Raw genomic sequence first — 72,089 nt, forward strand, 5'->3', positions numbered from 1 at the left:
GCCAATCATGTGGCAGCAAGTCAATGCATTAAAGATCTGACCCGAAGTGCACTGAGAGCGGTAAGCGTAAAGGAGTTGGGTGCTTACTGTTCTGGTTAACAACAGATGGTGCAATCCGGGTCATATTACGATCGAGGAACGTGTTTGTAGACCAGATATTGAACTTTTTACTGTTGGACTTCGGCCACATTCCACCAAGATACAACACTGGGCGGAGTGGGAGGTCGTTCCTGCCTGTGGCCATCGAACGTGCAGCTCCTCCCGTGGAGGGTCAGACACCCTGTGCCAATAGACTGGTCCTGGACTTATTTTCCATCTGGCATAGTTTGCATTTTGTTGTTTGATTGTTTGTGGTTTTTGTATTGCTATATTTACGCTCTATTCTTGGTTGGTGCGGCTGTAACGAAACCCAATTTCCCTTGGGATAAATAAAGTATATCTATTTATCTATCAAAGCATGCAGACATGATCAAGAGGTTCAGCTGTTGCTCAGACCAAACATCAGAAGGGGGAATAAATGTGATTTAAGTGACTTTGACCATGGAATGATGGTTGGTGCCAGATGGGGTGGTTTGAGTATCTCAGAAACTGTTGAACTCATGGGGTTTTTACACACAACAGTCTCAGAGAATCATGCTCAGGGGAGATTTGATAGAGCTTTATAAAGATCATGAGAAGGATAGATAGAGTAGACAGACAGTGTCTTTTTCCCTGCGTTGAAATGTCTAATACCAGAGAGCATGCACTGAAAGGGGCGGGGGGGGGGTAAGTTTAAAGGAGAAGTCAGGAGCAGGTTTTTCTTTCTTTCTTTTCAAATCTTTTTATTTTTTTTCCAAAATAAACACAAGTACATCGAAGTAAACAACACTTACAACGTCTCAAAAAAAACATTATATAAAGATTGAAAAAAATTTGTGATGGGAAAAAAAAACCCTACTAAGCAAGAAAAGTGGGGAAAAACCCCAGAGCCATGCGTCATACATAAAGCTTTTAAAGATAAACATCAAACTGCCAGCAAGGAGCAGGTTTTTTGCACAAAAATTGGTGGATGCCTGGAATGTGCTACCTGGGGTGGTGGTAGAGGCAGACACATTAGGGAATTCTAAGAGACATTTAGGTAGACATATAAATGTGAGTGAAATAGAAGGATAAGGATGTTGTGCAGGCAGAAGGGCTTAGTTTAGTCGGCCATTTGACCACTGACTTAATTGGTTTGGCACAATATTGTGGGCTGAAGGGTGTTGCTCCTCCAGCCTGAAGGTGGCGCCATCGTGGCACAAGGGTCAGCCATGGGCCAACATATTGGAAGGAAATGGGAATTGGAATTAAAATGTTTACCTACTGGGAAGCACTGCTTTTGGCGGATGGAGTAGAGGTGTTCAATGAAGTGGTCCCCCAATTTATGACAGGTCTCACAAATGTAGAGGAAGCCACATCGGGAGCACTAGGCACGATAGACGACCCCAGCAGATTCACAGGTGAAGTGTTGCCTCACCTGAAAGGGCTGTTTGGAGCGCAGAAAGGAGGTGAGGGAGGAGGTGACTGGGCAGGTATAGCACTTTGGCGGCCTGCAAATTCTGGAACCTGGAGCAAAAAACAATCTGCTGGAGGAACTCAATGGGTCAGGTAACATCTGTAGATGGAAATGGAGGGTTGACATTTCGAGTTGCGACTCTTTCCTTTAAAACAGGGGTTCCCAACCTGGGATCCACGGACCCCTTGTTTAATGGTATCTGTCCATGACGTAAAAGGGAACCCCTGCTTTGAAAGGTCCCAATGTGCCTTGCTGTCTGATTACTCCCCTTTAAACCACCTTGAGATGTTTCACCATGTTAAGAGTTTCTATATCAATTTTATTTATTTATTGAGATACAACGTGGAATAGACTCTTCCTGTCCTTTGAGCCATCCCCCGATTTGACCCTAGCCTAATCACAGGACAATCTACAATGACCAATTAACCTACCCACCAGTACCTCATTAGACTGTGGGAGGAAACCAGGGCACCCAGAGGAAATCCATGGGCGGAACATACAAACTCCTTACAGATAGCAGCAGGAATTGAACCCAAGTTGCCGGCAGTGGTTGTACCAATCGCCACGGATGGGAATCTGCTGCAAATCCACACTGTGGAGATGAAGGGTGGCAGAGAGGAAAATGACAGGGGTGACAGGAGCGAGAATCAAAAGGGGCAAGATGTGAGATGCGGACACTGGTCTTGACACCCCCCCCCTCCACATTTCACACGGTGTCAGTGGTTGACCCTACATCAGTCCACACAGCAGCACCGCAGGCAACCTCTGAAACACAAGGCGCGTCTTAACCAGCCAAGGACTATAGGTTAAAGAGCTTTCATTGAAATGCTTGTACCTGGCTACAGTGAATACTGACATTTAAGGCACGGACACGCCTTAGCGGGCATCAGACTGAAATATCCGGAACAGATGTAAGAACACATGTGCATTGCTCTTCACAAGCTGTGCTGGGCTTTGTTTCATCTGCTGATGATGTGAGCATAAAGGAGATCTTTTTAATATTTCATCGCTATTCAAAAGGATAATTAATACGTACCCCCAGGCTTTGATTATGCCAGTCCCAGTGTGTACAGTGAGACTGAAGATAATGAGCATCCATCAGGCAGAATAAAAATACTTCCAGCAAAAAAAAAATGTGGTTTGCATAACAGAATTAAGATTCAGCCAGGGTACAAAACCAAATTTCTCAATTTTTTTTTTGCTGTGGTACAGTCAGTCCTAAAATCATGACATATTGGATATTGTATTCTATTACAACAAAATAAGAAATGAGAGAGAGCAAAAATAAAATAACTCAGCTTGGTCCTGAACAGATGGGTTTCATAGCCCTGGAGAGAATTAGCCTACTTTACAACCATGAATAAGGAAACCCTTCCTTGTAAATCCCAGGTCAATGAGTGCCAATCACACTCTGGATCTTTTTCAGGTCTAGCAACAAGTAGGCGATCCTCATAAAACAATTACAATTCAGTCACTGCGAAATTGATTCTGGTGTTGACGAGAGCATTCTTTTCCCAGGCTCTTTGGGTCCTACCATGGGAAGCAATTACTGCAAGATGCCAGCTGACAGACTCACTCTGCAGAAAGTTAGACAGCCTTGATCCTCAGGCACACTCTAGGCAAACAGTATCCCCACACTCATTTCAAGTCTCTTACCAACTGTTGGCTTCTATCAGGAAGCAAAGCCATGCTCTCTTTGTTTCGAGCTGGCGAGTGACAGGATAGGAAGAGCGGCCTATTTCAATGATAATGAGTTTTTAGTTGCTGTTCTCCGAGATGGGATTATTTTCACTGGGTTGCATCAAAAGCTGTGTAGCGGGTGGGGGGGGGGTAGAGGATGGAGGTAAGGTCGTGTTTGCATGCGATGGGGGAGGTGGGGAGCGTATGATGGGATCTCTCCTCATGTAACACTCCAGAATTGACTAGACTGGTTTAAGCAGCCTACATTAATTGTGCATGCTTTGGCAGAAAAGAATTTAGCAATGAAATGATCTGTTCAGGATACTAAATGTGTTACTGCTTCAAGTGGTATTGGATTTAGAACATAGAACGTAGAACAGTACAGCACAGGAACGGGCCCGTCAGCCCAGAATTTTGTGCCAAAACAATTAAGTCAGTGATCAAATAGCTGACTAAACTAATCCTTTATGCCTACACAATGTCCATATCCTTCCATTTCCCTCAAATTCGTGTGCCTATCGAAATGTCTCTTAAAAATCACTAATGTGCCACTCCAGAGAAAACAACCCAAGAAATTATGCACTCAGTGGCCACTTTAGGCACAGTACCTCCTGTACCAAGCAAAGTGGCCACTGAGAGTATGCCCGTAGTCATCTGCTGCTGTACCCCATCCACTGCAAGATGCTCTTCTGCGCACCAGTGTTGTACGTGTGGTTAGTGGAGTTACAGTCACATTCATGTTAGCTTGAAATAGTCTGGCCATTCTCCTCTGACCTCCCTCATTAACAAGGCATTTTTTTTTACCACATATCTGACACTCATTGGAATTTTTTCCGCTATTTGCATGATTCTCTGAGACTGTTGTGCGTAAAAACCCCAGGAGTTCAGCAGTTTCTGAGATACTCAAACCACCCCATCTGGCAACCAGCCATCATTCCATGGACAAAGTCACTTAGAACTTTCCCATTCTGATGTTTGGTCTGAGCAACAGCTGAACCTCTTGATCATGTCTGCATGCTTTAATGCATTGACCTGCTGCCACATGATTGGCTGATTAGATATTGCATTAATGAGCTGGTGTACAGTTGTACCGAATGAAGAGGCCACTGAGTATGTTTTTCTCATGCTATTTTGTGCAGCAATAATTAGCTGCATCATTATCAATTTTGTTTCAGTGAAAATTATATTCTATGTCAATTCTGATGGTTATGTTCAGGGTCAGATTTAGTTATTACAGGGACATTGAAACATACGTATGAGGAAAAGCATTCTGTCGACAACCAATGCACCCAAGAATGTACTGGGAGAAGCCACAAATATTGTCAGACATTTCAACCCCAACATAGCATGCCCACAATGCTTGGTGAAACAACACAAAACACAACCAAACTACATAGCAACAACAGTTCCGATATATTCTGTTACTTATAAGTTCTTACAGTAATGTTAGGGCAGATTAATGTAGGGACATGAAATCGTTCCTATGGATGGGTCCTCACTTTTAGCAGAAGTGTGCCTACTGTGTGTCTTGTCCCCAGGAGGTCTCCCAAGCAAGTTCTAACTAGATCTATAGACACTCACAGGGAACGTGGCAACAATGCATGGGAATTAATATAAGATTACTGCAAGTGGGTGCTTTCCCTGTGGCCTCTTGGTGCTCCAGCTTCCACAGACAAGCCCAAAATTCTGAAGCCACCAGGTTCATTGATGACCAGAATCTGGTTTAATATCACTGGTACATGTCATGAAATTTGTTGTTAAACGGCAGAAATCATTGCAATACATAATAGTAGAGAAAAAAAGTCATGAATTATAGTAAGTTTATCTATATAAAACAATTAAAATAAACAAGTAATGCAAAAATAGAAATTAAAAATGGAGGGAGGTAGTGCTCATGGTTTCAATGTCCATTCAGAAATTGGATGTCAGAGGGGAAGAAACTGTTCCTGACCTATTGAAACTTCTGTACCTCCTTCAGGATGGTAGCAATGAGGATAAGATGTGTCCTGGGTGATGGGAGGGTCCTTAATGTTGGACATCGCCTTTTTGAGCTATTGCTCCATGATGGAGCTGACTACATTTACAACTTTCTGCAGCTTACTTCAATGCTCTTCAGTATCACCCCCCCCCCACGCCATACCACCAGACGGTGATGCAGCCAGCTAGAATACTCCCCATGGTACATCTGTAGAAAATTCTTACTGTCTTTGCGAAACATAATAGTGGTGATGAGTTGTTGTGTTGCCTAGAAGACGTTTCACCACTCATCCAAGAGGTTTCTTCGTTTCTGATCCTTGGTGGCCAGTTTTCCAGCTTATAAACTCTGTGAGTTGTTTAAAGGTGTAGCACTCAATGAAGGTCGTTAAGAGTCATAGAGTTAATGAAAGGGTCATATGTTTTTCAGTTTGATAAAGATGACTACTTCAACCCCTCTTTCAAGCCATCTGTCCTTCCTGTCCAAAACGTGCACATTGTTATCACCAAAGGAGTGTCTCTTGTCCTTTAGATGTAGATATACAGCCAAGTCTTGACCCGAGGTGTTAGCCCTCCTATGTTGGGCCATCCATTTTTGATGTGGTTGTTTTGTCTCTCCGATAAGCAGATCTGTGCAGTTCTCATTGCATTGGATGACATATACAATATTGCTCTGTTTGTTTGAGTGTAGGATCTTTGGGGTGGACGAATTTCTGTCTGAGTGTGTTTGTGGGTTTGAAAAACAGAGCGATTTGATGTTTGTTGAAAATCTTTCTGAGTTTTTCTGAAATTCCAGCTACATATGTGATGACTAAGTTTTTCCGTCTGCTTCGCTCCTTACCTCTGTCCTTTGGGATGATGTCCCTGCTGTATTTTGTTGCTGTCTTGATGAAGACCCAGTCAGGGTTTTGCAAACTTTCAAGGATTCTCTCAAATACTTGCACTCCTTATCATTAGCTGTAAAGTTCGTGGGAACATTCTCCGTGTGGTGATGAAGTGTTCTGATAACCCCCAACTTACGTTCCAATGGGTGATGAGAATCAAACCATAGATACTGATCTGTGTGGGTTGGTTTCTTGTAAACTTCACTATCTAGATGTTCATTTTCTTTGATGAGTACTGCACAGTCTAAAAAGGTCAGTCTATTGTTTTTGACATCTTTTCGTGTAAATTTGATGTTATTATCCACCAAGCTGATGTGTCTGTGAAAGTTTACACCTCATAGATTTTGATCTTGACCCAGTTGTCATCCACATATCTGAAACAATGACTGAGTGATGTTCCATGGAAGGTGTTCAAGACCGTCCTTTCTACTTCTTCCATGAATAAGTTGGCTACAATAGGAGGCACCAGTGAACCCATGGCACAACCGTATGGCTGCCTGTAGAACTCATCTTTGTATTTGAAATAGGTCGTGTTGAGACAAAGGTCGAGCAGAGTACATACCTGATCCAAGTTGAGTGTGGTTCTAATGTTCAGGGGTACTATCCTGAAGTAGCCATTTTCTCACTGTCTTGAAGTGGGCACAGATGTGAATAAAGATGTAACATCAAATGACACCATAGTCTCGTCGGTATTCAGCTTCAGATGCCGAACATTATTGACAAAGTCCTTGGAATCTTGGATGGGATGAGAATGGTGGTAAAGTATTTGGCAGTGTTGAAATGGAGTTAATGCTGTTCACAACTGACCTGTGAGGGTCTCCTTGCTTATAGTTCTTAGTGCGTCCATATAAGGATGGGATGGATTCTCCCGGATAGAGGCGATAATATAGGGCCTGATCAATGATGTTGTTTTCTCTAAATGTTGCAAGCAGTAAACTCATCCTAGCCAGTCTCTCCTCTTAAACTAAAATATTCCATCCCCGGCCACAGCCTGGTAAATGTCCTCTTCAACCTCTCCAATGTAATTGTGTCCTTAATTATACGAGATTCGAGGCCATTACTCTTCAGAGAGATGCAAGTTATGGGAATGAGGAAGAGTGAGAAAACATGAACATAAGAAAGTGGGAGCAGGAATAGACTTCTGGGCCCGTTAAGCCAGGGCCATTATTTAATATGTTCACATTGGTCATCTGAGCAGTTCCCTGTAGCTCAATCTTCTTTTCTACTTATCTATCTCCATCTTAACGATCTAGTCTCCACAACTCTTTGTGGTAGATTGTGGCAGAGATTCACCACTTTTGCTGTAAAGTGGCAAATCGCTGGTATTGCCATTGCAAAAGACTGGGACCTTATGTCTCCACTTTGGATAGACTTAGATGGCAGGGTAAAGATACATTTCCACCAAAGGAGGTGCAAGGCTCTCCTTCCCTCTGCTAGCCTGAAGATCACCCTTGGGCAGGGTGTAGCACCTGCTTAGCACCCGATCAGGGTCATGTGACACCATGGGAGCAGGTGGTGGATGGTCGTATGAGCAGCTGGTGCAGATCACTAGTCCTGGTTATGCGACCACTGATGCAGGAAGACAATCTCGGAGGAGTATTGATAATAGCTGAGGTCACCCATCCTGTAAAGACCACTGCCCAGAAGACGGCAATGGCAAACCACTTCTGAGGAAAAAAAAATTGCCAAGAACAATCATGGTCAAGACAGGTAGAAGACCATGATCACTCTCCTTAAATGACGTGACACATAATGGTGATGACTGTGTGGAACAGGTGCTTCCGGCCCAACAAGTTGCGTCACCTAGCAATCTACATACCTATTTTACCCATGGTTTATTAACCATGAATGCTCACGTCATACGATAATGACGATTGGAGACACTCACACTAGCAAAGCCTTCTGGGCCATGAGACAGGATTTCCTGAACGTAGGATGGAGTGTATCCGTTAAATATTTGCACACGGGGATGAAAGTGTTTAAACTAATCCACACTCTGCAGGATTATTTTGTCCTGATAAGTGAAACCCTTCTGCAAACTCACTTAACTATATTAACTAATTCCACGTACCCTGTGTAGTGAGAATGCTGGGAAAAGTCAGGATTAATGATTTACAGCCGGCGCCTGGTACTGATCAGGACTCATGTAACAATGTTTTCACTTATTTCTGGATATGTATTAGGTTCTTACTGGATAATTTCAAGTATACAATATCAATTCCAAACAATTGAAAACAAACCTAGCCTCCTCATTTACAGACTGGAGGTCTACATTTCAATCAGCTTTCTCTGGCAACTTTGTTTTTTTTTCCACTTGCACAGTTCATTTGATTCCAGGAGTTAGAAGTTTTTGGCTCCCAATATTTCAAACTCCCTTTCCAAATCTCTCATCTTGTTTTCCATGTGAGGTATCGAATTGGACTATTGGCCAGATGCAAATACCATCCCAAAAATATTGAAGCTGCTGGAAGAATGAAATAAAAGAGAAAATGCTGGAAACATTCAGAAGATCAAGCAGTCTCTGTGGAGAGAGATGAGAAAAATTGATGATTCGGGTCGATAAACTTTGGGGATGGCATGGTAGTATAATGGTTAACATAAGGCCATCACAGCAGCAGCGGCCCTGGCTCAATTCTCACTGCCGCCTTCAAGGAGTTTGTATGTTCACCCCGTGGCTACATGAGTTTCTTCTGGACAATGTTTCCTCTAATATTTTATACAGCTGTGCAGACCAACCATTGAACTGAGCAGGAAGTTTTTGCATGATCTGAAAACTGCACAGCTTTTTATATTAATATTATATAAAGGAAAATTCCAGCTGCGTGACTACAATTGCTCTGTGCAGGGGAGCACTTCAGTTACTGTGCGGCCGTGCACTCACGCAAATTTGAAGAAACAGTGCCTCCGGGTGCTCCCATTTCTCTCACCTTGCAAAGAAGTATGGATTAGTAGATTAATTTGTGTAATTGGGATGAGCAGGATCATTGGGCAGAAGGAGCTGTAATCATGCTGTTTTGCTGAATTAATAAAAACTTTAATCTGCATTCTGAAGAATTTGATGGAATTGAAATAATCGTTCCATTTCTCCCTTCCTAACCTTTCACAAACTCCATGGCAGCACACACAGAGATACAAAATTCAAAAAAGATCCAGATCCAGATAAACTTGTACCAAACAGAAAATGTCAGAAACACTCAGTGGGTCAGGCAGCATGTGTGGAAAGTGAAACTAGGGTAATGTTTCAGTGCAAAGTCCCTTCATCAGTTCTGATGAGAAGTCTTCAACATAACACATTAACTCTCTTTCATTTTCCATAGATCCTGCAAAGAGAAGCAGTCAATATCTCAGTTCAAAAACTCTCTGTTTGAACTTCTAAAGAAGGGTCATCAGCCTGAAACATCAACTCATTTTCTCCCCTCAGATTCTGCATGACCTACTGAGTGTTGTCAGAATTTGCTGTTTTTTTCTAGCTGATTTATCCACCTGAGAGCTCTAAGGAGTGTGTAGGTAAATCCAGAATGACTCGGGATTTTCATACAAAACACAAATGCTTGAGGAACTCGGCAGGTCATGCAGCAACTGTGGAAGAAAATGGTCAATCGAGCTATTGACTTGCCTGCTGAGTTCCTTCAGCACAGGAGTTCCAAACCTGGGGTCCAAAGACCCCTATGTCTATCAATAATTGGGAAAAATAATATTTCATTCCCTCTCCCTGTTCATCGCAAGGGCTGACATTGAAGGTAGAAATCGTAGGGACACACATGGAGCTTTCTCATTCAGCACTGAGTTCTGATCCCAATCTCTGCAAAACAGGGGAAAAATCAGAGGTCTCAACGTGTGAGGTGTTATGATAAAAATTCCCTGACTGCGTTTCCTTTCAGTCCTGATGCAGGGTTTTGACCGAAAACATTCACAATTCCTCTTCCCCCACAGATGCTACTCTACCCGTTGAGTTCTACCAGCAGATTGTTATTTTTTCCAGATTTCAGCAATTTCCTTCTCTGGCGTCTCCATCTGAGCAGAAGAGCTTGAAGCAGGAGCTTGCCGCACAGACCTACCACTCAATGGGAAGGTAGACGGCACCTTAACTCAGCGTTTCCTTTCTGCACGTAACCCTTTCTATCCACAAGTCTCTTAGTGTAGTGACTGAGCCTTTTAGGAAAGGGGGATTTTTGAGAAGCTAACTTAGAGCAGGTGAAGTTATTGTCAGTGAGGGTGTGGGAGGGTCAAAGAAAATAAATGAGGCATAAAAGAATATAATGCTAATGGCAATAAATAGGATTGGTGCAGCTGGGCATAAAGTTGGCATGGACATGCTGGGTTAGAGTTAGAGTTATAGAATCATGGAATACTACAGCATAGAAACAGGCCCTTTGATCCATTTAATCCCATGTATATATTGTTAATAGAATATATTCATGAAAATATAATTCAAGCCATCCCATTGGCCTGTGTCAAGTTCAGATTACTTCAGACTTTTGTCATTTTCACCACTGAGCAATGGAATTCTTTGTTCACATGAAACTTATAGAGTAAGCAGTATATATGGACATAATAAATATAACAGTGTGATGATGATGGAATCCATCTGTCTCAAAGGACAATGGAGTGACAGTAGCATTGGAATGTCCTCTTTAGAGCACAAGCCTGGGTGGAAGATATGGAGATCCTGAGATGCCCAGTCATCAAGATACCCCTCTCGGCTCACATGTATAGTCCAACGGAAAGCTTATGAAGCAATATGTTTGGCATCAGCTTTTGCTGCAGGAGCTGCTGGAAAGATGTTCAGTGATGCTCAGTAATGTCCAGCCACCTTAGGGGCTGAACTCCAGATTTTCTGTCTGGGTTTACTCCCGGAGCCTTTGTTTCTCCAGAGGCTGCCCACAAGGCAGTGGGGCTATCTACCCATAGCCAGGGATCTGGTTCACGAGCACCAGGGCATGACCACACACTGGTGGGCCTGCGTGCTACGTGTGCAGGGGCCAGACCTCCTCCCCGTCCTCTGTAGTTCACCCTGAGTCGGAAAGGAGTTCATTTACTGTGTGTTAGTAGTGAGGAGACACTACATGAGGCTTGCTGTTGGAGAGGTACTGTGTATACTGGCAGGGAGAGTAAATGAACTGTATATACTAGCAGTCTTGTCATGAAAGTGACACCCATATGCTATGTTGCTTCCCAGGTGCCAGGGTCACGGATGTCTCGGATTGGGTCCACAGCATTCTAAAGGGGAGAGTGAACAGTCAGAAGTTGTGGAACATATTGGTACCAGCGACATGAGTAGGAAAAGGGAGAAGGTGCTGAAGAGACACTATAGTGAGTTTGGTAAAAAACTGATAACGTACGACCTCCAGAGTAGCTGTCTCTGAATTGCTGCCTGTACTATATATCAGAGAGGGTAAGAATAGGATGATTTTGTAGACGAGTGTGTGGCTGAGGAATTGGCAAGGGGGCAGGGTTTCGGAATTCTGGATCATTGGAATCTCTTCTGGAGAAGGTATCACCTGTACAAAAAGGATCAGTTACAAGTGAATCTGAGGGAGACCCATATTCTTGTAAGCAGGTTTGCTAGTGCTGTTGGGGAAGTTTTAAATTAATTTGGTAGCGGGATGGGAACAGGAGTGATAGGGTTGAGGATGGTGTAGTTAGTATACAAAAAGACGTAGTGTGTAGTGAGACTGTGAGGAGGGAGAGGCAGATGACAGGGCAAAATTGCAGGCAGCAGGATGAGTCGAAGTACAACATGGGGGCAAAATTGAAAAGGGTGATGAATACAGGATTGAAGGTGTTATATACAGAATAAGGTAGATGATCTGGTAACGCAGTTAGCACAGGTATGCTGCTGTGGGCATCACTGAGTCATGGGGGATTTCAATACGCAGGCAGACTGGAAAACTTGGGTTGGTGCTGGATCACAAGAGAGGGAGGTTGTAGAATGCCTATGAGATGGCTTTTTAGATTAGCTTGCAGTTGTGCCCATGAGGGAAAAGGCAACTCTAGATAGGGTGTTGTGTAATACACCAGATTTGATTAGGGAGCTTAAGGTAAATGAACCCTTAGGAGGCAGTAATCATAATATGATAGATTTCACCCTGCAGTTTGAAAGGGAGATGATAGATGTATCAGTATTACAATGGAACGAAGGGAATTACAGAGGCCTAAGAGAGCAGCTGGTCAAAGTGGATTGGAGAGGGATACTGTCAAATATGATGATAGACCAACAATGACAAGAGTTTCTCGGGCAATAAGGAAGGCGCTGGTTAGATACATCTCAAAGATGAAGAAGTATTCTAAAGGGAGGATGAGGCAACTCCGTGGCTCACGAGAAAAACCAAAGACAGCATAAATGCAAAAGAAAAGGCATATAATATAGCAAAAATTAATTGGAAGTTAGTGGATTTGGAAGCCTTTAAAAACCAACAGATAGCAACTAAAAAAAATGTAAGGTGAGAAAAGATGAAATATGAAGGTAAGCTAGCTAATAATATAACAAGAATACTTAAAGTATTTAAAGATATATAAAGATTAAAAGAGAGGTGAGAGTGGCTGTTGGTCCACCGGAAAATGACGGTGGAGAGGTAGTAAATGGGGACAAAGAAATAGAGGACAAAACTAATAAGTAGTTTGCATTAGTCTTCACTGTGGAAAATGCAAGCAGTATGCCAGATATTCAAGAGTGTCAGGGCAGAAATGAGGGTAGTTGCTATCTCTAAGGAGAAGGTACTTGGGAAACTGAAGATAGACAAGTCACCTGGAGCAGATGGACTACACCACAGGGTTCTATTTGTGGAGGCATCAATAATGATCTTTCAAGAATCACTGGATTCTGGAATGGCTCTGGAAGACTTGAAAGCTACAGATGTTACTCCACTCTTTAAGAAGGGAGGGAGGAAGAAGAAAGAAAGTTATAAGCTAGTTTGCATGACGTCAGTGGTTCGGAAGTTGTTGTCATCCACTATTAAGGATGGGGTTTCGAGGTACTTAGAGGAGCACGATAAGAGGCCAAAGTCAGCATGGTTTCCTTAAGGGGAAAACATGCCTGACTGATCTGTTGAAATTCTCTGAGGAAATAACAGGCAGCATAGACAAAGGAAAGAGTCAGTGGATGCTGTTTACTTGGATTTTCAGAAGGTCTTTGACAAGGTACTGCACACGAAGCTGCTTAACAAGATAAGACTCCATGGTATTACAGCAAAGGTACTAGCATGGATAGATGATTAGTTGACAAGCAGGAGGCAAAGTGTAGGAATAAAGATATGGGCCTTTTCTGATTGGCTGCTGGTGACCAGTAGTGTTCCACAAGGACTGGTGTTTGGACTGCTTCCTTTCATGTTATATGTCAGTGATTTGGCCAAGTTTGTGAACGTTATGAAGATAGGTGGAGGGGAAGGTAGTGTTGAGGAAGCAGGGAGTCTGCAGAAGGATTTAGACAGATTGAGAGAAATATGCTGAATTAAAAGAGGAATTTGAAAGACTATGGAACATAAACAGGATATACATTGTTCCAACAGTAATATCTAAAACTGGTATCATCCTAAAGTCACTACATAATAACATTAAACAATTAGGACTACACAGCAATACTTAAGTAAATCTTCAGAAAGCCACAATACTAAACAGCATTAGAGTAGTCCAAAAGGTCCTTGCAATTGAGAAATGAGTGTGCTTGGCTATGCCCATACCTCACATTTTACCAGCTTGAGCTGAGAAAAAATAAAAATGCAACAATAATAATAAAAAGCAGAAAGGATGCCGTTAGGGTATGAAAGGATGTAAAGAACAACTGATAATAGGTTCTGTAATTCTTGATCAAGCCCAGTGGAAAAGCAGAAATCATTCATTTTGTTACATTGCCTACCAAAAAGCATTTGATTCTGTCCCACATTCATGGTTAATAAAGGGTCTTAATATATATAAACAACACTAAATACTTGTGAAATTGCTATAATATCTGATGAAGCATTGGTGTACTATAATCATCCTGTCTATTAACAAAAATAAAGAACAACCACCATTAACAAAATAAACTGAGGCATTTTCCAGGGTGACTCTCTAAGTCCACTATGGTTCTGCCTAGCTTTAAATCTACTCTCTAATTTACTGAATTGGACAAAAATAGAGTATTAAATCAGAGACAACCATACAAGTTATACCTTGATGCACCTTCTATAAATGGACGATTTGAAATTATAAACAACAGGAATTCTGCAGATGCTGGAAATTCAAGCAACACACATAAAAATTGCTGGTGAACACAGCAGGGCAGGCAGCATCTCTAGGAAGAGGTGCTGTCGACGTTTCAGGCCGAGACCCTTCGTCAGGATTTGAAACTATATGCTCCTTCATCACTAAAATTCCTTGGAGTTTAGAAGAATGAAGGGAGACCTCATAGAAACATTTTGAATGTTAAAAGGCATGGACAGAGTGGATGTGGCAAAGTTGTTTCCCATGATGGGGGAGTCTAGTACGAGAGGGCATGACTTAAGGATTGAAGGGCACCCATTCAGAACAGAAATGTGAAGAAATTTTTTTAGTCAGAGGGTGGTGAATCTGTGGAATTTGTTGCCACGGGCAGCAGTGGAGGCCAAGTCATTGAGTGTACTTAAGGCAGAGATTGATAGGTATCTGAGTAGCCAGGGCATCAAAGGTTATGGTGAGAAGGCGGGGAGTGGGACTAAATAGGAGAATGGATCAGCTCATGATAAAATGGCGGAGCAGATTCGATGGGCCGAATGGCCTACTTCTGCTCCTTTGTCTTATGGTCTTATGGTCTAAAGCTAAAGCAATTAATTCAAACAGTAGAACTATTTTTGAAAAATATAAACATGAACTTTGAACTAGATAAGTTCAGAACCTTAAACATTAAGAAAAGTGCAATAGAGCTAATAAAATACAAAACACAGCAGCAGGATACAATAAAACTAATGATGAATATGAAACATATTAAGTATCTGGAATATCAGCAAGCAAAGAAAATAGATCATAGTGTGATAAGGGGAGAACTTTCAACAAAATTTACTTCAAAGCTTAGGAAAATATGCCAAACAGAACTCAACAGTAAAAATATAACAAAGGCAATAAACACTTCCTCAATACCCATATTAACATATTCTTTTGGCATAATATCTTGGTCTGAAACTGATCTGGAAAATTTGTAAAGGAAAATAAGAACTGAAATGACAAATTTCAGAGAACACTATGTACACTCGAACACACTTAGATTAGCACTACCTGGACAGAAAAAGGAAGACTAATAACAGACATAAAAAATTTACACAACACTCAGATAAAACTTCTAAGGATATATTTTCATCAACAAAATCTGGACCCGGCAGTCTATGTGATCATATACAATTTTGATAAGAAGTACACAAGTCTCAATTTAAGTGAAAACACAACTCAGAAAAACTGAAGAAATTATCACTACAGAAGAAAAAGTTAACCAATGGAAGAGCATGACCCTCCATGGGAGACAGCCCCATGATCTGAGCAGACTAGATGCCTACAAGGAAGCGGCAAATGCCTGGCTCAGAGTTGATGACCTCTTCCCAGAAACAGAGGGTGGCAATACAGGATTTGGTAGTTCACATAAAAAATAGCAAAAATACATAATAAAAGACCAAAAAATTCTAGATGATAAATAGAGAAGATGCCAAGAGAAACCAGAATCCAATCCAACACATTACAGGATCCTGTAGCATTTTAACTCAACCTGACTACTTACACAGGCACAATCAAGTAGCAAACATCATTCACCAAAATCTTGCTTTAATATTCAAACTCACAAAAGACACCATACCTTACTATAAATACAAACCTAATCCAGTTGGCTGGAGACGGCCTGCCTGCATTGGTGGGAGTGAGGAACAGGACTTATTTTGCTGTTGTTATTTTGTTGCTTATTGTGTTCTGTGTTGTTTAGCCGAACATTGTCGGCATGGCATGTTGGCACAGGAATGTGTGGCAACACTTGTGGGACTTCCTAGCGCAAACTTAATGCAAATGATGGGCATTTTGCATTTTGTCTTGACCTACATGTGATAAATTAAATGAGATGAGGCAGGAAATGAGAGCACGCAGAAGAAGCCCACGTGGTCACAGCAAGAGCATGCAAGCTCCACACAGAGGGCACCTAAGGTAAGGATTGAACCGAGGTGATGTAGAGACTTTACAACCTGTGCCATTGTGTCACCTCGCTTTTGGAAGAATTCTTCCCAAGTCTGGGCTTCTTCATCTCCATGTGTTCCAGTCCTGGCTGTGATGAGCTTGTCTGAAACCCATTCCGCATTAAAATCCATAAGCACACATTATGTCACTTCAACAAAATCCACAGATGTGTAGATTTACCTGGTAACTTTGTGGAGCAAGAAGTTCAAAGTCCAAAGTAAATTTATTATCAAAGTACATATATGTCACCATATACTACCTTGAGATTAATTTTCTTGTGGCCGTTCGCAGTAGAGCAAAATAATACAATAGAATCAATGAAAATCTGCACACAAGGACTGACAAGCAACCATTGTGCAAAAGAAGACAAACTGCAAAAACAAAAATAAGGACAAATAATAATAATAAATAAGTATGTAAATAAATAACACTAAGAACATTAGTTATAGAATCTTTGAAAGAGAGTCTATAGGTTGTGTTCAGTGATCAGTTCAGTGATGTGGTGAGTGAAGTTATCCATGCTGGTTCAGGAGCCTGATGGTTGAAGGGTAACAACTGTTCCTAAACCTGGTGGTGTGGGACCGAAAGCAAGAACAAGGCAAATTGACTAGTTTATCACAGCTTTCTCAATTCCTTCCATTCTCAACCGTCAACAGTTGAGGCCAGTTCATTGGCTATATTTAAGAGGGAGTTAGATAAGGCCCTTGTGGCTAAAGGAATCACGGGGTATGGAGAGAAGGCAGATATAGGGTTCTGAGTCAGATGATCAGCCATGATTGCAATGCATGGCGGTGCAGGCTTGAAGGGCCGAATAGCCTACTCCTGCACCTATTTTCTATGTTTCTGTGGGCTGTTTCGTCAAGGGTACCTGCCACACTGGCCACTCCACTTTCTCTTTTTTACCTTCTTGGAGAAGGTACAGGAGCGTGGAAGTGTGGATGATGTCGGATCCTGAAACTTCGGTGATCCAAAAGTTCTTCCGAAGTCAAGAATGAGGCATAAAGCTTATTGTTTACAATCATTTTATGTGTTAAAAGAGTGGAAAACCATCAAGAAAGAGGAGCTGATAAAACAAAGAAAAAAAGGAGAAAGCAGCCATGGTCATCTCATACTCAGAACTAGCTACAGAGGAGATGTGAGGGATAAGATTTTTACACAGAGATTGGTGAGTGCATGGAATGGGCTGCCAGCGACAGTGGTGGAAGCGGAAATGATGGGGTTTTTTAAGAGACTCCTGGATGGATACATGGAGCTTAGAAAAATAGCGGACTATGGGTAAGCCTAAGTAGTTCTAAGGTAGGGACAGGTTCGGCACATCTTTGTGGGCTGAAGGGCCTGTATTGTGCTGTAGGTTTTCTATCTTTTCTATGTTTTATAAATAGACATAACTAAAACTTCATTGATAACAATTAGCCCATAAAGCAATTAGATTCAAGTTGTGTGATACTGCTACTGAAAACTAAAATGGTTCTAGAAAAATACAAAAGCAATTGTACTGCACTAGCTGGAAAATTCACTGAAAGTTACATTATTTTGGTGATTATACAAAAATACAAGCAAGCATAGGAAAATTAAATCACAAGAAAAATAAAAATTCTACATATTAAATCCAACAAGGACTTGACTCAACAACAGCTTCTTCCCCACTGCTATCAGACATCTAAAACTCTCCTTTCAAGTGCTGCTGCCACATTCTTAAACCTTTAATTCTACCTCTACTATACTTTTTCATGGGTGTCTCTACCAAAGGAGGTGCAAGGCGCTCCTTCCCTCTGCTAGCCTGCAGGTTACCCTTGGCCAAAGTGTAGCATCTGCTTAGTCACATCCCCCCCCCCACCCACCAAATCAGGGTCATGTGAAGCCATGGGAGCAGGTTGTGGATGATGTTATCAGCAGCTGGTGGAAGTTCCGGATATGGAACCACTGATGCCAGGCAGACAATCTCTAAAGAGTGTTGATAATGCATACGGTCACCCATTTTGTAAAGACACCGCCCAGAAGAAGGCAATGGCAAACGACTTCTTTGAAAAAAATTCCAAGAACAACCATGGTCATGGACCACGATTGCCCATGTCATGCAACACAGCACATAAGAATGATGATGAATACTATACTTTTCACAACATTGCATCACCCCATTGTTTTGCACTCATTATAAATATTATTACAAGCATTATCACCATGTGTACTGTTAAGAATGTTTACTTCATGTGAACAAAGAATTTCATTGCACCTGAGTGTATGTGACAATAACCTAAACTAACTGAAACTAGCTAGTCTGGTGTTGACAATGACATCACAATCTATAGAAGCCTGTAGCAGGGTGATGAGTTTTTTTTTTCATTGGTGAAGGGTTAAAGCCACTTGCATTGACCTTGCTCATTGTCCGCAGCAAGTGAATCTGTCCAGTTCTAACCTGCCATGTGTATGTGAGAGGAAATATTTACAAGTGCCTGCCATTGGTGGTGCTGTGGTTCCATGGTTGAGCTCTCAGTAAGTTGGGTGGGGGCAGATAACTGTGTTATTATACAAAGCAATACTCACCTCCAGAGTGATGTACACAGATATGGCACTTCTCCTCACTATGCTGGAACTCCTAAATCAAATTTTACACCTCTGTTCCCCAATAGGAAGGATATAATGAGGAAAATTCCCTGCATTCAGCTCTTTCTCAATTGTGGTCTCTTCCATATCATTAATGTAGTACTATACATAACTTTGGAGGCATAGTGAATGGTTACAATGCCATTGATAATGATTCTGGACTTGGGATCCAGAGACACAAGTTCTTCTCCTGACATGGCAACTGGGAAATACATATCCAAACAAATTAAGCAGGCTTTTTCTACTGAAGTTGGATGGAGCTACAACAAGAGGTCATGGGTTAAGGATGAAAGGTGAAATGTTTAAGGGGAACGTGAGGGGTAACTTCTTCACTCAGAGGGTTTTGGGACTGCGGAAAGAGCTACCAGCGCAAGCGGTGCATGTGAACTCAATTTCAACATTTAGGAGAAGTTTGGATAGGTACAGGGATGACAGGGATAAGGAGGGCCTTGGTTCCAGTGCAGGTCAATGGGATTAGGTAGTTTAAATAGTTTGACATGGACTAGATGGGCCAGAGGGCCTGTTTCTGAGATGTATTTTTCTAAGACTCCAAGACTCTAAGTGAATTAAGAATTAGTTTCATTAACTTTACCATCATTATACCTTACATAGGATTCCAGGCCCAACAATGTCATTGACTCTTGGATGCCTTCAATTTTTGGCCTGTTGGCATTGGCCAATAAATGCCTGTTTTGCCAGCAATGACCATATCTTATGAAGTGATGAAAGCTGGTAAACTGTTGCCTTTTCAAGTACAACGTCAGGTATTGACTGCCACCTGGGTCTTCCCTTTATTTGTGAAAGTTTCTTCAGTTAGCTTGGGTCAACCATTGGCATAAAGGGCACATTTGTTAGAGTGGAGTCGCAAGACACTGCCGAGACTAGAACCTGGAGCAACATCCAAAAGGCTGGAGGGACTCAGTGGGTCAGGAATCATCTATGGAAGGACAATGGACCATCAATATTTCAGTTTGAGATCCTTCAAGTACATAGGAGTCCAGATGAAGGGTCTCGACTCAGAGTACCAACTCTATCAGCTCTTTCAATGCTGCCTGACCTGCTGACTTTCTCCAATGCTTTGCATGTTTGTTAGGGTTCTTAAGTTTTGGTGAATTTAGTCATTTCTTCTGGGCTCATCACAATGATTACGCTCAATTCTAATATGCATATTCCTAATATAAAATTATTGTGTAACACAGGCAGTTACGAAAAATCAGATCTAGAGATTTTGAAGTTAAGAAAAATGAGGGATGATAATAATGAAAGATATTAGATCCTAGAAGATCTTGACAGAGTAGATTTTGAGGTATTTCCAACAGTGGAATGACATCGACTGAGGAGACATTGTGACAAGAGGAGCTACCATAGTCATGCCAAGTGTCAAGCACCATGTACTATCATCCTCTTTTCCCACCTGCACCCTCATGAACTTTACATTCTCTGACTCAGATTCAGACTAGGATTCATTGATATATCACATGCACATCAAAACATGCAGTAAAATGAGCCATTTGCATTAGTAACCAACACAACCTTGAGGATGTGCTGGGGAGCAGCCAGCAAGTAAGGCCACACATTCCACCACCAACACAGCATGCCCACAATACTCACATAACACTGAGCACAACAGGCAACAGCAGTAAAACAAGCCCCATTCTGCCCACCCACCCTCCCACGCACACACATTGACCTCCAACCCCAGAGTATGCCTCCAGACGGCCAGCGGACTTCTGCATTCACAGTCATTGGGCCTCCCGTAACATCCACCTACATAACCAGTGGAATTAATCTGCCAATCTGTAAATCTTTGGGATGTGGGAGAAACTGAAGCCCCTGGAGGGAACTCGCGCAAACACAAGTGGAATATGTAAACCACATAGACAGCGCCCATAGTCAGAATTGAACCAGCGTCATTGGAGCACTGAGTCAGAGGCTCCACTAACAACACTACCATGTTCCCAAAAACACACCCACTCCAATTTTAAAAAAAATTAATTGAGTTTAAAATAGATTTTTTTTAAAGTTCAAAGTTCAAAGTAGATTTATTATCGAAGTGCATGTATGTCACCATTTACAATCGCGAGATTCAGCTTCTTGCAGGCATTCATCGTATAACAAAGAAACACAATAGAATCAATGAAATACTCTACTCAAAGAATGACAAGCAACCAATGTACAAAAGAAGACAAACTATCCAAATACAAAAATAAATAAATAATATTGAAAACCTGTGTTGTAGAGTCCTTGAAAGTGAGTCCATAGGTAGTGGACGCAAACACGAGGAAATCTGCAGATGCTGGAAATTCAAGCAACACACAAAAAATGCTGGTGAACGCAGCTGGGTAGGCAGCATCTCTAGGAAGAGGTACAGCTGACGTTTCGGGCCGAGAGCCTTCGTCAGGACTAACTGAAAGAAGAGATAGTAAGAGAGTCGGTTCAGTGCTGAGTTGAGTGAAGTTATTCACATTGGTTCAGGAGCCTGGAGTTTGGAGGATGAAACATTTTCCCATAAGCCATGTGCTAACAGTGAAAGTATATTCTAATTTTTAAATCTTTACATATTGAATGCTTCAGGTAAGCATTACTAAACTGTGAACATTAAATTACAGGCATCAGCAAGTGGTGCTTTTACAAATAAATGTCAAATTCCTCAAGGCTATCAGTGTATCAAGGTATAAGTTGTCCTCACACCTACTCGGAAATACCTTGGAGGACGGCTTCTGCACCTGATGTTATTCTATTTAACAAGGCACCATGTGTGCAATCCTCATACAAGGGATTTACTGATCATTTCTGATTTAAATGTAAATAAAGGTAAAAGACAAACAAACTGAAATATGCTCAACACGTACTCGATATAACTGAAAACAAATGTTTTCTTAATTAAGTAATTAGTTGATAACCTGGAATCACCACCACAAAATATAGTCGACTACATTACATTCTGCTGCATACAAGTGCACAGATTAGTAAGTAGCTTATGTTAATTCTTTGTTCATTCATCTATTCTATGGCCTTGAAACATCAGTCATAGTTTGACAGGTAATACAGCATTAAAACTGGCCCTTCAGCCCAACTCATCCATGCCAACCATAGTGCCAATCAAGCTAGTCCCATTTTCCCTTGTTTGACCCATATCCCTCTAAACCCCTTCTAATATGTACTTAGCTAAATATCTTTAGGGTGTCTTGGATATACATGCCTCAACAACTTTCTCTGGTAGCTCATTCTATATATGTACCCCTCTGCATGAGGAAGTTGCCCCATTGCCCTTTAAGTCATTCACCTCTCACCTTAAACATCTGAACTCTAGTTCTAAGTTCCCTCTTCCTGGGAAAAAGATGAAATGCAATCTCCCTAACCATACTTTATACAGCACTGTAAGGTCATAGGTCACTCCTCTACACTCCAAGGAATAAAGTCCAAGCCTGCCCAACCTCTCCCTATAACTCAGGCCCTTCAATCCTGGCAGCATCCTTCTAAACCTTCTCAGCACTCTTTCCAGTTTAACCACATCTTTTCTATGACAGGATAACCAAAACTGGATACAATACTCCAGTTGGAGTCCAACCAATGAATTGTACAACTGTGACATATCATTCCAACTCTTCTACTCTGTGCTCTTACGGCTGATCAGTGATTGAAGGTGCAGTGTGCTAGAGTGAAGTTCCACCTTCTTTGGAAAACTACAGTTATTTAAAGTTAAAGCGTGGTGGACTCCATTAAAGTAACAATAGAAAAAAAGATGAGGCAATGAAGCATAGTGCTTCTGCTCAGAATTCCATGATTTAGCCATTGATAAGACGTGGATGTTGCTGGCAAGGTTGTCATTCTTTTGCCTATCCATAAATTCACTTGAGCTGCCTCTGTGAAACTCTACAGACAGACTGGTGAAGTTGGTTCCACACGATAATGTAGGACTAATGATATCCTTTGAAGTCAGGAGAGTCTATGAACGAGAGTAGTGATTCTCAACCTATTTAATGCCATGGACCTTTACAATTAACCGAGTGGTCTCTAGAGCCAAAGATGGTAAACCCTGACCTAGAGGGAGCCAGAAAGTGGTGGTGGTTTGCTGTGTCTGCTGCCTTTCCCTTCTTGCTAAGTCACAAGGATGAAAAGTGCTGTCACAATATGCGAAGCGAGAAACTGCACTACACTTTGTAGATGGTAGACAATGTCGCTTCCATGTGAGGGTGTGACAATTTCGGACTGTGGATGAGAAGTCATGGCTTAGATGGTGTGTAGTCACTGATAGTGAACTAGGATGTCAGCCCACCTGCCCTGGAGTCTTCGATAAAGTCTTGGACTCACTGGCAATCTAATTCCATATCAAGCCAGCATGAAGAACCAAGGCAGAAAATATTCCGTCTAACTCATGTAACATTTAAAGGTGATGCCTCAAGAAGGTGCCATCCATCGTGAAGGACTTTCACCACCCAGGATATGCCCTCTTTTCATGACTACCATCAGGGAGGAGGTACAGGAGGCACACTCAATGTTTTAGCAACAGCTTCTTCCCCTCCAACATCAGATTTCTAAGCCATCCATGAGCCCAAGAACGCTAACTCACTATTGCACTCTCCTTGAGCACTATTTATTATCTTTTTTAGTGTAATGTTTTAGTAATTTGTAAGCACTGTATGCTGCACAAAACAATAAATTTCATGACATATGTCAGTGATATTAAACCCTGATTCTGATTCAGAAATTGGACCTTTTTTCCTCTTCAAAGTTCAAAGTGAATTTATTATCAAAGTATGTATATGTTTCCATATACTACCGTGAGATGTATTTTCATGCATTTACAGGAAAAATTATAATAGAATTTTATACCTAAACAGACAAAGACTGATAAAGACCAATGTGCAAAAGCCAAGCTGTAGCTAAAAATAATACTGAAGACTTAAATTGTAGAGTCCTTGAAAGTGGGTGTGTAGACTGTAGAATCAGTTCAGAATAGTGATGACTGAAGTTATTCGTATCAGGTCAGGAGCCTAATGGTCGTAGAGTAATACCTGTTCCTCAACCTGGAGGTGTGGGACCTAAGTACCTGCTTCTGTACATCCTGCCTGATGGTAGTAGAGAGAAGAGATGATGGGGATCCTTGATGATGGATGCTGCCTGTGATAGCTGCGCTTGATGTAAATGTATGCAATGGTGGAGATGGCTTTGCCTTTGGTGGAAAGTAGCATGCACAATTTCCACTAGTCTTTTCCATTTCTGGGCAATGGTGTTTCATCTCAAATGCCTAAAAAATGCTATTATCACATCTGCTTCCACAATCACCCCTCTTTTAGCTTGCTTTGAACACTTACCACTTTCTGTGTTAAAACGTGCCCTACACATCTCCCTTAAACTTTTTCTCCAAATGCTGCACAGGATTCAACCTGAGTCTCAGTGATTTGAGGCAACAGTGCAGCTGAATGAGCCACTGTACCATCCTAACTGTTTTTTACTTCTGAATAGTGCAATTTGCAGAATCACTGTCATAAAGTGTTGAGCTGGAAATATTTTTCATGACATCTACTACAGAAGTGTACTGTATGTCTTTGTCTTTTAGAGACTGGTTATATCTTCCTTGTTTTTGCTCCATAGTTATAACCTGGCATAAATTCCATTGAAGCTGAGCATCAGGTCAATTCCATATTCACCGGAGTGACTCACAGGATTCTTTGTACAGAATTCCCTAAGGATTAACTTGCAGGTCGAGTAGGTGGTAAGAAGGCAAAAGCAATGTTAGCATTTACTTCGAGAGGACTAGAATAAAAAAAAACAAGGATGTAAACCTGAGGCTTTATAAGGCATTGGTCAAACCGCACTTGGAGTATTGTTAGTTTTGGGCCCTTTATCAAAGAAAGGATGTACAGTACTAACATGGGAGACAATCCAGAAGAGGTTCATGAGAATGATTCCGGGATTGAAAGTCTCATTGTATTGAGGAGTGTTTGATGGCTTTGAGCCTATACCCACTGAAATTTAGAAGAATGAGGGGAGATTTCATTGAAATCCATCAAATGTTAAAAGGTCTAGAAGGAATGGATGTGGGGAGGATGCTTCCTGTAGTGAGGGAATCTAGGACCAGAGGGCACAACCTCAGAATAGAGCAGAGATTAGGAGGAATTTCTTTAGCTAGAGGCTGTTGAATCTGTGCAATTCAATGCCAGATCATTGAGTGTATTTAAAGCAGAGGTTGATAGATTCTTGATTAGTCAGAGCATGAAAAGTCATAGGAAGAAGGCAGGAGAATGGAGTTGAGTAGAAATGGATCAGCCATGATCAAATGGCAGAGCAGACTCAATGGGCTGAATGGCCTAAATCTGCTCCTATGTCTTATGGTTCTATGGATTCCTGTCTCTTCTGCATTGAACATAGAACATTGAATAGTACAGCACAGTACAGGCCATTCGGCCCAGTATGTTGTGCCGACCCTTAAACCCTGCCTCCCATATAAGCCCCCACCTTAAATTCCTCCATATACCTATCTAGTAGTCTCTTAAACATCACGAGTGTATCTGCCTCCATTACTGACTTAGGCAGTGCATTCCATGCACCAACCACTCTCTGAGTAAAAAACCTTCCTCTAATATCCCCCTTGAACTTCCCACACCTTACCTTAAAGCCATGTCCTCTTGTATTGAGCAGTGGTGCCCTGGGGAAGAGGCACTGGCTGTCCGCTCTATCTATTCCTCTTAATATCTTGTATACCTCTATCATGTCTCCTCTCATCTTCTATCTCTCCAAAGAGTAAAGCCCTAGCTCCTTTAATCTCTGATCATAATGCATACTCACTAAACCAGGCAGCATCCTGGTAAATTTCCTCTGTACATTTTACAATTCTTCCACATCCTTCCTATAGTGAGGCAACTTGAACTGGACACAGTACTCCAAGTGTGGCCTAACCAGACTTTTATAGAGCTGTATCATTACCTCGCGACTCTTCAACTCTATCCCTCGACTTATGAAAGCTAACACCCCATAAGCTTTCTTAACTACTCTATCTACCTGTGAGGCAACTTTCAGGGATCTGTGGACATGTACCCCCAGATCCCTCTGCTGCTCCACACTACCAAGTATCCTGCCATTTACTTTATACTCTGCCTTGGAGTTTGTCCTTCCAAAGTGTACCACCTCACACTTCTCTGGGTTGAACTCCATCAGCCACCTCTCAGCCCACTTCTGCATCCTATCAATGTCTCTCTGCAATCTTTGACAATCCTCTACACTACCCACAACACCTCCAACTTTTATGTCCTCTGCAAACTTGTCAAACCACCCTTCTACCCCCACATCCAGGTCGTTAATAAAAATCACGAAAAGTAGAGGTCCCAGAACTGATCCTTGTGTGACACTACTAGCCACAACCCTCCAATCCAAATGTACTCCCTCCACCACGACCCTCTGCTTTCTGCAGGCAAGCTAATTCTGAATCCAGCTGGCCAAACTTCCCTGGATCCCATGCCTTCTGACTTTCTGAATAAGCCTACCGTGTGGAACCTTGTCAAATGCCTTACTAAAATCCATGTAGCTCACATCCACTGCACTACCCTCATCTATATGCCTGGTCAGCTCCTCAAAGAACTCTATCAGACTTGTTAGACATGACCTGCCCTTCACAAACCCATGCTGACTGTTCCTGATCAGACCATGATTCTTTAAATGCCCATAGATCCTATCTCTAAGAATCTTTTCCAACAGCTTTCCCACCACAGACGTAAGGTTCACTGGTCTATAATTACCTGGACTATCCCTACTACCTTTTTTGAACAAGGGAACAACATTCGCCTCCCCCCAGTCCTCTGGTACCATTCCCATGGACAACAAAGACATAAAGATCCTAGCCAGAGGCTCAGCAATCTCTTGCCTCACCTCATGGAGCAGCCTGGGGAATATTCCATCAGGCCCCGGGGACTTATCCGTCCTAATATATTTTAACAACTACAACACCTCCTCTCCCTTAATATCAACATGCTCCAGAACATCAACCTCACTCATATTGTTCTCACCGTCATCAAGTTCCCACTTATTGGTGAATACCGAAGAGAAGTATTCATTGAGAACCTCTTGAAGCAAAGAATGTTCCTTCAACAAACAGTGCAGCAAGAGAGTTAAGAAATTTCAGTGCAGCATTTAACTCATCGGGTTGGACACATTCCGTTTCTGATTTCAAATGTCATTGCTTGTCTGTACGGGAGTCCTATGTATGATTGTGCCACATAAATGTTGCTGCAATCTGGTCAGAAATGAAAGCATGTCCTCATGAAAGGTCTCGGGCCAAAACGTTGGCTCTTTATTCCTCTCCATAGATGTTATCCAACCGGCTGAGCTTTTTAAATAGTTTTTTTAAAAATTAACTTAGCAGGCCCTTCCAGCACAATGAACTCATGCTGGCCAATTACAGCCATGCGACCAATAAACCCACTAACCCTTATGTCTTTGGAATGTGGAAGGGAACCAAAGCACCCGGAGGAAACCCATGAAAGTACCAACTCCTTACAGTGAGCGGCAGGAATTGAACCCCTGGTCGCTGGCACTATAAGAGCATTATGCTAAACACTATGCTACCCTGCTGCCTCAGTTCTTCCAGCATTTTGTTTATGTTACCCTAGATTTGAATTGAATTGAATGGAATTGACTTTATTTCTTACATCCTTCACATAAATGAGGATTAAAAATCTTTACGTTACGTGTCCATCTAAATGTGCAATGAGCAATCATAGTAATTTATAATAATTTATAATAAATAGAACAGTCAATGTAATATAGAGGACACTCATATCAGTGTGAGTTCATCAGTCTGATGACCTGCTGGAAGCAGCACTTCCAGCATTTGCAAAAGCTCTTTTGTGTTGAAGAATTGAAAACATTTAAGGTTCCCTCAATACTGCTCTTTAATTAAACTAAAGCCAATTATCAAGATATAAGTGTCAGTATTTAAAGAGTCTTCTGATCATCAAAGGGTTAATTAGTAAGAGCAGTTAGTTGGAGATGAAAAGTGAGTGAAGCACATAAAGCTACAGCATTGGCAAAGCAGATAATTTGCTGGAAATTTACGCAAACTCCTGTCCTCGGCTGTCTGTTGCACAGGGAGGATTGCAGCTGTCAACTTTTTTATTAATTTAATAAACACATCAAGACAAAGTTCAGTGAAAGCTTTAATCACCATAATTAATGCATGCAATTTGGTTTGAAAAAATAAAATTTGTTGGTGTCAACTAATTATCATGCAAATCAGGCCACAGTGAGGCACAGAAGGATTACTAATCACGGCTCTGCTTTGGAGTGGCTCCCAGATGTTGATGGATTTGAGGGGGCTGGCGCTGGGGTAGTTTTGGTGAGGGATGGGGGTGCGGAGAGGGGAGGGGGTGTTGGTGTGAGTTGAGGGGGGAGGGGTCGGTAGAGCTGTCTTGGCGCAATTAAAAAAAACCGTGAGAGCCAGAAGATGCTGCCACCTACTTATTGTCAAATTAATTCAGCCCTGTCTGAACTACCATCTGCAGCGAGGGAGCACCGTGTCACCTGCTTTACGAGCTATCACTGCCAGTGAGAAGCACGGCTCACTCTGATGGCTCTGATAATGGGCAAAGCTAAGCAATTCGAACAGATACATCATAGATTTTCTCATAATTACCTGACCTGTTACTCTGTGTCAGTCTGCCGCCAACATACTGTTTTCATGTCAGAAGCTGTGTGGGCAAACTCTGCTTTGATCACCATGTATGCTGCAGATGTCATCATTACTGTCTTTTAATTGACTGTGGGGTAGCCTTAAATAGCACCTTCTATTCAGCCCGCTCAGGTTTGATGAGCGTGACAACCTAGTGTTTGTTAACATTAGTGTTCCACAATAGGCATGTCAGTGTTCTCTTATTCAATCCACATATCTGTTTGCAGACATTCACATCCAAACCCGGGAGGGGGGGGTGAAGAGAGAGAAAAAAAATGAAGTTCTGGAAAGCATTTGCCCCCATCCCCACCGACACCCGCTCTACCCCGCTGTCGCGGAGAGAACGTTCCCTTTTTTTAACTGTTAAAATCCGAAGGTCTCCTTCTGCAGAGCAACATGCCGCAAAATGCGGGGCTGCTGACGGCAAGCCGATAAATTACACCCCCCCCCCCCCAAGATTGATGCTGCGCTACACGAGTGGCCGGAGCCAACAGTAATTGACTGATAATTGAGCGCGCTTAGATGCCAGACGCTGCTGCCGCCTCAGCTTGAGTGACACTCGCCTGCCAAAGAAAGGCTGCTGCCACTCCGTAGAAATGTCCATCAAGTTCAAGAATGTTCCATGTGGTGCTCTGGCGGTTTAGTCAGAAATCAGGATATCTGCTATTCAAAGTGAATGCCACAAAGCAAAAATACAGGATTTCAATAGAGTGAAAAGACTGCCCGGTATTCCATGGCAGTGGAGCGCAAGAATTCATTTAGATGCGACAACGTCAAGACGTCCCAACACAACCTGATGGTTCCCCTTCTGTGTGGTAAATTTTCTATGATTCTAAAACGGTCTCACGGCGATAAAATACTTTATGATGTGGGGAAAAAGCAGCAGCTAAGTTGCCAAAGGAAAGCTCCCTCAAAACATCAATGAGGCAAAGATCATATTATTTGTTCTAGCGATGTTGGTTGGGAGGGAATCTCATTGAAACCCATTGAATATTGAAAAGCGTAGATACTATGTCCTCTTAGTCTAAGAAATGCACAGTTTGGAGTGTCTGTTGAGTTAGCAGACTGCACTCCTACAGACAGAGCAAATGCGTTGGGAGTTTAGCATTCATTTCAAGAAGACTAGAATATAAAAGCAAGGATGTAATGCTGAAGGCAGTGGACAGACTGCTCTTGGAGTATTGTGAGCAGTTTTGGTCCCTTATCTAAGAAACAATGTGTTGGCATTGGAGTGGGTCTGGGGAGATGGGGGGGTTTCATGAGAGTGATCCAGGGAATGAGAGAATTAACGTAGGAGGAGCATTTGATGGCTCTGAGCCTGTACTTGTCGGAGTTTAGAAGAATGAAGAGGGATCTAATTGAAACCTATCAAATATTGAATGGCCAAGGTAGGGTGGACATGCAGAGAATGTTTCCAAATGTGGGAGAGTCTTGGACCACAGGGACCTCAGAATAGAAGGATGTCCGTTTAGAGCAGAGATGAGGAAGAATTTCTTTAGCCAGGGGGTGGTGAATCAGTGGAATTCAGTTCCACAGATGGCTGGGAGGCCAAACCATTTGGGTATATTTAAAGCTGAGATTGATAGGTTCTTGATCAGTCAGGGAATCAAAGATTATGGGTAGAAGGCAGGAGAATGGGATTGAGAGGGAAAATAAATCATCTATGATCTAATGGCAGAGCAGAATCGATGGGCCAAATCACCTATTTCTGCTGCTATGCCTTATTGTCTGATGGTCTCGAGGGATTAACCATTGTCTAGACCATCTGTACTCTTCTTCAAAAGAGCTCCATGGGATTGGTTACATTCACTTGATGAGACAAACAAGATTTTGGCTGAACAGTCATTTGAAGAGCAGTACGTTCGCTGGTGCTGTAATGCCTCAGTACTACACTAGTACGTTAGCCTTCATTTTGTCTCCAGTTTTCTCCAAGTCTCTGAAGTGAGATTGAATCTACAAATTTCTGACTTGAAGGACAATGAATTAAGGCTCAGCAGACCCACTATCTGCAAAGCGTTATTAAAAAAATAAATAAACAGGAGGAAACCTGCAGATGCTGGAAATCCCAAGCAACACACACACAAAGTGCTGGAGGAACTCAGCACGTCAGGCAGTATCTATGGAAATGAACAAACACTCGACATTTTGGGCTGAGACCCTTCTTCAGGACGGGTCTGATGGGTAATTTTGTTAAAAAAAAGTCATTTCAAAGTATTTTGTCTTATAGAAGTTGCTTAATTTACAGTATAAGCCTTTCTAAAGGACGACAGCTGTGACCTAATGTAGCTTCAGGATTTATCAGGCTTTGTAGCTTTTACTCAAAGTATTTTGCAACATATATAAACTGAAGAGCTTAATTTGCTTCACTTCTATTAATGAAGTGAGATGGATCTGTGGATATAGTGGGAACTAATAAGGAACAATGAGCAGGTTATTCTAAGAAAACATTGATACGACAGTTTCACTTTTCTTTACCCAGAATATATTGTGATCATCAAAAACATTGCAACTCTCAGATGTCTATTGAGATTGATGATAAACCAACAAACCTCCTGTGATAATCCATACAGAGAGTTGGAGAACAGCAGCTTTGGTAAGTATTTATACTCATTCTGTTAAAGCATAGTGATGTGGTGCATCCCCTTAACACCACATCTGCTTTGTTTTTCAAGCATCTATCAATAGAACAGATAAGCAGTTGTAACACAGATACTTGGCCCAACCAGCCTGTGCTAGCTCTTGGGTTGAACAATTCCTAATCAATTATTTCCTGTCCCTTGAAAAGGAATTATTGTGTATTTAATATTTATGTTACATTTGAGTAATCTCAAAGTACGTTTATTATCAAAGTATGTATACTTTATACAACCTTGAGATTTGCGTTCTTACAGTCAGACACAAAACAAGGAAATCCAATAGAACCCATTAAAACAAAAAAAGATAGTCAAACACCCAACGTGCAGAGAAAAACAAAAAAAGAAAGAATGTGCAAACAATATGATAAACAATATCGAACTCAATATATAAGTTCTTTGATGACACAACAATTGTAGGCCGTACCTCGGGTAATGATGAGTTTGAGTACAGAGAGGAAATTAAGAACCTGGTGGCATGGTGCGAAGACAATAACCTATCCCTCAACGTCAGCAAGATGAAGGAATTGGTTGTTGACTTCAGAAGGAGTAGCGGACCGCACGACCCAATTTACATTGGTGGTGCGCAAGTGGAACAGGTCAAAAGCTTTAAGTTCCTCGGGGTCAATATCACAAATGACCTGACTTGGTCCAACCAAGCAGAGTCCACTGCCAAGAAGACCCAACCAGCGCCTTTACTTCCTGAGAAAACTAAAGAAATTTGTCCTGTCCCCTAAAACCCTCACTAATTTTTATAGATGCACTGTAGAAAGCATTCTTCTAGGGTGCATCACAACCTGGCATGGAAGTTGTCTTGTCCAAGACCGAAAGGAGTTGCAGAAGATCATGAACACGGCGCAGCACATCACACAAACCAATCTTCCGTCCGTGGACTCAATTTACACCGCACGCTGTCGGACCAGTGCTGCCAGGATAATCAAGGACATGACCCACCCAGCCAACACACTTTTTGTCCCTCTTCCCTCCGGGAGAAGGCTCAGGAGCTTGAAGACTCGTACGGCCAGACTTGGGAACAGCTTCTTTCCAACTGTGATAAGACTGCTGAACGGATCCTGACCCGGATCTAGGCCGTACCCTCCAAATATCCGGACCTGCCTCTCGGTTTCCCATTTACTTCCCATTTTTCTATTTTCTATTTATGATTTATAATTTAAAGTTTTAATATTTACTAATTTTAACTATTTTTAATATTTAATATTTGTAATCCAGGGAGTGTGAAGCGCAGAATCAAATATCACTGTGATGATTGTATTTTGTAACACCAATTGTTTGGCGACAATAAAGTATAAAAGTATAATGCATTTCAGACTACCCATGTCTTCCTTTGAATTAGTTTAATGTTTTGAAGTTACAAAGCATAACAAGAATGATTGATTTTATTTCCACATTCTATCACAGTTCATAGAAACATACACTTCGGAAGACCATTCAGCCCTCTGGGTTCTTGGCAGCCCTTTCAAAAGTTCGATAATTAGTTCCAAACTATTTTCCTTTTCCCGTACCCCCTGTAGTTATTTCCTGTTCATGTACTTGTCCAACTTTTTTTAGAAGTTGTTATTAGATCTGTTTCCACTATCCTTTCAGTCAATGTGTTTCAGATCATATCAAATTACTGCAAAAAGCAAAAGCTCATCATCTTCTAAGTGTTTTTGGCATTTTTGTAGAATGTCTATCTTTTTGATTATCATTCTTCTGCCAATGAAAACTGACTCTTCTCACTCACTCCAGCAAACACCAGTTATGAGTTTGAGTATCTTGATTAAATTCTCTGTAGTGAAAATATAAACACATCTTCTCCATGTTCTCCTATCACAAACAGGAGAAAACCTGTAGATGCTGGAAATCCAAGCAACACACACAAAATGCTGAAGGAACTCAGCAGGCCAGGCAGCATCTGTGGAAAAGAGTAGAGTCAACATTTTGGGCCAAATCCTCTCAGCAGGAGTCCACCATTTTGTGTGTTCTTCGTGTTCTGCACACACTTATGGCCCAACGTCAGTAGTCTTACTAAACTCTGCACGTGGCTGTGATCAGCAAGTCATCAAAATATACACAGAGATCCATATGCACAACACACATATGTGCATGCACACATGCACACAAACATAAACCAAATGCATGCACACACATGCAATTGAAACTAGAAGACCATAAGATTTAGGAGCAGAATTAAGCTATTTCACCCATCGAATCTGCTCTGCAATTTCATCATAGTTGATCCATTTTCCCACTCAGCCCAAATCTGCTGCCTTCTCCCCATATCCCTTCATGCAAGGACATTAATAATCTATCAACCTCTGTCCTAAATATACCTAATGACTTGGCCTCCACAGCCACATGTGGCAACAAATTCCATAGATTCACTACTCACTAGCTAAAGAAATTCCTCCTCACCTCCTTTCTAAAAGGATGCCCCTCTATTCAGATGCTGTGTCCTCTGGTCTTAGACACTCCCACCATAGGAAACATGTGCACAACACACAGGTGCATGAATGCACAAACACATTTTGATGGAGTGTGCACGTGCATGCACATACAATGCAACACATGCATCATGCACACACTTATATGTGTGCATATGACCACACATCCTCAGATTTGCACACATGGAATTATAGGATTATGATCAATGCATAGGTGAGTGGATAAATAGCATGCAATGCCATCTGTTCAACTATCTTCTTCAGTTAATAACGATTCAAACCAGAATTTTGAACTGAACAATTGAGATAAATGATTCCACTCATCCTGGTTCGATAGCAAGGGACCCATCAGTGACTTTTTGCAGTCGAAAAGAGAACTCAAAAATCTGGCTGAAAATTTATAACTGCAACACAATTCCCAATGCACCGGGGATTTGGCTGAAAGTGAAGGGGATATTGTATTATGTCTCAATTCAGCAACAAACCTGGACAGCTCTCAATTCGTGGCCGAGTATGTGATCGATTATTGTATTAATCCATCTTCCTACAGCAATCTCTGGTGAACTTAATCAAGTTGCTCTGAAGAGGTCAGGTCTATCCCGAATAATAATGTGCACTCAAAACATGATTTTTTAATTATTATTTTGGCCTGGTCTCATAAAAGAAAATAATAAAAAAATGACATAGCTTCATTTGTTTGAAAATGTGTGTATATCTAAATGATGGATGACAGGCTGCATTGAGAAAGAAAATGTTTCCACTTTATTTCCAGTATTAGGAACAAATATGACTTTCCCATTTACACAGGAAAGAGGCTGTGGAGTGCTTCCGCCTCATTCCCCGGGGGAATCCATTCCAAACCCAGCTGGAGTGAATAAACTGGGGAGGAATGAGACAAGGTAGTATTAAGATCAATGCTGGGGGAGGAATGCCAAGGGTATTGCTACAAAGGTAGTTTGTCTGCTCTAGAGGTTTGGACTGTTTTACCTGCTGAGTACATTATTCAGTTGCATTAGAAGACTTTGACTTCTTCAAAAACTTCAAGGCTTACTTTTGTTCACATTCAAGTTCAAGTTTATTGTCGTTTCAACCATATGCAAGTATACTGCCAAACAAAACAATGCTCCTCAGCAAAAAACTTCAAGGTAGATGCATTGGATAAGTGAGTCCAAAATTAAGTTCAAAGTAAATTTATTATCTAGGTTACCTTTCACCACATACAACCCTGAGATATATTTTATGCAGGCATACTCAATAAATCCAATAACCAAATTTCAAATTTCAATGTTCAAAGTAAATTATCAAAATAAAGAATTATCAAAATTATTATCATTAAATTTATTGTTATTATATATGTCAACATGTACAATTCTGAAATTCATTTTCTTGTGGGCATACTCAATAAATCTGTAGAATCATAACCATATCAGAATCAATAAAAGACTGCTCAGCTAGGGCATTCAACCAGAATGCAGAAGACAACAAACTGTGCAAGGAAGGAGAAGAAAGAAAGAAACATAAATAAATAAATAAATAGTTGAGAACATGAGATGAAAAGTCCATGCGAGGAAGTCCATTGGTGCATCACATGGTACGTATGACTCATGCACAACACATAAAGTGATATTACTATTTACTATTCAATTAATATTTGAGCAATCGTGTGTGTGTATGTATGTGTGTATGTGTGTGTATATATATATATATATATATATATATATATTTATATGGATTAAGCATTCATGATCATTTAAATAATTCATGACAGTTATATGTATAAATACATGACTTGCATTTTTCATCATGCTACCATGTGATATGTGTGTGCCTCACTTAAAGTAAACATGAAGTTAGACTCACATTTCAGACTCCTGTGTTTTCCTTTCAATTAGTTTAATGTTTTGAAGTTACAAAAACATAACAATTACCACAAATAATAAGATGCATTTATGTCACTGGTTAAAAAGTAATCAGTATTCCGCTAACAACAGGAATTCTGCAGATGCTGGAAATTCAAGCAACACACATCGAAGTTGCTGGTGAACGCAGCAGGCCAGGCAGCATCTCTTGGAAGAGGTGCAGTCGACGTTTCAGGCCGAGACCCTTCGTCAGGACACAGATCCTAGGCCTCCTGTCCCACGATCCTCTCATCTCCCTTTTGCCAATCAACTGTCCAGCTCTTGGCTCCATCCCTCCCCCTCCTATCTTCTCCTATCATTTTGGATCTCCCCCTCCCCCTCTAACTTTCAAATCTCTTACTAACTCTTCCTTCAGTTAGTCCTGACGAAGGGTCTCGACCTGAAACATCGACTGCACCTCTTCCTAGGGATGCTGCCTGGCCTGCTGCGTTCACCAGCAACTTTGATGTGTGTTGTTTGTTGTCAGTATTCCGCTACTGGTTCTTCATAAGTGGTTGGTGGCAGAAAGTTTAGTAGCTGCATGGCTTGGGGGATAAAACTGCTTCCTATCTTAACGATACTCGTTCTAATGCTATGACACCTTCTACCTGCTGGTAGAAGGACAAGGAGATTGTTGAATGGATGGGAGGGATCATTGATAATGCTAAGAGCATTGCAGAATGGTATCACAGGTAGATAGGGACTAAAGGCACATTGGCCTTCATGAATCAAAGTATTGAGAACAGGGGTTGGGATGTTATGTTGAAGTCTTATAAGATGGTGGTGAGGCCTATTTTAGTATTGTGCGCATCTCTGCTCACCTACCTATAGGAAAAGTATCAGTAAGTCTGAAGGAGTGCAGAGAAAATTTACAAGGATGTTGCTGGGACTTCAGGACCTGAGTTATAAGGAAAGGTTGAATAGGTTAGGACTTTATTCTTGGAGCACAAGAGAATGAGGGGAGATTTGATAGAGGGGAGATAAGCACAATTATGAGGAGAATGGGTAGAGTAAGTACAAGCAAGCTTTTTTCCACTGTGGCTTGAAACTACAAATAGAGATGATGGATTAAGGGTGAAAGGTGAAAAGTTTAAGGGGAACATTAGGGGAACTTCTTCACTCAGAGGGTGATGAGAGTGTGGAACGAGCTGCCAGTGGATGTAATGGGCGTGGGTTCGATTTCAACAACAGACTTTTGATAAGTATGTTGATGGGAGGGGTATGGAGGGCAATAATCCGGGTGCAGGTTGATGGCACTAGACAGAATAATAGTTTGGTATGGATTAGATGTTTCTGTGCTGTAGTGCTTCATGACCCTAATAAAATGGCAATTGTCTTGTTACTGTCACATATACTGAGCCACAATGAAAAGTTTTGTTTGCATGCTATCCAGACAGATCATTTCAAACATTTACACCTTGATGTAGTAAAAAGGGAACAGCAATGACAGAATGCAGAACAGTGTGCTACATTTACAGAGAAAGATCAGTGCAGGTGGACAAATAACATGCAAAGACTCTGACAAGGTTGATTGAGAGATCAAGAATTTGTCTTTATCATACAAGAGGTCCATTCAAGCATCTTATTAGAGTGGGATAGAAGCTGCCCTTGAGGATGGTGGTGCATATGTTTAATCTTTTGCATGTTCTACCTAATGGAAGAGAGGAGGAGGGAGAATGAAAAAGAGTGGGAGGTTTCTTTGATTATGTTGACTGCTTTCCCAAGGCAACGGGAAGTGCAGAGCTGGTGGAGGGGAAGTTAGTTTTCACCATAAACTAGTCTGTGTTCACAACTCTCTGCAATTTCTTGCTGTCTTAGGCAGAACAGTACTCATACCAAGATGTACAATACTGTGTAAAAGTCTTAGGTACATGTATATAGCTCGGGTGCCTAAGACTTTTGCACAGTACTGTGGCTGACAATGTGGAGCAGAGAGTGAGTTTGTAAATCTGGCAGGAGCAGAGGATGTTGGGAATGGCAAGGGTGGAGTGCCATGGGAAGGGTGTGGGACAGGTGGCAGAGGTGTGCCAGGGGCAAGTGGTGACGTAGGTGCAGACACATCCAGCCTTGAGAAACCAGGTAAGGTCATTTGATTCCAAACAACTGATCATTATTGATCATTACAGAATGTCTCTCTGGTGCTTCCTGCTCCCTTCCCCTTTTCCCAATGATGATTCCCCTCTCCCTGCCCCCTTCCCACTATCAGTCCGCAACAGAAACCCATATGAGAATCAGGTTTATCATACTTATGTATACCATGAAATTTGTTTGTTTTCTGTGGCAATACATAAAATTAATACAGTGTTGTTGTGTAAAAGTCTTAGGCGCCCTAGCTCTACATATGTGCCTAAAACTTCTGCACAGTACTGTATCTGGATAGCTGTCTTGAAAATTGGCAAGGGTCACTGGGGAAATGCTACATTTCCTTAGCCCTCTGAAAGTCGCTCTTTAGCTGCAAAATGCTTTGGAATTATGTCACAGGTCCCCAACTGCAAGTCTATTTCTATTCTTTTGTCATGATTGGCCATCAATCTAAAACCTTAACAAAACCAGAATGCTGGTGATAAGCAGCAGGTCAGGCAGCATCTGAGGAAGGAAAGGAACAGTCAGTACTTCAGATCAAGATATCCCATCAGATTTCTTTAAAGGAAACAGGACCTCTTATTCCAACCGGGTCGTCAAAAACCCTCAAAATGGCTCTTTTGAGGCACAGGTGGCAGGGTGGAGATTCGTCTCTCTCAAAGAAGGTGTAAGGTGCTCTGCCCTCCACTAGACTGCAGGTCACCCTTGGGCAAGGTGTCGACCTGCTTAGCTGCCCAATCGGGGTTACATGAAGCCATGGGAGCAGGTCATATGAGCAGCTGGTGCATATCACAAGTCCTGGTTATGTGACCACTGATGTCAGGCAGACAGTCTCTGAAGAGTACTTTACTTCATTGTCGCCAAACAATTGATGAGCGTACACTCATCACAGCGATATTTGATTCTGCATTTTGCACTCCCTGGAGTACAAATCAATAGTAAGTAGTAAAAATTTAAATTATAAATCATAAATTGAAAATAGAAAAGGGAAAGTAAGGTAGTGCAAAACAACCAAGAGGCAGGTCTGGATATTTGAAGGGTACGGCCCAGATCCGGGTCAGGATCAGTATTGATAATGGCTGGGGTCTCCCGTCTTGTAAAGACACTGTCCAGAAGGCGGCAAGGGCAAACCACTTCTTCAAAAAAATTGTCAAGAGCAATCATGGTCTTAAGACAATGGATCATCTCCATCATACAACACGGCACATAATGACGCATCTATAACCCGATGGAATGAACTTTTACAATTTCAAGTAATATGCTCCCCACTTTTACTTTTCCTCTCTTTCTGACCTGCCCAGTTCCTCCTGAACACATATGTCCATGGACACACACACCCCCTCCTATTATCCTGTCCCTTTCCTCTCTCCTACCTCCTCCACATGCACTTCATCCACACATTTGTGGATGAAGCCCCTATTCCCGCTGTTAGTAGCTGCCCACGACTCTTCCTTTATCTGGTTCCATGCTCCACCCTCCTTCCTTACCCAATTTTGTTTTAACCCTTCAACCTGAAAGCTTAAGTCTGCTTCTCCCTTCATCAAGGCTGGCTGACCTGCCGAGTATTTCCAGCACTTATAAATGTTTTCTACACAAAGTGGCAGATCACTCCTCTAGCTCGGAGATTAATGATGTCTTAGAATATCTAACACATCATTTCCCTCAGAAGGAGAATAATTGAGTCTAAACGTCATTGATGAGTTACATAACTCCAAGACATTTTGCCAGCACAAAATTGCACAAAATTTGACATTGGATCAAAAATGCTGAGATTCCTTCAGTACATAATTCCATTTGTAAGGGTTTTTTTTTTGTCACTGCGTAGTCTAAGTAAAATGGCTTCTTTGTTATGTTATCACTGAAAGGGCTTCTTTGTTATGTTAACAGCTGAGAAAGTCCTCCTGCTAGCAGTTTGTTTGGATCATGTTACTGATAAGGTGTTACGAACCAATTGGGATAGTTGTTATGCTTTTGGTGTGTCTGTAAGATATTGTAAGCATGGGGTTTTGGGAGAGAAGGCAGGAGAGAGAGAGAGAGACAGAGGATGGACCAGGTGTTGTGAGTCTGCTAACGGGGTCGGACCCCGAGCAGGGTGTTCGGCGAGGAGAAGAGATGGAGACAGACTTGTGTGGAGTGCCTGGTCAACCACCGTTGGTGGTCCCGGGCGACCGGTCGAGGTGGTTTGAGGGGTCACAGGGTGAAGAAGGAGGGTCCTGAGCTCCAACTGTTTGTGCACGAAGAGATTGAACTTCAATAAGTGTGGCGCCTTTTATTTTCCTTTTATATTTTATTCTCTATTAATTATATAGTTCCAGTAATATCTATAAACTGTAAATCACTTAATCGTATCTGGTGTATTGTCTGTTATTTGGGCGGGGTGGGGTACATCACACAGCATCCACACAAACTATTACCCAGTTTGGCGGGGCCGAGGGTTGTTTCCCTAGACAACAGCGAGCTGAGTAACCCTGAGGCTGGCCAGGGGGGCTACACATTGATACATGACATGACAATACCTCTAAGTGGAAGAAGTTAGACATTACTTGATGCAGGTTTATAAAATTGTGAGAGAATAGTTGTCCTCATTTGCATATTGCTCGTCTTTGTTTATTCAAATTCAAGTACATTTATTATCAAAGAATGCATAAATTATACAACCTTCAGATTTGCTTGTTCACAGGTAGCCACAAAGCAGGAAACCCAAAACACCCAATTAAAAGAAAAAAAAATTAAAAAAATAAAAGACCAACATTTGATGAGCAAGAGAGAAAAAACTACAAATCATACAAACAATTGAAGTGAACACAGCATTCCAAACCAAAACGGAGTCCTCAGATCCGAACCCCGGAGCAGGCCAAGTAGATCCACAGCCTCGCTGATCAGTTCTTCATATTAGGGGGCACGGAGCACAGTAGCCAGGGCAGTCTTCATAGCCTCAGCACCATGGAGAGAGAATGTGCAAAATTGGCTCTCATCCCTACCAACATCCTGTCTTTCCAGTCTTACCTGGTTTTTTGTAGATTCTATTATATTTCTTTTTTTTTTCTGTAAACCCCTGCAAGAAAATGAATCTAAAGGTGGTGTATGATGATGCCTGATTGGATTCTTTGAGGATGTAACAAAGCTCATTGATGAAGGTAGAGCAGTGGATGTAGTATATATGGATTTCACTAAGGTATTTGATAATGAGGTTCGCCATGCAAGGCTCATTCAGAAAGTAAGGAGGCATGTGAACCATGGAGACCTTGCTTTGTGAATCCAGAGTTGGCTTGCCCACGGAAGACAAAGGGTGGTTGTGGGTGGTTCATATTCTGCATGGAGGTCCGTGACCAGTAGTGTTACACTGGGATCTGTTCTGGGACCCCTCCTCTTTGTGATTTTTATAAATGACCTAGAAGAAGTAGTAGAAGGGCAGGTTAGTAAGTTTGCTGATGACACAAAGGTTGGGGGTGTTGTGGATAGTGTGGAGTGTTGTCAAAGGTTACAGCAGGACATCGATGGGTTGCAGAACTGGGCTAAGAATTGGCAGATGGACTTCAACACCGATAAGTGTGAAGTGGTTCATTTCGGTAGATCAAATTTGAAGACACAATACAGTATTAACGGTAAGACTCTTGGCAGTGTGGAGGATCAGAGAGATCTTGAGGTTCGTGTCCAGAGGGCACTCAAAGTTGCCGTGCAGGTTGACAGCGTTATTAAGAAGGCGTATGGTGTGTTGGCATTCATCAACCATGGGATTGAGTTCAAGAGCTGTGAGGTAATGTTACAGCTGTTTCAGACCTTGGTCAGACCCCACTTGGAGTACTGTACTCAGTTCTGGTCACTTCACTATAAGAAGGGTATGGATACTATAGAGAGAGTGCAGAGGAGATTTACAAGGATGTTGCCTGGATTGGGGAGCATGTCTTATGAGAATAGGCTGAGTGAACTTGGCCTTTATTTTTTGGAGTGACAGAGGATGAGAGATGACCTGATAGAGGTGTATAAGATGATGAGAGGCATTGATCGTGTGGATACCCAGAGGCTTATCCCAGGGCGGAAATGGCTGACACGAGGGGGCATAGTTTTAAAGTACTTGGAAGTAAGTACAGAGGGGTTGTCGGGAGTAAGTTTTTCACACAGAGAGTGGTGGGTGCGTGGAAAGCACTGAAGACAACGGTGATAGATGCAGATGAAATAGAGTCTTTTAAGAGCCTCTTAGATAGGTACATGAAGCTTAGAAAAATAAAGGGCTATGCTTTAGGATAATTCTAGGCAGTGTCTAGAGTAGGTTACATAGTCGGCACAACATGTGGGCCGAAAGGCCTGTAATGTGCTGTAGAATTCTCTGTCTAAATGTATGTTGATAATAAATTTTCTTTGAACTTTGAGACATAGCTAGGATATAGTCCATTTTCCAGAGTAGAAATGTCAAATCTAGAGAACATAGTTTTATAGTGCGAGGGCCAATTCACCTATGAGATTCCTGAAAAACATTGACCCAGCCAGTGGAGCTGGTGGAAGATAGTGGCACATCACATTGGCAGTGACGGCGGAGGAAGTCTGGGTCAGTGATGGAACTGCAGTTGTCTTGCATGCCATTGTACTGGACCCTAACCCTGATTTGTCAAGGACCTTGTGATCACTGCCCAGGCATCAGCCTTCCCATGTTAAACAAAGTCACGTACAGGCATTCTCCAGTAATGGCATCCACCCTAACATCCTGGATTATGTGTATCCTATCTCGGCTTCTCCAGCCCCGAGGACCCACAATAGACCACTCTTTAGGAGAACATCATACCCGACTCTAGTGATCCCCCACGACTCTACTATATCCTTGTCCTTTCAAGCAGTTCCAGTATCAAAGTTCAAAGTAACTTTTATTACCAGAGTACATATATATATCACCATATACAACCCTGAGGATCATTTTCTTGTGGGCATACTCAACAAATCTATGGAATAATAATAACTATAACAGAATCAATGAAAGACCATCCAGGGCTTTCAACCAGAGTGCAGAAGACTACAAACTGTGCAAATGTGAAAAAAAAACAATAACAGATAAATAAGCAATAAAAATCAAGAACATGAAAGCGAGTCCATAGGTTGGGGGAACATTTCAATGAAGTAGAGTGAAGTTAGGATCCTGATAGTTGAGGGGTAATACCTGTTCCTGAACCTGGCAGTGCAGGTCCTGAGATTCCTGTACCTTCTTCCTGAAGGCAGCAGTGAGAAGACAACATGTGCTGAGAGGTTGGGAAACCTGACAATGGATGCTGTTTCCCTATGACAGCGTTTTCATGTAGACGGCTCAATGGTGGGGTGGGCTTTAACCATGATGGACTGGACAGTATCCATTACCTTTTGTAGGATTTTCCTTTCAATGGCAACGGTGTTTCCACGTCAGGCTATGATGCAGCTGGTCAATATATTCTCCACTACACATCTCTAGAAGTTCATTATTATGTTATTAAGTATGTTAGTCAGCTCAAAGTAAAGCAAGATTGGCAGCACACCTGCTTAAACATGTCGTCCTCTTATGGTTAGAATTAACAGAACAATAAGCTACAGCTTTCTCAAAGTGACCTAAGGCAAGCAGGTTAGTGAACAGGCCATAGAAGTAATTTTAACATAAAATTTTATAAGGATACAGTTTTATTGGCCTATCAAAGCACTATTTGAAGTACACAGCAACAGAAATACTCCCATTACCATGAGAGCACTCGTGCATGTTATTATGTTAAGGATTTTTGGCCTTGAGTTGGCATTTCTTCAGCAAGCAACTAAGAGAAATCCCTGTGCACTTGTTAAGGGAGGTTTTGACAGCACCAATGTAAATTAAAAAACACTGTAGGGATTTATGTTGGTATATTATTTAACCCATTAGCACCTAGGTGACATGTACTTTCAATGTACTTTGGCTGTCTGGGAATAATAATGACGGCAGCTGTGGTAGGGTTCACTGGGGCAAAGGAGTAAGCACCCAGGTGTTAATTGGTTATAGTGAAATACAGAGTTATCACAGGTCATTGGCATTGTGCTAATTAATAATTGATAACACAATCGCTTTTGTAACACCCAGAATAGAAATACAGTAACAGTTGTGAGAAAAATAGATCCAAAAGAAATAATCATTTTAGGATTTAATTTCCAGATACAAAAAAAATGTTTAGCAACTTATTACGTTTTTTTGGTAGTCTGTGTTCAGTGTCAGGTGATCTGGTGGGAGCTGTAAGTAGGATGAGGGTGTGCTGGGGGATGGAAGGAAAGCTAGAGGTAATTGCTGGATCGGCCCATATTTCTCCTCACCCACCAAACCCAGGAGAGGTCGGCTGACTGACACAATAATATCAAATGTCCTACAGTTGTAACCAGTGTGGTGACGGAGACAGGATAGAAGCTGGGGCTGATGAAGAGGAAAAAGGGAAAAGGTATTAAAAGTGTTTTGGGCAGAGGTAGATGAGCACAAGAGAATGGTAAAACATCTATAAACCACAGTGCTGTGCAAAACCCTTAGCACAGGAGGACCAGGGTGGGATGTGACACAAATGCAGACACACCCAGCCCTGGGCTACCAGGCAAGGTCATTTGTTGCCAAACAATTGATTTGTTGATCATTACAGAATGTCTCTCTGTTGCTTCCCACTCTCTCCCCTCTACCTTCCCCTTTTCCAAACCATGATTTCCCTCTTCTTGCCCCCTTCCCACTCTCAGTCCACGATAGAGACCCATATCAGAATCAGGTTTACCATCATTCACATACGTCATGCAATTTGTTTGTTTATGTGGCAGCAGTATAGTGCAATGCATACAATTACTGAAGTACTGTGCAAAAGTCTAGCTAAATATATATGTGCTTAAGACTTTTGCACAGCACTGAATAAACACAACAAATCCTTCAATTAAACAACTTTAATAATTCGATGGGAATTCTCCATCATTGGTGCCACAGTTCAAGGGAATGAGGAAGAAGACACAACAGTGCCTCTACTTTCTTAGAAGCTGCATAGATTCGACATGTCACCACAATCCTGACAAGACTTCTATAGAGGCACAGTGGAGCATATCCTAACTGGTTGCATCACCGCCTGGTAGCGAAAGTAGTGGATATAGAACAGAGAATAGTACAGCGCTGTACAGGCCCTTCAGCCCACAATGTTGTGCCGACCCTCAAACCCTGCCTCCCATATAAGCCCCCACCTTAAATTCCTCTATATACCTGTCTAGTAGTCTCTTAAACTTCACTAGTGTATCTGCCTCCACCACTGACTCAGGCAGTGCATTCCACGCACCAACCACTCTCTGAGTAAAAAACCTTCCTCTAATATCCCCCTTGAACTTCCCACCCCTTACCTTAAAGCCATGTCCTCTTGTATTGAGCAGTGGTGCTCTGGGGAAGAGGCGCTGGCTATCCACTCTATCTATTCCTCTTATTATCATGTACACCTCTATCATGTCTCCTCTCATCCTCCTTCTCTCCAAAGAGTAAAGCCCTACTCCCTTAATCTCTGATCATAATGCATACACCCTAAACCAGGCAGCATCGTGGTAAATCTCCTCTGTACCCTTTCCAATGCTTCCACATCCTTCCTATAGTGAAGCGACCAGAACTGGACACAGTACTCCAAGTGTGGCCTAACCAGAGTTTTATAGAGCTGCATCATTACATCGCGACTCTTAAACTCTGTCCCTCAACTTATGAAAGCTAACACCCCATAAGCTTTCTTAACTACCCTATCCACCTGTGAGGCAACTTCCAGGGATCTGTGGACATGTACCCCCAGATCCCTCTGCTGCTCCACACTACCAAGTATCCTGCCACTTACTTTGTACTCTGCCTTGGAGTTTGTCCTTCCAAAGTGTACCACCTCACACTTCTCCGGGTTGAACTCCATCTGCCACTTCTCAGCCCACTTCTGCATCCTATCAATGTCTCTCTACAATCTTTGACAATCCTCTGCACTATCTATAACACCACCAACCTTTGTGTCATCTGCAAACTTGCCAACCCACCCTTCTACCCCCACATCCAGTCCATCACAGGAAAAGCCCTCCCCATCACTCAGCAGATTTACAAGGAGACCTGTCACAAGAAAGCAGCATCCATCGTCCCCTCCTTCTTACCCTGACCTCTCATCTTTTTTCCCCAGTCCTGATGAAGGGACCTGGCCTGAAAAGTTGACTGCTTATTCCTTTCCATGGATGCTGCCTGATCTGCTGAGTTCCTCCAGCATTTTGTGTATATTGCCCTGGGTTTTCAGCAGATGAAACTGTGAAATTGTGAGAGTGATTTGGCAACACATCTTGATTTGTGTTATTGATTTGAAACCAGTTGAGATAAAAATCAGGAGAGATGTCAAAAGAAGTGCTAAAATTGTTAATGCCGTAGAGTAAACAGGCATTATGTTAACATCCAGCTTAAGGTCCTAAAATAGAGCAGTACACAGAAAATTCTTTTCTGCAATGTACAAATGATTTTATTGTAATTTATAGTTTTTGTTATCATATTTAACACTGTTCAACTGCCACAAAGCAATCAATCTCACAACATACCACTGATATTAAACCTATTTATGACTGATTATGTTTCTGGTTGGGTTTGCAATCAAGTGATCTCCTAGGATTCAGTAGCATAGAAGTCAGAGGTTAGGTATTATAAAGGTGTGTGTGACTGGGTTGATTCTGGCATAATGACAGAGACCAGTCTGTGATTTTTGATGCGTACATGTCTGTAACAACGACATACAGTGGGGCAAACGCATCACAATGTTCTGTGCAAACAAGACTCCTTGTCAATTAAAGTGATATTAGGTGAGATCTGCAAAGGCTTAGTGAAAGAGATCAGTTTAAAAAAGATGGCATAAAAATTTGAAAAAACATGAGGAGAAAGGATGTTTTGAGACAATGTCCTAAAGTTTAGGGTTTGGCAGCTACAGGTGTCAGCGACAATTATTTAATTCTCCTTTACACTTATATACTGGAAATGACATTAAACAATCTTGAACTTTGAATCTCAAACAAACTTGAATCTTATGGGTGTAAAAGTGAAGGAGTATAGGTATCGCAGAATGGCTGAAAATGACAGAGATTGGAGGGGTGTGTGTGTGTGGGGGGGAGTTTGGGTGGGGGGGTTGGGAGGTTAGTGTGGTGAAGAACTGAAAGATGTAAAAATAAGAATGAAAATTTTAAAACCAAGACCCTGCTTTAAACTAAGAGCCTCTGTAGGTCACTGAGAACAGAGGTGATAGGTGACTGGGAAGTGGAGAGGGATTTGACAGGAGTAGCAGACGTTTGGGTGTTACAGTTGTCACTATATCTGCACGTAGAACTGAGGTTATGACTGGGTCAGTGCATCTGTATTCAGACCCAGGACTGAAGGTTGGGGGGGTTATTATGCCTGCTTTTGCCTTAAGCTGACATCTTGTTCTTGCGGATGTCTCTCTGGCTCTGCCTCTGGCCCGAGTTAGGACTCTGAACGTGCCTGAGGCTGTGACTTCACCCCTTAGCCAAGGGTTATGTACTGTCTGGGGTTTTGAATGTGCCAGTTCTGATCTGCCTCTGGCTCCGTTTTTGATTGAGGCTGTGACAGCGTCTGTCTGAATCGGTGTCTGTCAGTACAAGTCTGCCTCTGCTGCGCTTTCTGCGTTGACATCCAGAGCTGTCACCGGGTTGGAACTGAAGATAGAACCTATATTTATGGTGCACTCTCTCTGACTGAAAGTTATCCAAAAGAGATTTGCTGCCAGTGGAGGACTTTTAAAGTCCAATCACTTTATTTGCTTCTCAGGCAGACCCTTGGGATCACGGATAACTTGCTTGCACTTCATGAGCCCTGAGGAGGCTGGAGGAGCCAGTGCAGCAACCACAGACTCCCCCCTTGGAGGGGGCAGGAAGTCCCTGACGAGGTGACAGGTCAGGTGATCCACTGCTACTGCTAGTTGCACAGGGCGCTTGAAGCACAAGAAACACAGCAATTTCAGCACATCAAACTGCAAGAAACAGCAAACATCAGAATATCCGTTTCGGCAATGTTCAGATTGCCAAAATATCAACATCAATACCAGGACCACCAGACTCAAAAACAGCCACTTTCCCAAACAGTAAGGCTGATCAATGCCTCTAACTACAAATCCACCCCACCACCACTAATTTATCATTTCCTGTCAGTCACAGGCATGCCTGTGCCTAGCATCACTTTATGTACGTACAATCAACCTATGTGTATTAGCTATCTTGTGCACTTAGTATTTTTTCTATTATTGTGATCTTTATCTTATTGTGTTTTTGTGCTGCATCAGATCCGGAGTAACAATTGATTAGTTTTCTTTTACATTTGTGTACTGGAAGTGACATGAAACAATCTTGAATCTTGAAAATACACAGTGAATGCTTCATTTGCATCAAATCAAATCAGTGAGGACTGTGCTGGGCAGCCAACAAGAGTCGCCACACTTCCGGTGCCAAAATAGCATGCCCACAACTCACTAACCCTACCTAGTACACCTTTGGAATGTGGGAGAAATCCTGAAAACCCATAGGAAAACCATGCAGTCACAGGGAGAACATACAAACTCCTTACAAGCAGCGGCAGGAATCAAACCCCAGTCTTACATCTGGTGCAGTAGAGAGTTGCGTGACCCACTATGCTGCCATATTCTTTGGCAAAAAATATCTGCCAGTGTATTGAAGGATTATTTTCTGCTTTCTTCAAGAGGTTCCATGTAGTCCTTTATATCTCTTGGCCTCTTTTGAGGAAGGGTCTCAGACCAAAACGTCAACTATTTATTTCTATTTATTTTTTAATCTCTCCCTTTCCCAGTGTAGAGTGTCCTCCTACTTCAAAACATCCACCATTGTTCCGATACCTAAAAAGACCAAGGTAACATGTCGGAATGACCGGCGTCCTGTCATACTCACCTCAATAATAAGCAAATGCTTTGAGAGGCTGGTCAAGGACTACATCTGCAGCATACTACCACCTACTCTGGACCCCCTACAATTCGCCTACAGACACAATTGATCGTCAGAATACGCAATAGTCACAGCTCTACACACCACCCTTACACATCTGGAGAAGAGGGATGCTTATGTGAGAATGCTGTTCTTGGACTACAGTTCAGTATTTAGCACCATAATTCCCTCCAGACTCGACAAGAAGCTCAGAGAGCTCAGCCTTGATGCCGCCTTGTGCAGCTAGATCCTGGACTTCCTGTCAGATCGCCGGCCGGTAGTAAGAGTAGGCTCCCTCACCTCCACCCCTCTGACCCTCAACACAGGTGCCCCTCAGGGCTGTGTACTAAGTCCCCCCACCCCCCTTTACTCTCTGTAAACCCATAACTGTGTTGCAACCCACAGCTCCAATTGGCTAATTAAATTTGCTGACAACACTACACTGATTGGCCTAATATCAAATAATAATGAGGCAGCCTACAGATAAGAAGTCATCACCCTGACACAGTGGTGTCAAGATAACAACCTCTCCCTCAATATTGCAAAAACAAAAGAGCTGGTTGTGGACTACAGGAGGAATGGAGACAGGCTAGCCCCTATTGACATTGATGGATCTGGGGTTGAGAGGATGAACAGTTTTAAGTTCCTAGACATAAACATCACCGAGGATCTCACGTGGTCTGTACATGTTGGCTATGTGGTGAAAAAGGAACAATAGCGCCCCTTTCACCTCAGATGGTTGAAGAAGTTTAGTGTGGGCCCCCAAATCATAAGAACTTTCTATAGGGGCACAATTGAGAGCATCCTGACAGGCTGCATCACTGCCTGGTATGAGAACTGTACCTCCCCCAATCTCAGGACTGCAGACAGTGGTGCAGACAGCTCAGTGCATCCGAAGATTTGAGCTTCTCACTATTCAGGACATTTACAAAGACAGGCATGTAAAAAGGGCCCGAAGGACCATCGGGGACCCAAGTCACCCCAATCACAAACTGTTTCAGCTGTTACCATCCATGAAATGGTACTGCAGCATAAAAGACAGGACCAACAGGCTCCGGGACAGCTTCTTCCACCATTTCTATGTAATATTGACTATCCTGTTGTACATAATATTTATTATAAGTTACTATAGATTACACATTCCACATTTAGATGGAGAAGTAACATAAAGCTTTTTACTCCTCATGTATATGAAGGATGTAAGTAATAAAGTCAATTCAATTCCTTCCTTAGATGCTCCCTGACTTGCTGAGCTCTTCAGAATTTTGTATAATGTTGCTCAACGATTGCAGCATCTGCAGAATCGCTCAAGTCCTTTGGCACTGCAGTACTAGTCTAGCTTTTGCGTAGATTTCATGGCAAACTGTGCCTTGGACAGGTCTGTATGTATCTGAGTTATAGAGTACAGAGAACAGAAGCACACCTTTGACCCATCAGATCTATACTCACTGTCAACCAACCAGTTATACTCAAAGGTTTCAAAGTACATTTCTTATCAAAGTATGTATAAATTGTACAACCTTGAGATTTGTCTGCTTACAGGCAGCCACAAAGCAAGAAACCTGAAAGAACCCAATTAAAAAAAGAAAGATCAACACCCAATATGCAGAGAAAGAGAAAAAAAACACAAATCGTGCATACAATAGAAGCAAGCAACTGCATTCCGAACCAAATTGAGTCCATAGGTCTGCTTCCCCGGATCATCCGGAGTAGGCCCAAGCATTGGTCTCAGTTCATCATATAGCAGGACAAATCGCCGTGAAGCTTGCAGACACGAAGCGTAGTGGCCGGGGTAGTCTCACAGCCTTAGCACCATGGAGAGAGGATTGAACATCACAGGAGAGCGAGCAAAATTGACCCGACTATTGCCTCCGGTCTTGACATCCTGCCTTTCCACTCTCTCTGGGCTGGATTTGAAATCATCTGAACACCGAAGGGTACCGTGCACTAGGACCCAGGCCCCAGCACAACAATTGCTCTGGGCGTGTATCCTGCCACCTAGCCCGAGCCTGATCTCGACCTTTCCAAACCAGTCCAGCACTTAGGTCAATCTAACTTTGCCCCCAGTTTAGGTGGATGGGCATCGAAACTCCTTCCCTCGATTCTCCGAATCGTTCACTCCAATTTCATCTCCGAGAGCAAAACCGTCTCCATCTGCGATCCCGTCTCAATGTTACACTTTGACTCTGCAATGCACCAGTACAATTCATCCCTCGAGTCAGCTTTGCCTCTGCTCACCTCTTCATTGTTTGTGGTGATAGTTTACTACAATTCACCTCATATAAAGATGTTGTGAAATGTATGATAATGCATTTTGGTTAAAGGAACAATAGTGTAGACTATTACCTAAATGGGGAGAAGGATCAAACATCAGAGATTCAGAGGGACTTGGGAGTCCTCATGGAAGACTCCCAGAAGCTTGATTTACAGATAGATAGATAGATATACTTTATTGATTCCGAGGGAAATTGGGTTTTGTTACAGACGCACCAACCAAGAATAGAGCATAAGTATAGCAATACAAAAACCACAAACAATCAAACAACAAAATGCAAACTATGCCAGATGGAAAATAAGTCCAGGACCAGCCTATTGGCTCAGGGTGTCTGACCCTCCACGGGAGGAGCTTCAAGTTCAATGGCCACAGTCAGGAACGACCTCCCGTGCCGCCCAGCGCTGTATCTCGGTGGAATATGGCCAAAGTCCAACAGCAAAAAGTTCAATATCCAGTGTACAAACCCGTTCCTTGATCGAAATATGACCCAGATTGCACCATCTGTTGTTAACCAGAACAGTAAGCACCGAAATCCTTTACGCTTACCGCTCTCAGTGCACTTCCGGTCAGCCCGAATGGTCTGGAAGCCGTCCATGGAGAAGTTTTGATCGGGTATGTCCTCGTGCAGCCCCGTTCCAGTGAAACACATAACATTGCACTCCCGAAATGTTCTCTTGAGTCTGTGGTAAAGAAGGCAAATGAAATGTTGACATTTATTTCAAGGGGAATAGAATACAAAAGTAAGGAGATAAATGCTGAGGCTTTATCAGACAACTGTCAGGCTGCACCCAGAGTACTGTCAACAATTTTGGGCCCCATATCTCAGAAAGGATGTGTTGCCATTGGGGAGAGTCCAGAGGAAGTTCACGAAGATTATTCCAGGAATGAAGGGGTTACCATATGGGGAGCATTTGGCAGCTTTAGGCCTGTACTCACTGGAATTTAGAAGAATGCAGGGGGATCTCACTGAAACCGACTGAACATTGAAAGGACTGGGTAGGGTGGATGTGGAGAGGATGTTTCCTATGGTGGGGGTATCCGGAACTAGAGAGCACAGCATCGAAATTGACAGGCGACCTGTTAGCACAGAGGTAAGAAGGAATATTTTTAGCCAGAAAGTAGTAAATCTGTGGAAAGCTCTGCCACAGACTGTGGTGGAGGCCAATTCTGTGGGTATATTTAAGCTGGAAGTCGATAATTTCCTGATCTGTCAGGGCAATAGAGGATATGGCGAGAAGGCAGGTATATGGGGTTGAGTCGGATCTGGTATCAGCTATGATGGAATGGCAGTGTAGACTCGATGGGCTGAATGGCCTAATTCTGCTCTTATGTCTTATGGTTTTAAGGTATTATGTATTTAGTTGTATTTCTTGCTTTTTAAACCACTAGTAAGTTGTTTTCAACTTCAGTAGCACCATCTTAACCCTATATTAATAGTACATCAATCCTACTTATTATTCTCCACTCGTTTCTATCAACGCTTCTTCTGAAAAACAATAGGATAGATGTGTCCCTCATCCAAAGGGACCACAACCTTGTCATGGGTTTGCAGGCTTACATGCCTCAATAACCTGGACAGCTATGTTGCTAGAGTCATAGCTTTATGCTTTGGCTCTTGGTAGGGTCACTCCATGACAAACAGTTCAAAGGGTAGAGGTTACCAGTTCTCTAGGTTCAGGGGTTCAGCTCAGGGCTGACAATCCGGACTGGTAAAGCAAAACAGTTACAGAATCTGCAATGAAGAATCCTTCTACATCTGAGTGCGACAGTATTCCTGAGTCTCCACCTGGGAATTGCGTATAAAAGTGAAAACTGAGTTATTGACATGATGAATGAAGGAAGCCCTGAACACCACCATAGATGCAGAACCTTCATTGCTGCTCTAAATGCAAGCGCCATATCAGGCAGTGGGAGGATATGTCCCTGAGGCAAAACATGATATCCTCCAGGTTACAATGGGAAGCGAGGGAAGAGATTGCTGGCGCATTGCCAATAATATTTGCATCCTTCCTGGCCACAGGAGTATTACACGAGGACTGGAAGATTGCAAATGTTGTTCCTTTGTTCAAAAAAGGTAATGGGGATAATCCTGGAAATGATAGAGTGGTGGGTCTTATCTCAGTGGTGGGCAAACTAATGGAGAGGTCTCTTGGGGACTGAAATTAAGAACATTTGGGGAAGCATAGTTCAATTGGGGATGGTCAGCATAGTTTTGTGAGGGAGAGGTCCTGTCTCATGAGCCTGATTGATTTTTTTTTAAGGTGATGACAGAAGGATGAGGGATGAGTGTGATATATGCATCCCTTCTAGCTCTCCTAATTCTCTTCTTAAGCTCCATGTGATGTCAGTGGTAGACTTTTTTTTAAACACAGAGAGTGCCTGGAATACACTACCGTGGTTAATGGCAAGGAATGATATAACAGGAAAATTTAAAAGACTCTTAGATGTGTATATGGATGTAAGACAAATGGAGGGCTGTGTAGGAGGGAAAGGTTAGATTAGTCATGAAGGAAGTTTACATTGATCGGCACATCACAGGCCAAAGTGCCCATCTTGCACTGTACCACCTCTCAAAGTTCAACCCTCTGTCTCCGTCGTGAGAAGTGGAAACAGGTAAGGCCAACCAGCAGGGCTCTGGTGAAGCTGCATAAGCCAATCTCCAGTACACTGGATACAATGGATTACTGAAACACTGATGAACTCGAACAATACCATCATCTTTGGATGATGGAGACAGAAGGTCAATGGCCTATGCTCCACCGGGAGCAAAGGGCCCAAAAAGAAAAGTTTTGATCACCCACTTACACACAGGGTGATTTATAGCAATCGATTAACCTATAAACTCTTGTTTTTTGGATGTGTGGGTGTGTAATGTATGGAGCTATTTCTTTTAGCACAATGACTCCCCTTAGCATTAATTATTGACTGATAACTAACGCATACACATTGATTTGTTGCTCTCTCTGCAAAGTGAACATACACATTAACTTCTCCTCCAGGTTCATGCTTTTATTTATTTGATATGTAGTTGTATAGTCACAACAAATTGGTGACGAGTATGAACCTGAATGTCAGCAAATATCACCAAGTACACTGACGTTTATGAAACGACAGAATTCTGAGGAAGGGAGAAAGCTAGCAAGAGAAAAGAGTGAACTGAACTAGTATGGAGAAGGCCATCATGGACAGTAGAAAAGGACACGTGAGTAACAATGCACAGTACACAATGAAAAGGGTATTGGGGTGTATGGGGTGTCAGGGAGGGGTAGCACCTCTGGTGGGGGAACATGTCGCGTTTTCAGGGCAGTTAGTCCACCTTTGGTCCCCACCTGACACTCAGCTCTCATCTGTGGCTCCCCATAGCTGTTTGCATGCGACAGCGGCCACACCCTGGGCAACGGCTTCGACAAGCCAGCTAAACCAGGTGAGGGTAGCCGAAGGGTCTCAAACCCTCGGTGAGATAAGGAGTTGTCTATCCCAGCATTTGAAGACAGACTCCGGCAGATTGAGCGGACGAGACCAATGGAAGGTCCAACGGTCAAGAAGGCGGTCTCTGCAAGCGTCGTGGAACGTGTAGAGCAGAACAAGACACAGAAGATGTCCTGGTCATCCGCTGCGCCTAGTCTCATCTTCAGCCGTCTAGAGTCTGTCTTGCCACTGGATCCAGATGGGAATTGGGAAGAGAGAGTGAGGCTGACACTGCGTAACTCTCCCTCACTTAAATCCAAATGACGCGCTAGTCTCGACACCATCATAATGGTGCCGAGGTCCTCATCGACGTCAACGATGGACGAACGAACACAATGAGAGATGCACGACTAGCAAACCTAAAGTAAAAACAACACGATGATGGCCTTAGTCAGGAAAGTTGATGAATTTGAGAGTGCTAATGAGGACTTGAAATCACATATCGAGAGGGTTAAAATGTAATGCTAATGATGTGGATGAGGTAAAGGAAGTCTCCACACTTCTTGGCTTAATAGGTGCTAGAACATACAGTCTCTTACACAATTTAGTCAATCCAAAAATCCAGCAAACAAGACGTTCAATGAAATTGTTGCAAATTTGCAAAATCACTTGAGCCCCAAACCTCTAGTAATAGCTGAGAGATTTAGATTTCACAAAAGGAACCAGTCAAATGATGAAAGCGTTTCTGAATACATTGTAGAACTGCGCAAACTTCCCCAACACTGTGACTTTAGAGATGGACTTTGTGATGCATTAAGGGATTGGCTTGTATGTGGCATGCATAGTCAAAGCACTCAAAAGAGCTTACTTTCAGAAAGAAACCTAACCTTAGAGCAGGTATTGATCATTGTAATTTCATTAGAGACTGCAGCAAAGAATGTGGCAGAACTACAGAAAAAGAGTTTAGAATGTGAAATGCATAAAATATCCCTGAATGGTGCAAAAAGCCAAAAATTTTATCAACGTAGTAAATCCTCTCATGATGCAAGTGACTGTTGGTTCAAGGAAAAAGTTTGCGGAAAGTGTCACAGACAAAGCCACATAGAAAGAGTGCGCAGGTCAGCCAAAAGAACACAACCAAAAAGAAAAAAACACACAGAATGAGCAGTATCAAACACAAAACCAAATACATAAAGTGTCTGAAAGTGAAACTGCATCAGACAACATAGCTTCTGAGAAAGGTGAGCTGTCATGCCTAGAACTGTATAGCATTACTGAAGAAGATTGCAAAATCATATAGATTACAACCCATGTGTATGGTGTAAAACTAAAAGTGGAGCTGGATGCAGAGTCAACTTTGTCTGTAATTTCAGAGGCTGACTACAACAGACTGTTTTCTAAGCTACCATTAGAAAAGACCATGGTGATGCCAAAGACAGGTAAAAAAAAAAGTGTCTCCTAAAGGTATACTGAACGTGAATGTGATGTATAGAGGCTAAGTACACCAGTTAGATTTTTATGTGTTGAAAAGTGAAGGCCAGAACTTTTCAGACATGAATGGTTGAGAAAAATCCAACAAGACTGGCACAGAATCAAAGCTCTCAATGTGTCATCAACAGGCAACGGCGGCCCAAACGGTAGCACTAACCAGGGACTGTCACAGTTGCTTAATACTAATGAGAAGGGGTGTTAAGTGCTTCCACTGCCTTACACATTACATCCTAAAGTGGATGCTGAATTGCAGAGCTTGAAGGCATCTGGTATTCTCTTTAAGGCTGAGTGGAGTGATTGGGCCATGCCCATTGTCCTGGTGATCAAGAAATGGAAGCCTGTAGCTGTTTGCTTATGCGGGGACTTCAAAGTGAGTATCATGCTGGTGCTGAGTACTGTGCAATATCCACTGCCATGAATCGAAGACATTTTTGCACCTTTGGCTGGTGGGGAGAGGTTTTCAAAGATTGACTTGTCACAAGCTCTCTGTAAATGGAGATTGAGGACTCAAGCAGGAAGTTCCTCACAACTAACACTCACAAGGGACTGTTCCAGTATAATCGTCTCGACTTTGATGTTGCAAAAGCTCCAGGAAATTGGCAAACAGCAATGGACCAAATGCTCTGAGGTATCCCAGGAACACAATGCTACCTTAATGACATAATTAATCTGACAATAATGATAAAGAGCACCTCCAGAATCTTGGTAAAGTGCTTACCAGGTTGAGTGAGTATGGTCTGCACGCAGAGAGGGAGAAATATGTGTTCTTCAAGAATGAAATCTCATATTGTGGACACATCATTGACAAACATGGCTTACATAAGTCACCAGAGAAGACTGAAGCTGTGGTACAAGCACCCAAACTGAAAATGTGTCACCTCAGGTCATACTTGGGCCTTGTAAACTACTACCAGCAGTTTCTCCCAGTGTTACAGCGCTGCATCCATTGAACACATTGTTCAGTGAGGCAAAGTGGGACTGCTCAGAAGGATGTGAAGGAGCATTCAAGGAAGCAAAGAAATGAATAACGTCTGAAGAACTGCTCACCCATTATGACCCATCTCTGCCCATCAGACTTGCGTGTGTTGCATCCGCTTATGGCTTTGGTGCCATTTTGTCACACATTATGAAAGATGGATCTCAATGTCCGATTGTGCTTGCCTCAAGATCACTGATGAGCGCAGAAAGCAATTATGCACACATCAACTGTGAGGCCCTAGTCTAGTATGGAGCATAAAGAAGTTTCTCCACTACCTCTATAGTCAAAAGTTTACTCTAGTGACAGACCACCAGTCACTTGTGTCCAGTTTCAATATCAGGAAAGAAATCCCAGGGATGTCTGTTACTCTGTTGCAATGTTGGGAGCTTCTCCTAGGAGCATACTCTTATGACATAGAGTTCAAGGGTACCAAACAACATAGCAACATTGATGACTTTTCATGTCTTCCACTATTGGCTACTGAAGAAGAAAAGACTTCAGCCTGTGACCCAGCATGCCTGTTTCACACAACATTGGTGGACTGGCTGCTAGTATCAAATTCTGAAATACAAAAAGGAATAAGGACCTGACATTGACATCACCGTGCAAGGACGGCCAGCTCATGGTAATCCCATGTTTCCAGAGTTCTTAGTGCAAGGAGACCAACTGTCTGTATGTTAAAGAATTCTGATGTGTGGAGCTCATGATGTGGTTCCCTCTGAAATGCACACTAGAGTGTTAGAAAATTTGCTTGAAGAACACATGGGTATAGTCTAGGTGAAGAGTCTCAACTGGAGCTACGTGTGGTGGTCAGGAATATATAGACAGATTGAAGACTTGACCAAAAGCACACAAAATGCCACAAAGTTCATAATGCACCCCATAGGCACCGTTACACCCATGGGAGTGGCTGTCTTCACCATGGCAAAGAGTGCATATTGACTTTGCTGGGCATTCTAAATCCATGTTTCTGATTGCTGTGGATGCTCATTCAAAATAGCCTGAGGTCATACCAATAAAGTCAACCACACCAAAAAAATACTATTTCTGCTCTATCTTCTCCAGAATTGGCTTACCAGAACAAATTGTGAGTGACAATGGACCACAATACAAGTCTGTGGAGTTCAGACTAATAAGCCAAGTCATCTCCTCTCCTCCCAGCTATGAATGGTTTAGCTGAAAGGTTTATCCAAACCTTCCAGAAGTCCATTAAAGTGATGGACAAGGAGGACATTTCTCTACATCACAAGGTGAACAACTTCCTTTTAGTGTATTGGAACTCTGTTCTTGTAACAACAAATCAAACACCTGCAATGAGCAGGAATCTGAGATCTTGCATAGACCTTCTGAAACCAGATCTATGGTGGAAAGTGCAGAATAAACAGTTCAGCCAGTGACAAGCAAATCAGCAAGGAACTTTGAGGTTGGACAGGAAATCTTAGTGCATGATTACCAAGGAGACAAATGGGCACTCAGTAGGAAAGCTACAAATATTGGACTACTGATATACACAGTAAATGTTGGAGATTATACATGGAGACATCAGGTGGACCAGATACTGGATGCTCAGAAGAACACCTGAGCCTGTCGACTGCATCCAACAAGTCAGACACATTGATCCACTGTCTTACCTCTCAGTGATGATCATGTCACCAAAAGCAACGTGACACCTGCAACAGAGAACGTTCTCTTTGACAAGACATCTGCCAAACCTGATTCCATTCCACATGTCCAGAAGTGATAACCTGAAAGAAACAAAGTACCATCCAAAAGACTGGATCTTTAATATAGTGAAGTTAGTGATGGACTGTTAATTAAAAAGAGGAAATTCAAGGAAACACTATTATTGTAAAAATATAATTATTTGGACATGGTCTGTTGAAGGGAAATTGAATGTTTTGTTACATAAACAGTTTTATGTTACTTTAATATAAAGGAGGAGGAAGTGTAATGTATGGCTCTATTTCTTTTAGTGCAATGACTTCCCTTATCACTAATTATTGACTGATAACTTACGCATGCACATTGATTTGTTGCTCTCTCTGCAAAGTGAGCATGCATATTAACTTCTCCTCCAAGTTTATGCTTTTATTTATTTGATATATAATTGTATAGACACAACAGGAGGAAACCCAAGCACCGCGAAGAAACCCACATAGTCATGGGAAGAACAAGCAAATTCCAAACAGACGACACTCGATGTCCGGATTGAACTCCAGCAATGTGCCGCAGTGGCTCTATGAGCTACATCACGAGCACATATTCATTAGAAGCAGAGCTATGCTACATGGATGCTTGAGTTGTTCAATGGTAATTTCAAATCTGCATTCCACCCGCAATAATCTTTCACCCTCTCACTTTAAAAGGATTCAACTAATTCCCCACTCAAAATATTCATACACTCTGTTTCCACTATTGCTTGAAGAAGGTGGTTAAGGAGTCTCACAGCCTACTGAGAGGTACCTCCTGTACTCAATAAAATGGCCACTGAGTGTATGTTCATGCTCTTCTGCACACCGCTGTTGTAATGTGTGGCTATTTGAGTTACTGTCACCTTCCTGTCAGCTTGAGCCAGTCTGGCCACACTCCTCTGACCCCTCTCATTAACAAGGTGTTATCACCCACAGAACTGCCACTCACTGAATTTGTTTTTGTTTGTCGCCTCATTCTCTGTAAACTGTAGAGACTACCGTGCATGAAAATCCCTGGAGATAAGCAGTTTTGGAGATACTCAAACCAGCCCACCTGGCACCAGACAATCATTCCATGGTCAAAATCATTTAGATCACATTTCTTTCCCATTCAGTTATTTGGACTGAACCACAAATGAATGCATGAAAGCATGCAAGTCAAATACTTGAGTTGCTGCCACATGATTGGCTATTTAGATATCTGCATTAATGAGGTTTACAGGTGTACCTAATAAAGTGGCCACTGAGGATAATTTCTTTCTTAAATGCGTGATCTCCAGTTCTAGCTTCTCCCACTAAAGGAAACATCCCCTCTGCATCCAGATTGCCAAGATCCCTCAGGATCTAATATACTTCAATTCCCTTCTAATTCTTCAAGACCTCTGACTGTTACATTGCTGTGTATGACTGCTGTGTTAAATTTGGAAGGTAAGAAGAGAACTGGGTTACATATACAATGAAGATTCACATGGAGTGCAGAGCCAGCTGTTACATAGAACACAGAAGAGTGCAGGGAAAGAACAGGCCCTTCAGCCCACTATATCTGTGCTGAACATGATGCCAAATTAAACCAATCTCCTCCGCCTGCACATGATCATATTCCCCTGTTTCCTGCGTATTCATGTGTCTGCCTAAAAGCCTCTGGACACCGCCATTGTATCTGCTTCCTCTACCACCCTGGGCACCCACCACTCTGTGTGTCAAAACAGGAGCAGCACATCTTCATTAATGCTTCAGTCCCTCACATTTCTACCCTGGAAATAGTAAAGATACTATTTTCCCATCTATACCTGTCATCATTTTATAATCTTATGTCAGGTTCTGGAGTCAAGAGTCAAAACTCAAGATTGTTTCTCCGGATTCGATGCAGCATTAAAAAAAAACACAAATAGCATAAAAACACAGTAAATATAAATCCATACGTTTAGCTTATATACAGCAAATAGTGATTGTATGTACATTATCAAGGATGCATCTCACCCTAACCATGGACTTTTTACTCTTCTCCCATCCGGTGGGCACTACAGGAACCTCCGTTCCCGTGCCAGCAGGCACAGGAAGAGCTTCTTCCCCGAGGCTGTGACACTGCTGAACCTCACATCACAGCGCTAAGCAGTATTGCACCCATATTGTACCGTCTCAGTACTTTTATATTTGTGTGCTGTAGCACTTACTTTTAATTCGCAGTTATTTTGTAAATAACACTATTCTTTGTATTTCTGGTCAGGTGCTAACTGTATTTCATTGGCTTTGTATCTGTACTTGGCACAATGACAATAAAATTGAATCTAATCTAATCTAATTTAAAGTGATGCCATATCTGTACATAAGGTGACTGATAGGAAATACGTCCCCCCCCCCCGCCTCTGACAGTCCAGAGAAAACAACTCAAGTTTGTGCAACCTCTCCTTGTTACAGCCCATACACTTAGATCCAGGCAGCATCTTTGTAAACCTCTTCTGCACCCTCTCCACAGTTTTCATGTCCTTCCTTTAACGGGGTGACCAGAGCTGCGCTCAATATTCAAAGTGCGGTCTAAGCAAAACTTTATTCAGCTGCAATGTAATGAGTTTATTTCTTTGAGATACAGTGAGAAACAGACCCTTTAGGGCCTTCAAGTCACACTGTCCAACCATCTGCCAATTTAATCTGAGCCTAATCACAGGACAATACAATGCCCAATTAACCCATCAAACTGATACGTCTTTGGACTGTGGGAGAAAACTGGAGCACTAGGAGGAAACCCACATGCTCACGGGGAGAATATACAAACTCCTTACAGGTTTCTTGACTTATTGCCCCAATCAATGAAGATAATTATGTCCTATGCCTTCTTTACCACCAAATCTACTTGTGTTGTCCCTTAAGAGATAAAGGACATTATGGACCATTTAAAACAGCCGATAAGAAGAAAATTAGCTTTATGTGTCGCATGAACGTTGAAATATACAGCAGAATGTGTAGTTAGTGTCAAATTTAATCAGTTCAAAACAAATTTATTATTAAAGTACATATACTTCATGTCATCATATACAACCCTGAGATTCCTTTTATTACAGGTATACTTAATAAATTTATAGAATAATAACGCAACAAAATCAATGGAAGCCTGCACCAACTTGGGCGTTCAAACAGAGTGCAATAGACAATCAACTGACACAAATACGAAAAGAACGAACTAATAAGAAAAACAAAAATTAAGAACATGTGATGTAGAGTCCTTGAAAGTGAGCCATTGATTGTAGGAACATTTCAATGATGGGGCACGTGAAGTGCAGTGGAAAGCTTTCAGCATTGCGCTGGACAGCATGCTAATCCGATGCCAACATAGCATGCCCACAATTTACAAGCCCTCATCCATACATCTCTGGAATGTTGGAGCAAAACCACATGGCTATGGAGAGAACATACAAACTTCTTACAGACAGTGGCAGGAATTGTAGGTTTTGGGCCCTTTATCTAAGAAAATATGTGCTGGCATTGGAGAAGGTCTAGAGGTGGTTTCCTTTTTCAATCTTTTTATTAAGTTTCAAAATTAATAAACATAATAATAATAATGATGATACAAAGAGATCGGGATAACATTAATAACAGTTAACATGTACTGGCACAGATTCCAAGTAACAAATGTAGTTTAGCCTCCCAATCTCTTAGCAACTAATCATGAAAAAGATATTTTATAAGGAGGAAAAAAAAACCCAAAACAAAAAAAGTTTGGGCTGCCATATTTCATCGGCTAAAATTATTATTTGTCGTTAACTCCGCTCCTCTATACATGAACAAAAAATTACTACAAAGGATTCAGAAAGGGTCAACTTACATCATATGAAATTATTGAATAAATGGTCTCCAAGTTTCTTCAAATTTACCCGAAGGATCCATAGTACCGCTCCTAATTTTTTCCAAGTTTAAACATGCTATCATTTGGGAAAACCATTGAAATGTAGTAGAGGGATTGGAATCTTTCCATTTAAGTAAAATGGATCTTCTGGCTATTAATGTAACAAATGCAATTAGACAACAAGCTGATGAGGATAAATGACTGGAATATATCACTGGTAGTCCAAAAATTGCAGTAATAGGATGAGGTTGTAAATCAATATGCAGAACTACTGAAATAATATCAAAACTATCTTTCCAATATTTTTCTATAAGAGGATAAGACCAGAACATATGTGTCAAGGAAGCTACCTCAGAATTACATCTATCACAAACAGGATTTATATGGCAGTAAAAGCGAGCTAACTTATCCTTGGACATATGAGCCCTATGAACCACCTTAAATTGTATCAAAGCATGTCTGGCACACATTGAAGAAGTATTAACTAGTTAAAGAATTTTCTCCCATTTCTCTGTAGGTAAAGACATCTGGAGTTCTCTTTCCCACTCATTCTTAATTTTATCAGAAGTACGCAAGCGTATTTTTATAAATCATAAATAAATGCTAATAAACACTTCTGATAGGGATTTAAACATTTTTTTCTGTAACTTCAATTTGATGTGATATTGGAAAGGTAGGTAAAATAACATTCTGAAATTTTCTAATCTGTAAATATCTGAAAAAGTGTATCTAGGCAAATTATATTTATTAGACAACTGTTCAAAAGACATAAAACAATAATCCATGAATAAATCATAAAAACATGTTATTCCCTTTGTTTTCCATAAAAGAAAAGCTTGATCCATTCTAGATGGTTGAAAGAAAAAATTGGATTTAACAGAACTTGGCAGGATAAATTTATTCAATCCAAAAAATTTATGAAATTGACACCATATTCGTATTGTATGTTTAATTATTGGATTTATCATTTGTTTATTCAATTTAGTAAGTGCAAAGGGAAGCGCAGCCCCTAAAATAGAAGGCAATGAAAACCCCCGTACAGACTCACACTCGGGGTTCATCCATTGTGAACATTGAGTTTCATCCAACCCTTGTGTCCAAAACGTTAAATATCGAATATTAATTGCCCAATAATAAAATCTAAGATTCGGCAAAGTCAAACCACCTTCATTTTGATTTCTGTATATATTTTTTACTTAACCTAGGATTTCTATTCTGCCATATATATGAAGAAATTTTAGAATCAATAATATCAAAAAAAGAATTGGGGATGAAAATTGATACCACCTGAAATAAATACAGAAATTTAGGTAAAATAATCATCTTAATAGCATTAATTTGACCAATCAAAGATAAGGACAATGAGGAACATTTAGTGAACAGTCGTTTAACATGATTAATTAAGGATAAAAAATTAACTTTAAATAGATTCTTATGCTTCTTAGTAATTTTGACACCCAAATAAATAATCAGTAACCAATCTAAATGGTGATTGTCTATAAATTGGAACTTGCATATTTAATGGAAAAAGCACACTCCTATTAAGATTCAATTTATAACCAGAAAAACTACTAAACTGAGCAAGTAGTGTTATTACTGCAGGAATGGATTTCTCTGGGTTAGAGATATATAGTAACAGGTCATCTGCATATAGTGATACCTTCTGCGTCCTATTCCCACGAATAATGCCAAATATATTGGGTAAATCATGAAGAGCGATTGCCAAGGGCTCCAGGGCAATATCAAATAGTAAAGGGCTTAAAGGACAGCTCTGTCTAGTACCTCGAAAAAGCCTGAAAAAAAGGGAATCTCTGATTATTAGTAAATACAGAAGCCAAAGGTGTATGATATATCAGTTGGATCCAAGATATAAATTTTGGGCTAAAATTAAATTTCTCAAGTATATAAAATAAATATTCCCATTCAAGTCTGTTAAACGCCTTCATGGTTGACAAGAATGATTCTGAGAATGGGAGAGTTACTGTACGTGGTGTGTTTGATGTCCCTCGGCCAGTACTTGCTTGAGATTAGAAGAATGAAAGGAATCTCACTAAAGCCTATCAAATATTGAAAGACTTAGATAGAGTGGATGTGGAGAGGATGTTTCCTGTCGTGGGGTTCTCGGACCAGAGAGTGCAGCCTCAGAATAGAAGGATGTCACTTTGGAACAGAGATGAGGAGGAATTTTTTAGCCCGAGGGTGGTGAATCTGTGGATTTCATTGCCACAAACAACTATGGAGGTTAATAGGTTCTTGATTAGTCAGGTTGTCAAAGGTTACTGGGAGAAGGAGAGAGAATGAGGTTGAAAGGGATAATAAATCAGCCATGATGTTATGGTGGAGCAAACTCAATGTGTTGAATGGCCTAATTCTGCACCTGCAGTATGTCTTATGGTTTTATGGTAATATGGTCTTAATTACATGCAAGTACACCTTCAACCAATGTCTGTCATGTGTGAAACATATCCTCAGGTTTACCATTGGTGGTGGAACTTTGAAGCAGACTGTGGTGGTGTCCAACCTTAAGGTCAAAGAAACGAGAAGAGGTAAGATTGCAGATGAACGACAGGTTGCAAACCCTCTTCATCACGCAAACCCAAGAATTATAGCTAGCAGTTTTATTCGTTGAATAAACATTACGCAATTTTCTTTTATGGAGAAAGGAATTCTGTGTGGATGCATTGTACTGGGCAACAGTGTAACATAGAAGCACACGGCTGTACGGTGTGTCTACTGTAAGGTCAGGGTTTGGTTCCCACTGCCTTCTGTAAGCAGATCTTATGTTCTCCCCATGGTTTCCTCCGAGTGCTCCGATTTCCTCCCACATCCCAAGGTGCATGGTTAGGGTTAGTGAGTCATGGACGTACTGTGTTAGTGCTGGAAGTGTGGTGATACTTGCAGGATGCCTAGCACAACCCTTGCTGATTTGTTTTTATGCAAATAATGCATTTCACAGTATGTTTCGATGCACGTGACAAATAAAGCTCACCTTTAATGTTTGCTCATTGAAAATTAAAAATAAAGGTCCACATACTCTACACTTGCAAAGTTTTTTGAGGAACTCAGCCATCAATATAGGTTGGTGGCCAACCTACAGTGATTGGCTAAGCTTGATTGAATCACCCATTTGCTATTCTTCACTCCATGTACTTTTCAGCAGAAATTATCTTGCTTTTGTTGGGAATTTGCAGAAGATTTTGTTCCCTTCACTACTGTAAAAACTGATTGCTGAGTAAATTACATTTGCAGAACCATGGACAGTTGGGATTCAGCCAGAGGTTCTGCAGTCCTGGTAAATCTTATAAATTACTGAAGATTCCAAGTCAAATCTGGAAACACATCCAGGTACGTGAATTGTTTGTGATCTTATTGAATGATAGAGCAAATGGAAGGGGCCATTTGGCTAATTTTCTGTCTGATTGACTGATTACACAACAGTATGTCATCTTACTAAACTAAAGCAACAAGTATAAACTGAAAGAATGATAAGACCATAAGACATAGGAACAGAATTAAGCCATTCAGCCCAATGTTCCATATAGCTGATTTATTATCCCCTCAACCCCATTCTCCTGCCTTTTCCCCATAACCTTTGACAACCTTATTAATCGAGAATCAATTATCTTCCGTTTTAAATATACCCAATGACTTGGACTCCATAGCCTTCTGTGGCAACGAATTGCACAGATTCACCACCCCTCTGGCTAAAAATTTCTCCTCATCTCTGTTCCAAAGGGATATCCTTCTGTTCTGAGGCTGTGCTCTCTGGTCCTAGACTCCCCCACTTGAGAAAACAGCCTCTCAATGTCCACTCTAACTAGGTCTTTCAATATTCGATAGATTTCAACCCATTCTCACCCCATTCTCCTAATCTCCAATGAATACAGGCCCAGAGTCATCAAATGCTTTCATTCCTGAGATCATTTTTTGTGAACCTTCTCTGGTCCATCTCCAATGCCAGCGTATCCTGACTTACTCCAAGTGTGGTCTGACCAATGCCTTATAAAGTCTCAGCATTGCATCCTTGCATTTATATTCCAGTGTTCTCAAAATTAATGTAGTTGTCTTCCTTACCAACGTCTCAACCGGTAATGATAATCATAGGATGCTATAGTCCGGAAACAAGCCCTTTGACCCAACTCATTCATGCTGACCAAGGTGAATCAGCTAAGCCAGTCCAATTTGCCTATGTTTGACCCGTTATCCCTCTAAACATTTTCTATCCATGTACCTGTCCAAATATCTTATAATTATGTGAATAAGCAGGTTACTTCACTCAAACATCACTTCTGCAGATGCATTCTGTAATTTTCTGCAACAAGGCATCCAAATTCAGTTGAAATCCCAGGGCTTTGGCGTCACAAGTAAAAACTTTATCACCCAATTCTTGGCTAACTCCCACAGTGGATTTGAGCTACGTTGCCAGACAAGCCTAATTGTTGAGAGCTGCTAAAGGTTCCCTAATGAACTGCAGCATTATTGGGGGCCCCTCACTGTTTTCTCCAGCCTAAAATCTCAAAAGTTCCCTGAGATCAAAGCAAAGTAACGCAGACCACTTACAAGGTTATGGGATCTGAATTAAAACAGTTTGAAACGTAATTTTAAATATAGTCAAACAGAATGATACAGCTTTTCATCCTGTAGTAAAGTGATAGTGTGGCTACATTTATTAAACACCATTGCAAAGAAGGACACAACATATAATGAATGAAGTCGCTCATTCAGCACTTACATACACAGACAAATGATATCCCTTAGCACTCAACATTTTATGAATAGTTCCTTCCACCACCATCAAGTTCTGAATACATCAAACCAGCTTCATGGGCTCCCTTACCTTAGGGAAAAGACTTTGGCTGCTCGGCTTACCTATGTCCCTCATAATTTTATAAACAACTTTCAAATTATCTATGAACTTCCCACATTCCGGGGATCAAAGTCCTAGCCTTTCCTTATAACTAATACCCTCTAGTCCCAGTAACATCATTGTAAATCTTCTATTCATCTTCTCCAGTTCAATGACTTCTTGAGATAATTTTTGATTTTCTAAACTCTAGAGAGTACAGGCCTGGATCACTCAGTCTTTCCCTCAAAAGACAAATTTGCTAATTTCAGGAACCAGTCTGGTAAATTTTTCTTGCACTCTCTCTCTGCCAAGGACTTTTTATTTAGGAGAATGCAAACATAAAACACTCTAGCCGTGGGCACATTAGATCCTTGCATTACTGCAGAAAATACTCAAAGTCAATTAATGATTCATTGATCCACAGCCAACAAACTTTTCTTGTTGTACCTGCATGTTAGCTTTCAGTGACTTGCTGTCCGAGAACACTTGGTGTTAAATACATGGGTCATGATGAAAGAAAACAATGGCTGGAATCACTTTGCACTTTATACATAGGTGTTTATTTTTGTTTGTTTTGACAGACTTATAGTGAAAAGAGAACTGCCAATATTTACAAAAAGATACCTACCAGAAGACACAATAACAGCTCCATACTTTGTCCTGTGTGAACTCCTGGCGGTCCCAATCTCCCTTTCAAACTAAAAGTGAAGAACCCTGCGGGACTGTCATATGTTGAAAGATTGGAGCGACTGGGCTTGTATACTCTGGAATTTAGAAGGCTGAGAGGGGATCTTATTGAAACATATAAGATTATTAAGGAATTGGACACACTGCAGGCAGGAAGCATGTTCCCGCTGATGGGTGAGTCCAGAACCAGAGGCCACAGTTTAAGAGTTAGGGGTAGGCCATTTAGAACAGAGTTGAGGAAAAACTTTTTCACCCAGAGAGTGGTGGATCTATGGAATGCTCTACCCCAGAAGGCTGTGGAGACCAAGTCTCTGGATGCTTTCAAAAAAGAGATGGATCGAGCTCTTAAAGATTGTAGAGTCAAAGGTTATGGGGATAAGGCAGGAACTGGATACTGATTGTGGATGATCAGCCATGATCACAGTGAATGGCGGTGCTGGCTCGAAGGGCTGAATGGCCTACTCCTGCACCTATTGTCTATTGCCTATTGAAAGGAGAGAGGCAGAAGAAAGGAAACTATAGGCCAGTTAATCTGACCTCAGTGGTTGTGAAGATGTTTGAGTCGATTATTAAGCATGAGGTGTCAGGGTACTTGGAGGCACATGATAAAATAGGCTTAGTCATCATGGTTTCTTCAAGGGAAAATCTTGCCTGCTAGAATTCTTTGAAGAATTAACAAGCAGGATAGACAAAGGAGAATCAGTTGATGTTGTGTACTTGGATTTTCAAAAGGCCTTTGACAAGGTGCCACACATGAGGCTGCTTAACAAGCTACAAGCTCATGGTATTGCAGGCAAGATTCAAGCATGGATAAAGCAGTGGATTATTGGCAGGAGGCAAAGAGTGGGAATAAAAGGAGCCTTTCCTGAATGGCTGCCAGTGACTAGTGATGTTCCACAGGGATCTGTGTTGGGACCGATTCTTGTTCCATTATATGTCAATGATTTGGATGATGGAATGATGGCTGTATTGCAAAGTTTGCTGACAATATGAGGGGCAGGTAGTTTTGAGGTTTTGAGGAAGTAGAGGCTGCAGAAGGAGTTAGATTAGGAGAATGGGCAAAATATATGGCAGATGGAATACAGCATCAGGAAGTGTATGGCCATGCACTTTGGTAGAAGAAATGAAAGGATTGACTATTTCTAAATGGAAAGAAAATACAAAAAACTGAGGTGCAAAGGGACTTGGGAGTCCTTGCACAGGATTCCCAAAAGGTTAATTTGCAGCTTGAGTCTGTGGTGAGGAAAGCAAATGAGATGTTCACATTCATTTCAAGAGGACTAGAATATAAGAGCCCTCACTTGGAGTACTTTGAGCAGTTTTAGGCACCTTATTCTGGAAAGGATTTGCTGAAACTGGATAGAGTTCAAAGGAGATTCATGAAAATGATTGCAGGATTCAATGACTTGTCATATGAAGAGTGTTTGATGGCTCTAGGCCTGTATATACTAGAATTCAGAAGAATTAAGGGTGACCTAATTGAACCCTATTGAATGGTGAAAGCCCTTGATAGAGTATTCATGGAGCGGACAATTCTCATGATGGGAGAGTCCAAGACCAGAGGGCACAGAATCAGAACAGAGGGGCAACCTTTTAGAATGGAGGTGAGGAGGAATTTCTTTAGTCAGAGAGTGGTGAGTCTGTGAAATTCTTTGCAGACAGCCGCTGTGGAGGCCAAGTCTTTAAGTACACCTAATGCAGAGTTTGACAGCTTCTTGATTGGTCTAAGCATGAGGGATACAGGGAGAAGGCAGGAGACTGGGGCTGAGAGGAAAATTGGATCAGCCACGATGAAATGGCAGAGCAGAGTCGACAGGCAAATGGCCTAATTCTACACTAATGGTCTTATAATTTGCCTACAGTACAACCATTGTTGGTAGAATCTCAGATGGTGATGAGAGGGTGTACAGGAGTGAGATATTCCAACTAGTGGATTGGTGACACAGCAACAACCTGGCACTCAATGTCAGTAAGACGAAAGAGCTGATTGTGGACTTCAGGAAGGGTAAGATGAAGGAACACTTACCAACCCTCATAGAGGGATCAGAAGTGGAGAGAGTGAGCAATTTCAAGTTCCTGGATGTCAAGATTTCTGAGGACCTAACCTGGTCCCAACATATTGATGTAGTCATAAAGAAGGCAAGACAGCGGCTACACTTTATTAGGAGTTTGAAGCGATTTGGCATGTCAACAAATTATCTCAAAAACTTCTGTAGTTATATCGTGGAATGCATTTCCAACAGACTGCATCCTTGTCTGGTATGGAGGGGCTATTGCACAGGACCGAAAGAAGCTGCAGAAGGTTGTAAGTCTAGTCAGCTCCATCTTGGGCACTAACCTACAAAGTACCCAGGACATATTTAGGAAGCAGAGTCTCAGAAAGGCAGCGTCTGTGATGAAAGAATCTCTAGTACCCAGGGCATGCCCTTTTCTTTCTGTTACCATCAGGTAGGAGATACAGAAGCCTGAAGGCACACAATCGGCAATTCAGGAACAGCTTCTTCCTCTCTGCCACCTGATTCCTAAATGGACTTTAATGCTTTGGACACTACCTCACTTTTTTAATATACAGTATTTCTGTTTTTGCACATTTTTTAATAATCTATTCAATATACACAATTGATTTGTTTATTTATTATGTCTTATTTTATTTATTATTTTTTTCTCTATCTGCTAGATTATGTATTGCATTGAATTGCTGCTGCTAAGTTAACAAATTTCACATCATGTGCTGGTGATAATAAACCTGATTCTGGTAACCTCAGTAACTGCACTGTAAACACTTCAAACCAGCTTTTATAATGCTGTTTACATTTTAAATATATGCTGGTATTTAAGTATATATGCTCATTTATTCTATATCCACATTTCTGACTTTATTTTTATTTAATTATTTGTTCTTTGTAATTGTTGAATGTTTATTAGTTGCACGCAGCACCAACAAACCACTGCAAATTTCAAATACATTTAAATGTACATGCCAAATAAAGCTGTTCCTTGGTCCTTGGCTTTCCATCCAGTAACCAATTGCTAGTCAAAGCCAAAGGATTACCTTCAATTCCCTGTCCGCTAACATTGTTGACCAACCTCATGTTAGAGAAAAATCAATTTCTATCCACACATTGATTTCCATCCAGAAACTAGTTGTCTAATAAGGTCAGCAGATTAACTCCAATTCCCTGTCCTCTAACATTGGTAACCATCCCCTTGTTGAAGCTTTTATTGAAAGCCTTTTGAAATGCACCGGTTCAAGGTGGAATGGTTATGGCAGGGTGAGATGGGAGGAGGAACGCTTCTGTCACAAAGTTGAAATATCTATTACCAAAAGACATACATTTAAGGTGAGGAGGGTTAAGATCAAAGGACATGTGCAGGGCAAGTTTTTCATTACATGGAGAGCGATGGCTGCTTAGAATGTGCTACCTTTGATGATAGAGGTATTCAAGAAGCTTAGATAGGCACATGGATGTGCAGGAAATGGAAGGATATGAACATTGTGTAGGCAGAAAGAATTAGTTCAGTTGGTTACTAATTGGTTTGGCACAACATTGTGAGCTGAAGGGCCTGTTCGTGTGCAAGGACTTATGTTCTATGAAAAGAAGAGAAGATTAGAAACTGAACAGAAAATAAAAATGGTATGGTTTGATCTTAGCAGAGAGAAGCGTGAAGCAAACATTAGGAGAAATTTTCTCAGAGTCAGAGTCAGGATCAAAATCAAGATTATAATCACTGAAATATGTTCTTCAGCAGTGTCAGTACTGTGCAATATATAAAAATACAGAAAAGTCACCTAAATACTAGCTCCTGATTTCTATTATTCTCACTTGAACATCAATCTATGTGGATGGCACCATGTGGAGTAGACTACGGCATGGACAAAAAGACAGATACACTGATTTATGCAAAGAAAGTAGATTCCAATGACTGGCAAGTCTTGAGAAATTGTTATAAAAATAATTGGATTCAAGGCCCATTCAACCAAATGAAAACAGCCAAATATCTTTTCCAAAGCATGCTTGCAATGAAAATGTTGAATGTACAATAATGTGACGTAAGATTTGCTCCTAGTAAACACTCTGAAGTAGGTTAATGAGACCCAAATAATTGAACCCTCTATGTTCAAAGACCAGTACATCACTCTAATCTGAAAGGCATGCTGATTTGGAACCCATTAACTTTCTTTTATTCCATCCCAATTCTTGTGCAATTATGGAGAATAGCTCAAAGAAGTTTGGTTATAAGGTCTATAAATCTTCATTAAGCAGAGCCAATCAGCCCACAAGAGTTATAGAATTGAAGTGCCTCGCAATCATGTGGCTGACCCACTTGTGGGAAGAAAGAAAACGAAAGCAAAGTGTGCCCTGAACATATAATA

Source organism: Mobula birostris, chromosome 7 (assembly GCF_030028105.1).
Source record: "Mobula birostris isolate sMobBir1 chromosome 7, sMobBir1.hap1, whole genome shotgun sequence".
NCBI lineage: Eukaryota > Metazoa > Chordata > Chondrichthyes > Myliobatiformes > Myliobatidae > Mobula > Mobula birostris.